The following is a 69,569-nucleotide window of genomic DNA, read 5'->3' on the forward strand; positions in this document are numbered from 1 at the left end:
AAGTCAAAGGCCGGTATACACGATGAGATTTGTAGTATAATACAAGTATTATAATACTTTTGTATTATAATACTTTCTTGTACACACGCTAATACATATCTTATAAGATTGTAAATAAACAATTATTCCCACGTTTTCTCCTGCCATATTTCTCTCTCTGTAAAAATAATAAAAATGATAATAATAAGTTCTGCTTCTAACATCTTTTTTGTGGTAGCTACAGCTTGATATATTCCACAAGACCTCTTCCCCTTCCCATAAAACCACGAGTTTTTCGATATCGTTACTGGAAAAGTCGTCCATTCTTATTTACCATGTGCTTTATTTAGTAATGATATAAATAGGATGACCCCTAATGTGAGTACATTTGATTGGTTGACAGTGAAAGGTGAGTTAAGACTTGTATTAGGAAATAGAACATTGCTCTATTCTTAATACAGTCTTATAAGATTCAAAAAATCTTATGATACACTGTATTAAGAGTGTATACACAGTAAGATTTTGTATTATAATACAAATCTTATAATACAAATCTTACCGTGTATACCGGCCTTAAGATCTGTTTTGAAGTCACCTTTGAAAAAAAATACTTTTATCGGTTATATCTAATCACGAAGAGAATTCAAACCCGAGTGTTTTTTTTTCCCATTAGTAGAATCCTAAGTTATGATATATCTTTTAAGAATTAAGAAATGAATTGAATATTACCCATAGTAATTTTTATATTAATATGCATATTTACAGAATGAAGGAAAATCAGATATTTTTAAAGATTTTTTTAAAAAGGTAGTTTAGTAACGAGGGAGAATATTGCCCGTGTACACTTTGTTGTGGAAAAAATGCTCGGGTTTGTTCTTCATGAGTTATACATGTAAGCGATAAATTTAATTTTTCGAAGGTGATTTCACGCAATGTCAACAAAGGATTATTTTTTGTGTGACCTAACAAAAATTATTTTTTTAACGTTTGAATTTTGATATCTTTAAAAAGAAAAAGACTTTAGGGATATAATTTGACAAAAGTTGAAATAATTTATGGACAATTATTTTTGAAGAAGAAAAACGAATAAATATTTTTAGCGATTAGAATCGGACCAAGCGGCTTTAAGGGGGATGTACAAGCCATATTGGATCTATTCTGGTGTAAAATAAGAAATACCAAGAATGCGCTTAATACTCCACTAAACTAGCCCAAAGTTACTCAAAGTGCTAATGCACTAATTACCTACTATTAGAGACCAAAATTAGTAAACAATTAAGTTTATTTTGTTTTAATTAGGAGGAAATTAATCATGTTAGAACTGCGCAGCTACAGCATTTGCGAGATGATTAATCCTTTAAAAATGGTGTTAGTTTGATTCATTGATGATATGGCTACAACCATTTGTTTCGCTTTTTTCTTGTCATTATCCATAATTCTTGAAAATTTGATTTTTCATATGGGTGTCTTCCTGAGGCCATGTGTTTATTTCGTCCGCCATTCCTCTGTCACACAGAGTTCGAATAACATTGGTTTTTTAATAAATGCGACCATAATAACATCAAGACAAGAAATTACTGAGTAATAATCACTAGGTTATATTACTTCCTACTTTTATTTGTTGCATCGCGTCATCTGATTAATGAAAAAACGCGATTTTAACCCCACTCCAGCAAATCGGGAAAAACTGTTCTGTTTTCAGTTCGAGTTTCCTCGATTAAATTATTCCACTGAGCACGTGGTTGGCATGTGCATATATCTGCTGTGGATAGATCCGTTTATTACCATGATTATATTTAATTTTTCATGGAACAAGTCTTGATAATTTGTTGGTTTCTTTAAAACTCGAGAAAAAAAGATATAAATGTCCTAAACATATGTGTTTACGGCGGGTCTTTTTTCTGTGGCGAAAGAAGTTATTTTCAAATGGGGCACTGCAAGGAGGATGCTTAGCATTTAATTTGAAAATGTTATACAATATGCGGTGCATGAAAAACAAATTGTAATTGCATGTCCTACATTCGAAAATTGGTACCTATGTATATTTTGTTTAGAAGTTAGATAGAAAAAATAGGCAGTTATAGGATTTCCTTCAAGAACCTCACATAAATAGCTGGATTGTTTGCAATGACCAACACATTGTATGGAGTAATGTTTGGACATAAAAACGCATCATGTTTCATCATGTTGACAACGTTGTAAGCTCTCGCTCATTGAACATACGAAGCTTGATAAAATATATTGAATTGTTTCTTCGAAATTTAGAAGCGAGTACAATTTTTGCAAAGAAAGGTCCATTGCATATGCTATGTTTATCATCGCAAAAAAAAAAGAAGTAAAAGCCCCCCCCCCCCCCCCCCCCCGAATTCGAAAATCCTATGTTTGTCAAAATAGTGTAAAAGATTAAAAAATTTTGCATTACTAAGTACTTAATGGAATATATACTAGCCTAATAAGACCACTTGTTATAAAAATATTTGGTTACCCTCTCTCCAGATCTACTGCCTGGAAATAGCCCGACTCATTTTTTTTTTTACATCCAATTACACGACATTTTTTTTCTTTTTCTTCCGTCAACAATTATGTTTAAATTTAAGGAATTTCTTTCAAACCTATAAATACGGACCCAGTAATTCTTCCCTGAGTTGGGAGGACCACCAAACGTCATTTTAAAGCTTGTATAAAATATTTAATTATGTTGATTTTTTTCTTTACTTTGTAAAATTTTAATTTTGACATTATCGGCAAATAGAATTTTCGACACAAGTACCTGCATGACGTCATTTTCAGATTGTGATATCACAAACAAGGAGCAAAACTTCAGCATATGCTATTTATAGAACTTGTGTTTGGCTTTGTTTCTAATCTGAATTGTGGTTTTGTAGATATAGAGAAAGTTTGAACTTTTTATCACCCCTCGTACTAGTAGGTATTAAAACAAGGTCATTCATATCGATTATATGTGTCTTATTTCTTTGTGTTTCATAGGTGATGATTAAAATTTTGATAGATAATATAAGTTATCTATGGCAAACTTAGAAACTCTTAATTTTTAACTTTGATGGTGCTCATTTTTCTTACCTGGAATCAAAGACTTGAAGATTTTTTTTATATATCAATACGTACACTATTTAACAACTGTTCGATAATAATACTAAATAAATTACTTCAAGCAACACTAAAACACCTTTCATCTTTTAAAAGTGTTCATATTATTTGAAATATTTTGCAACTGTAATTCTCTTCTACATTTAAAGATTGTTATGTCCCTCCATATTAACAAGAGGTCTGGAAAACAAAATTCTGTGCTAAAAATAGACCACGTGCTGCTATCCATGAACTACTTTCATTTTTCTTTGCACTCTTTTTGAAGACAACGGTACCTTGTTTTGAACTTGAAATTATCATTTCAAAGTGCAAAATTTAGATATTTTCTCAACAAATGGTTGTAGAGAGAACATTAATGCACAGTTTGCATATTTTTTTGGATTTTTTTAGGCTCTGCTGAATTCTGTAGCTGCGCAGTTCTAAAGAGCATATCAAAAGCATTTTTCTGCAAAAGTATAGATTATATATACACAACATGCATTCAGTTATGCATATTTATTGTATCTTTATCATAAAAACTTCAAATTTGATCAAAATATAATGTATTTTAGCCATTTGAAGAAATGTTTACATTTTGTTCTCACTTCACTAAAGGTGGCCTTACATCCCCCTTAAGTTTTGTAGCGTGTTTGGTGAGCGATTCGCTAGGTCTACACGTATTCCCGAGTATCAGTGAATACAAGTTTCAAATGCATTTTCTTGTCCTAAAATCCGTAAATGCTGAAAATCTATGCGTATTATTAAGTATAAACAGCACTCGCTGACCATTATAAAAGTTTGAAATGTAGAAAAGGACAACAGGTAAATTTACCTAAACCACGTGTCTGCGATAAAATGTACACGTAGTAAACCAGCATGTTTTGTTGTTCTGTCATCGGATTGGACAATGACTAAGTGCGAAATAATAACAATAGCCTTATAAGGTCTTCTCGGACACGCATATCCCTCTATTGTACTAAGACCCGCCCATTTTCTTGCCATAAAAAAAATATTCTCACAAACCTGGCCGAATTAAGCTCTGATAGGGTCTATAAAATCAAAGATAGTGCAGTATTCCTTATAATTTAAATGTGTCTGAACTATTAAAACTATTCAAGAGGCTTCGTATTTATTCACTCATGTTTGAAAACTAACAACATCGTTGTAGATTAAATATAAATCGTCGTGGAAAAAGGGGCCCCAAATAGCACTTATGTCACATCATCCTTTGTTTAAATAAAATATTAAATAAAAGGATTTGGCTTTTTATTTTAACTCAGATATAAACTTTTTGATTTTTGAAAAAAAAAAAAAATGAATTTATCTTTGTAAATGTTAGGATTGTACGTTCATAATAACTTAATCAACAAAATTAATGCGTAGAATCTTATAAATACATTAACCGTTTCTTTTGCATTTTCAAATATATTTTTCTATTATTTTAAAATGAAGTAAAATTCTTTTTCCATATGCTTTCCTCTGTATTTCTAAGTATGGAGGTTACTTGGTACGGTTCATTTTCCTAGATTTTACATATTGTGTCCGTCTTGAGCATTTTGTTTGATTATTAAGCTTATACACGTAGCTGTACATTTATAATAACATTAAAAATTTGAGTCTTGTGAATTTTTTCAAGGAAGTGTTCACCATATACAGAAAAATAGGTATTTAAATAAATTGCCGAAGGTCGACAACGGACGCCATTACAGGTATATATCAAAACATTTACTGATTGAAAAAAAAGGTGGATAACTAAAAAAAACACCCCTGTGGAGATGTAGATGGATAGAATGATATACATAAGGTAAAATAGATGAAAACATTTTTTTTTCAATTATATTTCATTTTTCTGAAAATATAGCTTTTATAACTTGATCAAAAATCTACTTTCGTTTTAATACAATAATTCTTTAACATAAAATTGGTTTCACCCATGTGCATTTTTCAGAGGAAATTGACCTTAATATCTACACTGAATGATAGAAAATGGTTATATAATGAATATAATTTAAAAACAATGCAAGATATCAGGATTTGATTTGAGAAGTTTTCACATTATGGTATATAAAGCCTCGGCAATTTATTTAAATACCTGTTTTTCTGTATATGGTGCACACTTGAACGAAAAAATTCACAAGACTCAAATTTTTAATGTTATTATAAATGTACAGCTACGTGTATAAGCTTAATAATCAAAGAAAATGCTCAAGACGGACACAATATGTAAAATCTAGGAAAATGAACCGTAACCAAGTAACCTCCATACTTAGAAATATAGAGCAAGGCATATGGAAAAAGAATTTTACTTCATTTCAAAATAAAAGAAAAATGTATTTGAAGAAAATGCAACAGATACGGTTAATGTATTAATAAAATTCTAAGCATTTATTTTGTTAATGAAGATACAATGAACGTACAATCCTACAGAACCAATAACTTTTGATTAGTATTAAATAGCCAATTACCTTTAACCATAGTAGTGCAGCTTGCACTTGGTATTATGTTGGTAGATAACAGATGTATAGCGAAATGATAACTGAGGACATATTATGTGGACCTGTACAACTAACGTAAAAGCTTGATATAGTAATTAATACAGCAAGCAATATAAATACTTTCAGAGTGAAGAAATATTTAATAAGTTATTGCTTATATGAATCAAGTCATCCAATAATGCTTCCGGCATTCTGTTGTTTCTCATTTCTTGTCTCTCGCTTCATTTTCTACACCCCCCCCCCAGTTTTATAGTATAAAATTTATTTGGTAGTTTTTCAAATTCAGTTCTTAATAATTTACTGAAAGGAAAAAGAAAAGCAGGATTATCTTTAGAGGTGCAATAATTTTATTTTTCTGTATCTATTATCTAGTAATTCTATCTTACATTTAAAATCAACTTTAACAAAAATGTAACCAAAATTTCATCTAGCTTTGACTCATAATTCGTGAGTTATTGAAACTGATATGACAAAACCCCCAAAAAGTGAAAATTGAAAATTCTCAATGTCTTCTTTCGGCATCTGTCGCAACCTTGTTTCTCCTTTGCATGGAGTTCATCAGTGTGTTTATCCTACAAATAGGATTATTTTTCAACCTTTTCAACAAGATAACCCTTAGTTGAAAGGGGCCATTTTTATATTTCGAACCCTATCTTTCACTCAGTCCTACAAATAATCCAAGAGAACAAGATGGACTTTACGAGGAGTAGTCCAGTGAATAAATGTAATGTTATGCTAGAAACACAAGACGAAAGACCACCTTTAAGCAATTGCTCAATGGTGGCTTAATGGTGCTTAAAGAAGTTAACTCCATTAAGCCACCATTAAGCCACCATTAAGCTGCAACTTACAGGTGCTTAATGTCCAAACTTCATTAAGCTACCATTAAGCCCCCTTTAAGCCAAGCTTAATGGTGACTTAATGGTCAAACCTCATTAAACTTTTACGTTCTACGCATTTTATATCGAATCTTTGATCTAAGTTATTTCAATGTCACGCATTTACGAAAAATCTGTTTTTTGGGGATTTACAATTTTGTCTCGATTGTAATTTTGTAATAACATTTCTGTCATCATGCAAAATCTCGGGCACTGAGAATAAAGTTAGCTAACAGGGGCTTGCTCCCGGTTTCTAATATTTTATTTTAATCATTTACAGTATCAATAAAAAAGAAATTTTATCTTATTACCGCATCTGATTTTTTCTTAAAAAAAATAATTATTACATACGTTGTTTTTATTATTTGTGTATATATTTTTGTTTTAAAAAATAAATAATTATAGGTTTACACACCGGGGCCAACCCCCTGTGAAATATCTTAATTTCTCACTACCGAAACAATCTGTTCTTAAAATTATCTTTATTTAATATAAACACCAAATATAATTATAATCCTTTTTTTTTTAAAGAGATGGTATTTTTATTTCATGTGTTAAAAACAATAAGTTCTGCTTCATAATTCCCAGGAATAAAAAGTCAAGTTCTCATTAGAAAAAAAATCTCTTTTTTTGGGAGGAGGGGGGGAGGGGGGGGGGGGGGCTGGGTCCACAGGTATAAAAGAATGTTTAGTTTTCAAAGTTTAACTAAAAAATATTTAGTTTTCAAAATTTGACTTTTACATCATGAATGATTTGAATTAATTCGTTATTGTTTTTTATAATGCGGCGGTAAGTATCTGTCAAAATCTAGTCGGTCTTCAATCATTGTTATTTCAAAATCGATTTTCAGAAGAACAGCCGATCAGATTAAACATGACATCCGACCGGATTTATACACATTGGGAAACGGGGTAAGATTAACAGTGTACAGTACCGACTGGTTAAACAATAGACCTTAATTAGGTGTCCACCGTCCCCGGTCAACTAACAGGAAACTATACACATGATACATACACAACGTACACTAACAGATTTTGATGATCAATTATTTTGACAAACTTCAAATTTAATGCAAGCATATAACAAATTAAAAATTATGATTCATTGTAAAATGACAATTATTTTGATACCCATTATGATACAAAAAGAATTTTAACTGAATATGATATTCGAAAAAAAGTTTTTGTAAACATAACCAGGTAACTCGTAAAAGAGGATTGTCACTAGGCCTAAATCTTAGACACGTAAACCGATAATATCCGCAGAATATTTTATTATTTAAAAAAAATTCATCTGTCTTTCCCGATGATAGATTTTTTTGTGTTTTATCTATAATTAATTTAATTTCAATCCTGATTTCATGCTTACACGTATTAATCTCTAAATAACAGAGCGAATTCATTACAATTTAAAAGCCGAACTCAACGGTTTAGAAATATTAATGTGATATAAGCTTTTCAAAAAGATCCATATATAAAAATGTTTATAGCTTGATTAATAAATCAATTCAAGACTTTGGAGACGTTCAGCAAAATAAATACTTTTACAAGTCCAAAACAAACTTTGTGCAAAAAAAAATGTTTTATATTTTTCTTCATAGAGTGGAATTAGCCCATTGGTTAAGGTGTCTGCCATCTACTCGAAGGGTCATGAGTTCGCGCCCCGTGTGTGGTGTTTTTTTTTTCTAATTTTGAATTTCGTTCTTTTACTTCTTTTCACCAAGTCAAGATAAGTGTGAACTCAACATTTATGATTTGTGATGACAAATCACTACAATAATATTTTTTCACCCGTACAACAGTAATATCGACTGCGTAATGGTGGCTTAGTGGTGGCTTAATGGTAGCTTAATGGTAGCTTAATGGAGTTTGGACATTAAGCACCTGTAAGTCTAGCTTAATGGCGGCTTAATGGTGACTTAATGGTGGTCTATAAGTTACCATTAAGGACCTGTAAGCCACCATTAAGCCACCATAAAGCTACCATTAAGCTACATTTAATCACCCATTAAGGATTTTTAGATGGCTTAATGGTAACTTAATGGTGGTGTAAATGTTACTTAAAGGCGCTTAATAGTGACTTAATGGTGACTTAAAGACAACCATTAAACCACCATTAAGGACCTATAAGCCACCATTAAGCCAAGCTTAAAGGGTGTATTTCATCTTGTGAAAGTTTTGATAAACCCAGGCTACAATGGACCGGAGGTAAAGAAGCCAAAAAAATAAGCAAACGACGGGCGCATGTGCCAGTGAGATGAAACCCCAACCTAAAGTTGACAGCTTAAAGATCCAAATTGCCCGACCATTTCTTTTTCAGTTTTATGGTGAATGTAATGATTATGATAATACATGTATACTCTTTTTATAAAAGTTTTGATGTAGTGCAGTGGCGATTAAACAGGTGGCATGACGAATAACCCGATCTTGACGAGGCTCTGTTACGCCTTAACGTCATCGTCACGGTTGATCGAAAATCATTCAAAGCGCTCTCTGAAGACGTTTAAGACGTTTTATGGGGGAAATTTACAAGCGACTGCAAAGCAAGCTGCTGTTGCCTTTGTCCTTACTTTGGCAATCTAAAGCCAGACCCCATGGAACTTTCGTCAACTATTACAAGATTGCAAGAAATGCTACTGAAAATCAATTTGTATACGTCAAGTGCATCACATGGTACAAAACGATGGTTGAAAAACTTGTCGAATCAAGTTGCACATGTTTTTCCTTTTAAGCACTTTTCCAAGGTGACGTCACACAGTTCACTGTTGAGTAATTCTGAACACTGATTTTAGTTCATAATGAACAAGATTCTCATCTTATTAATTTTCGTAATTTTTGGTCACCCGGTAAATTTTTTTTTTCGCATATTATGTAACCCTGAATTTCTTTTTCCTTTCAGTATAATAAAGATATAGTCCTCTAACGTCCTTTATGTTTTGAAAGTGTTGTTAAAATGTCAAATTTGAAAATTTCAAAATCTAAAGACATGTTGACTTTAAATTGCTTAATATGTCCAGTAGAAAGTAAATGATAACAATGAAAATGATTTTTATTTTAAATGTTTGATATTTAATTATCACATATAGATCCTAATCAAGGTAAAGTGAAAATCATTCAATATAGCATTAACTTTCTTTAAAGATTTAATTAAACATTAGTCGGAGAAAACTTTTATAAATGGCCTTTATACTTAAAACTGTATACGATTCTAGAAAAGAAAGTGTCCGCCATTTTCGATCGAACTCTCATAATATCTATAGATCTTTATATAAAGGGTCTGAATTTGTGTTTGTTCAGTGTAATCAGCTGTCGTCACCGGTGTAAACGGACATAAGACATACTGTACTCCGTAGCGACAAAACTAACTTCAATACGTTTTCTGAAGCTGGAGCGTAAGTTACAAAAAAAAAATATATACAAACAATCCCACATACACGTAAATCTAATAATATGTGAGCAAATGTAATTCAAGTTTACACGAATACGAGTCGTCATTCCAGGCTGATACTCTTGACAAGAAAGTGTGTATAAATAAAATGCTTATCGAATGCAAAAAGTATACCCTAGTGCTGACATCGTAGATAATATTATCAAAAATGGCGTATGCCTATTTACGAGTCCTGACGTCATATATGATCACATTCTATTACCCGCTATGAACTAAGGGTGGGTGAAACCCCATAAACCCGTGAAAATTTCATGAACCCTATTTAGCTTTCACAAATTGATTTAACTTGAATTAGTTAAATCCAATTAATTGTGCTTCATTGTACTTCATTCTTTTTGAAATGCGATTCTTTATGCTATGTAAGGGAAAAAAGGTAAAATTATACAATGTCGGAAATTAGGCATTTTTATTTTTTATCTGATTTTGAAAAAAATCTAAAAAAAAACTAATTGATTCACAGGAAAACTTATTAAAAAGTATATACAATAAACAACAGTGATGAAATGAACGTTGCCCACTGGTTGCATGATCTGATCTGATCTCAGACGCTTTACGATCAGGTGGGAGTCTTGATCCTTTTTCACCGTGCTACTATATTAGTGGCAATTAATTTCTTATGCTTTTATAAAGTAGAAAAAATATGAACGATTATAACTTTATACTTTATACCTACTTAACTAAATAAGGTATATTATCATATGATTGAATAATTTCTATATATCAGATTGGAATTGTTTAAAAAAATACTACCACAATTGACCTTCAAGTGAACTTCTATATCAATATCAGGGATTATTGCAGGGCAGTATATTATATAAATGGTGCCTGTTTTGGAGGGTAACAATTGAAATTGACACCCCAAGGGAAACCATTGTCAACCGACGCGTCAGCGGAGGTTGACAATGGTTTTCCGAGGGGGGTCAATTTCAACTGTTACCCTCCAAAACAAACACCATTTATTTTATTATACTGAATGTCTTGTTGATTTAGGATGTCAGAAAAAAAATCGTCTATCGTCTTTACGTTCATGTTTAGCAAGCTTTGAAACTTCCCGCTACTTCGAAAAAGATTTACTGACCTCTTTATTGTTTGTTTAATACTCTAAAAGTCCTTTATCATCTAAAGTTTCATTATTTCTGCACTTGCAAGCATGTTTCGTCTGTCGTTTGTTGTTTTCAAGTAAGCTACATCGGACGCAAGCTTTTATTGACTTTAGATTTATTCTGGTTCTTTCAAACGCGCAACTGACGCTTTTAGAATTCTACGGTGAACCGTACGCGCATAATTTCCACGCATGTGGCATAACCGTTGTGTTGCCCGTTGTCACGTGTGTTGCTATGGCTGAGGGTAATGGAACGGATTGTTAACTGCGTCTTAGCCACTCAGATTTTAGTATTTAACATGAAAGTATAATAAAAGAAATTATTGCAGGTCAATATATTGAATTATTCCTGATCCATTATTTCCTGTTACAATGTATTCTTGTTTAAATTTGTAATTAATAAGACTTATCTATTATTTAAATCAAAAACAGATTTTATCATATATAATAATACAGTTATTGCTGTTTTTAATGCTAATAAGATGATTTAGCCACCTTCGAAGGCTCGCTGTCCAGGCTCATTGAGTATTGTGCTCCTGCTGTTTAAATCACCGCATTGACCTAAAAAAAAAACAGCAATTCCTGTGTATTATGATTTTTTTCTGTAGTACTTAAATTCGCACTTGATGGGTATGTTTTTTTTTATCATGTATCTAATTATATCATAGCTATGGAGAGTACTGTCGACTCCTGTCCCCGTAATCTGGCTGATACCGTGAGAGCTTCTTCAAGACTTGGCTGTGGTCGTGACAAATATGGAAATAATCAGTATATATGTCTCCCTAACAGAGAAAAGACCAAACTGGTAGAACTCTGTCACAATGGAGTCATGGTATTAATAGAAAGAGGTGTGTAGTCATTGTAATATATATTGTCGTTATGCTAACGGAAGGAATATGAAGATGGGAATCTATTCCTTTTATCTAACCAAATTAATGGAACTAATCAAATGCAAAAAAAAGGGTAACCGGGCAATTTTATTGAAAATTGTTACAATATTCGCCGAGCAAATTTACAATGTTAATAATATGAATCATGAATGCCTGTAATCATGTCAGATCTTATACCGTACAAACTTAAGAATCTTTTATTTAAATTTTATTTTATCTATTTAGGCAAATGTTTGGAAACCGCAGAGGGTAAACTTTTTACAAGTAACTGTTCTGGTTTTCTTACTGGATGCCCAGATATTGATTTCAATAGTATGGATATATACAAATGTAAGAAAAATATCTTTCATCATTTTCTTTCAATTGACACCTTACACTCGTTGACACATTATTTTGAAATCGGGTTATGTTTATCTTTCTTATATATTTTAATCAGACCCTGCCTGTCATGGGATTAACAAGCAGTTCCATTGCTATCTAGCTGATCCATCATGTGCAAATACGTAAGTGATTTTTATATATCTATCAAGTTAGGAAATGTAGTTTGTGTTAAATAGTAATTGTAAACATAAATCTTCTTTCACAAATAGCACTTGGACAATGTCTACTGAAAACACAACAGAGATATTTCTCCCTGGAATTACTACAGATTTAGGAATTCATAACACATCAGCAACAAATTTTCAAACAACAGCATACCGAAATAGCACTTGGACTATACATGTATCTACTGAAAACACAACAGAGACATTTCCGCCTGGAATTCCTACAGATTTAGGAATTCATAACACTTCAGCAACGAATTTTCAAACAACAGCAAACCCAGAAAATAGCTCCATACATAAATGGGCAATCTTTGGAAGTCTTGGGGCTGTGGCTGTTACGCTATTTCTTATTTTTGTTCTAATAAAAGTTAGGATGGTGCTCAAAACAAGGCAAAGATTAAAAAATCAGGAGGAGGACTTTTTATGTACGTCTGTTCTTATCTAAAATTTTAAGTTTATATCATAAGCTTGAAGCGTAATACAGTTAGTATAACTGCATGGTAATAGATAATGTATTTATTTGATAAGAGAAATTGTAAACGACATATACATAACATCCTCTATACGAAAATAAAATAAACAAGAAAATGATTGTTTTGTAGATGAAGGAATCAATTTATTGCCAACAGAGGAGGAAAACTTCCAAGGTAATTAGAAATTATAAGATTATTATTTCCTTGTTTAATTCTTAATAGAAAGCCATGAATATCAAGAAAAAAAAATGAGAGAAATAGCAATATGAAAGAAACTACAGTATTTTTTATACATTATTATGATTGCATTGCGATATTTATCATTAATCGAAAATTCTCATATATAATCGGTATTGGTTCTTATTTAATGTCAAAAAATAAAATGTAACAAATAAACTACCTTTGGCTAATTAAAATTAAGGTTATCCGATCCTCAGGTTCTGAAAATCACGCAGAGTAATTGAAAATGCTCACAAAGATGTTTCTAAATTCTCAAAGTAAAATTTATTTACCCACGGTGTTTCTTTAAACTTCATCTTTAAATTTAATCATATTATATAAGGAAAATAAGTAAATCTCAACCAATTTTTTTTTTCAGGAAATGCGATTAGAACTACATAGTGAATTTTTTCTATATGATAATTGATCAAGAAATACATTTAAGGAGTAAAAATCATAGGTTTTAAAGAAAAATTGCATGATTTTTATACTAATTCGGTATTTTCATTTCTCCTACATGTACTTACTTCCATCGTTTCATAATGCATAGTGTATGAAGTGTTTCCTTTCAAGGAAAACACCTTACATCACTTCTAATTTCAAATCTTGCTTATAAACATTGGTAACTAGACTAAATTAAAAGAACTTTGATTTTTTTTTTAAAATATGTAATTTTTACTTTCTTCTATGAGGTACAAATTTCAACTTTTAAATACCGTTTGTTAAAGCTTTAAAGAACATTGAATCATAAGTTTAGGCATAAAATGAAAATTGTTGCATGAAAAAATTTCAATTTCAAGCTTTAATTTAAGACTTTTGAATTAAATTATAAATTAAAGAGTTACCCTTCCTGGCTTAGGATCGGATATTCTTAAAAGGAGTCTATAGATGTCATTTTTTGATTAAAATAAAATAATTTGTAGATATTATTTCGGTCAAATGAAACGTATCGTCATACCCACAGAAGCATACGGTTTCTCGGGAAAATAATTCAATAAATCATAATTTTCACCATCAAAGAAATTAGATATTCATATCCAGATTATTTCACATAATACGAAATTTAAAACATAAAAATGATTCATTCTTATAATATTTATCAATTTTATTTGTAATATAAGTTCAGATTCCATTAGAATCTTACACAAATTACTCTCTAAACCTGTTTTATCTTTAATTATCATTGGTGTTCAAATTGTCTGCAAAATTCTGAAACAGGAATTTTCAACTAAGAGAACTAAATAACAGATAAAACTTTATGTTAATTACCTGAAGATGAATCAGATGAAAATAACATACAATGATCGATATCAGAAAAGCTACAATCAATGATTATCTGTGATTAAGGAATAAAATGATATACCTCTGGCGATCCCTGATATGGGATCAGGTGCCTTAAAGAAGTAATTCACATTCCCCACCTGACATCAGACCAGCCGTGGCCTTATTTATAAATCAGGTAGCCGGAAAACTATGTCGTCAAATAACAAATGAAAAGTATGGGCAATAAAATTTATATAGCCTACTGTAGATTCCTAATTATACTCGAGGAATTAATTTCCGCGTGATTTCTCGAAAATATTACTCGCATTTATTTTTATGGTGCTGAAATCTATGTAAATTATAAATTATCAACCGTTAATGCGCAAATTATAATTCTCACGATTTGACGTTAAAGAGCCAGTTCGCGATAAAAAGTACTCGCGAAAAATAAGGAATATATAGTTTGTCAGTCAAAATACAAAATAGTGATATGTTTTAAATTGAATACTGTTCGTAATCTCCATATCCATGATTTAAATGCTAACAAGTCATTTTTATGATTAAAGGGTATTCATATAGATTGCTTATTTTAGGAAAAGAATCGAGTAAGTGTTCATGAAGGAAATGCGTCATTTTCCCGCCCATTTATCTCTTTTTTTAAGTGTTCGTCCATTAACACTTTTTAATTTTTCATGAACCATAGTCAAAAACAATTAAAAGTGCACTAATCATTCCAAAGTAAAAGGAAACACTTTAGCTCTACTCGTCGTAACGTTTCCTTTCATCCTTCTAGCTGTCTCTTCGTCTGTAATCATTTTTTTTTCAAATGCTACCCCTCCAACAATTTTTGTTTAGTTTCAATACAATGTGATACACAGTAGACTACTTTATGATACATAATTCTCGCTATATATCGGTTTCCAGGAATGTTTTGCTGTGGTGTAGTATTCTGGTATAGTATTAACAGACACTGTTGAGTGTATTAAACATAATTTATTCTGGTCAATAGCATGCAGACATGGTAGTAAATTGTGTATACAGAAAGGGCAGATAATCCCAATTTCCGTTGATAGATAAGTCGTATTAAGATTAAAGAACATGTTCATTACATTCCCCTCACTACAATTAAAGACAGTTTTTTTCGTTTTATTTAATATACAGGTACCGGTCATAGAAATGTGTTTAAATCTTTTAATTGTACATAGCAAAAATTTTGATTTTGTTTTGAACACTTAAAATAAACAAAACAAATAAAAACAATTACTAATATAGCAGAACTTATGTTCTGGTAGCTGCACGGGGATTATTATGCCCCTTAGCACAATGCAAACTGCTGACTAGATGCAAATTACATCAAAAGTCACTTACAGAATTATTTACAATCACTTCACAAGTCAAGTTTCTCAAGTCGTTTAACGATTCGTCCCGATCTGGTTTGCAGTGCATTTTTGTCATTGGCGGGTTTATCGCTTACTTGAGGTAGAGCAGTATTTTCTGTGGTAGGCTCACTGGGACAGCTGTCTTTCAATGGATTGGCCTGCTCAACCGGTTCGTCCTGGTGGTGTTAATTTGTGTTTTTTATTAGGTTTAAACATTTTTTTTTATTTCTCATCAGGAATTCTTTAATTTATGATTCAATAAAAAGTTGCTTGCATAATCTACTTTAATTCCTAAGATGGGCATGCATAAGATATGGATCCAAAACGTTTTGAGTCTCCGGATATGAATAATGGTGCCTACAATATATGTAACTAATAAACTGTATTTTTGTTCAGAAAAGGGCTTTAATAAAAAAATGTTTTGAAAACATTAATTACTGTATTTTAATTGCTTTTATTTTAATTAATGATTTCTTCTTATGCACTTCACATATATATTTTGATCGAAAATCGGCATTATCACATGACATGATCAAGGTCCATGATATCAGCATGTTGCATGTCCTTTTATGTCATCATTCAGACATTCCAAATTATGCATTTTTGATACTTGTGGCACTTATATTTGATTCAACAATTCTAGAATGATACGTGTACTGCCCTATAGCTATCAAATATCCACGAATTTATTTAGTTTGTTTGAACACACCATAAATTAAATAAAGAAATGAAACATGCATGGTATGTGTAGCTTGATTTGGGAGGTGAACACGATTTCTACAGCATCTCCCTTTAATTGCTTTTTACTAGATAAGATTTTGGTTTGTCTGTTTTCTCGACGACAATTCCAGGAGATAAGGACTTTGAACCAGGTGTTTCAATTCTGACTATTGTTTCATTGTTAAGGGGTGATAACTCCTTCACATTTCTTCTCCTGTCATAGTAAAATTTCTGCTTGGCTTTCCGGGCATTAAGGTGTTGCAGTACTTTTCTTCAGTAGATCCTGTGATGCTGGAAGTGTGTTCTTAGGTCTGCGTCCCATCAACAGTTGAGCTGGTGATAGATTAATGTTTTCTAGGGGAGTTGTTCTTTAATCTAGCAGAGCAAGTTGCTTGTCGTCACATTTTGTCCATAGGCTCTTAAGAATTTGTACTGTTTTCTCAGCTTCGCCGATCGAGCTTTGGAAATGAGGGCCGCTTCTTTCATATTCAATCTCACGTTCAGTGCAGGAGGTGTTGAAGTAAAGTTAGCTAAATTGACGTTCATTGTCAAACATGAATTTCCGTTGAAGTCCATGGCATGCAAAAACTGTTTTCATGGCTTCTATATGGCTGTAGTTGTCTCTGATCTGAGTTCTACGGCGTCAATGTATTTTGAGTAGTAGTCCACCACGATCAGGTATTTCTTGCCTCTGAAATCAAACAAGAGTGTATGGTAGATCTGGAGTTGGTGTTGGCATTAGAGGTTCTCTATTTTGCTTTTTTTTATACTCTACACAAGAAGGACAGTTACTTCTTAGGCCTGTTCTATGTCAGCATTCAAGGCTGACCAATGCATGACTTCATTGGCACGACTCTTTGACTTGACTATCCAAAGGTGAGACTTGTATAAGGTTAAGCATCTCTTTCCGCAAGCTGGTTGGGATGACTATTCGACCTCCCTTGTACATAATACTGCCAAGAACTGATAGCTGATCCCTTGAGTCAAAGTACTGTCAAACTTCAAAGGAGAATCATTCTTGTGTCTGGCCATCCTGTTTGAATGGTGCTCATGAGAGTTTCGAGTTCACTTCTTGTTGATCTCTGGATTTCGGAGTATTTCTCAGGTGTTATGGATAACATACAGATTATGTCTGCTATCTCTTTCTCCTCTTCACGGCTTACGTCTAGGTAATTATAAGCCCTCCATAGAGTGTCTGAAATGTACATCATAGTTCCTTTCTGACAACTGCACACTATAGCCTGCATTTCCTTCTAAATGTGTGCGTACTGTTTCTCTGTTTCCATTAGAACCAGAAGCTACTGCACAGCCTTCCTGTATCAAGACTGTTCCGAGTCCGTTTTTAATTGAATCATACTCGATCTCGACCGGTTTATTCACTTCAAATAGAACTAACACTGGTGACATGGTACACACGTCTTTAAATCTCTGTTTATGGTTCCATTGGAATTCCACATCAGACTTGAGATGGATTCTTCAAACAAGTTTGGACTGAATTTTGACAAGAACTGTATAAGTCCAAGGAACCTGCTAACACCCGCCTTGTCACGTGTAGCTGGCATGTTACATGTAAGTATAGCCTTGATTTTATCCGGATCTGGTTTGAGTCCCTGGTCCGACACTATATGGCCCTTGTATGGCACACTAGACTAACAAGTTTTGCATATTTCAATTTCAGTTTCAGATTGAAGTCTGTTGTCCGTTCCATATCTTTTCTAAGTCTGAAGTCGTGGTCCTCGTGTGTTTCACCTGGAATGAGGATGTCACCTATGATTTCAGACTCACCTTTGATTCCGGATATCATGTTGTCCATGATCTTCTGTTAGATTCCTGGTGCTGATTTTATGCTGAAGGGTTGTCGGAGCCAATGTTATCTTCCGATTGTGTGTTTAAATGTTGTCAGGTGCGATGACTTTTCATCAAGCTGAATCTGTACAAATCCAGATTTGGCGTCCGATACCGAGAATATCTTGGCTCTCGGTATAGCTGATATGACATCGTCAATAGTTTTCAAATGGTGGTGCTCCCGATTTATGGCGTGATTTGAATCCCTTGAATCTATGCAAATGCGTATTTTTTCTCCCTTTACACTGTCTACCATTGAGCTGACCCACTCTGTTGGCTTGTCTGCTTTTGTGAAGTATCCATTAGCTTCCATCCCTCTCAGCTTGTCAACTACCCTTAGCATAAATGCTTCTGATAGTTTCCTTACGGAATTAATGACTGCTAGTACGGATTCATCTATACTGAGATGGTATTCACCGGGTAGTATTCCTGTAGTTTCTACGAGTTCTGGACTGTCTCTGGGTAGTTCACGTGTACTTTCTGTATTCTCAGTCACAGCTGATATCGGAATCTGTGAATCAGGTTCGGCCTCGTATACCATTCCAAGAGTACCTGCAGTATCACCACTAATGATATTCTCTTTATCTAACTGGACCACTTCAAAGTGATTGATAGTTTTACGAACATGGTAAACAACTGGATGAGTTACTGACCTTATTGGTTTGATCTTATGGCTGCTGAATGACTTAAGAGATTTGATGGAGCTCACTAGTGTGCATCCTGCAAAGTTTCAAATTTTAGCCGATGTAAGTATGTTAGTCCGTGCTCCTGTGTCCATCCTACAGCGAACCTGCTTACCATTGATACCAAGACGAACGTCCCAATTGTCATTTCGACCGGACTTGACGGACGTTAACAAACTAATGGTAAGTAGTTCCTCTTCCTCTGATTGTATCTCGCTGTGCCGTGCTGACTTTGATCAGTTTCAGCCGCCTCCGACACACTTTCTTTCAGTGGTTTCACTGTTTACAATAACTACAAAAGGTTCTTAGTGCTGGACACTTTCCCTGTTCGTGTCCCAAACAGCAACCTGAACAATTTGGGTTGTCACTTGATTTTTAGGTTTTTGGTCTTCCATTTTTAACAGTTTTGTTGAACATTGATTTTGGTTGTATTTGTTTGTGAATGAGAGTCTGTTTTCAACACTTCCTTTCCTCTTAATAATGTGACTTGTGCTTGTGACAGTTCAAACTGTTGTCCAATTTCTATAGCTTTCTTAATGTGATATTATGACCTTAATCTAATAATCTCCCTTGCACTTTCTTATGCCTGACGCCTCTAATTATAGTCATTCAAAATGTCATTATAATCCGCGTAATTACAGTCCATAGCTAAGATTTTGAGATCATTAACAATGTTATCAAAAGTTTTGCCTCTTTTGTGTTCGTTGGTGAAGTGTGAATCCTGCCATTCACTTGTTTTCTTTGGGGCATACAATGTTCTCTAACTTCTTCAGAATTTTCTTTGGGTAGTCTTCATCGTCATTTTCTAAAAAAAAAGTTTTGTACAATTCCCTACCTTCTTGTCCATTCCACATACCGATCCATTCTGCGTTATGTTTGGCATCAGATTTCGATAGTGGCCCTTTGGAAATGAAATCCAGGTGTTGCCTGAACCGACAAAATTCTTGGTACAGATCTCCGGCTTGTCAGTAGAATCTGGGCTGATCGAACGGAAGAGTTGCCATTTCAAGTTCCTTTTGGCACCATGTAGTATTCTGGTATTGTATTAATATAGCTTAGATTGCTGAGTGTATCAAACAGACATGGCGGTAATTTTTGTATACTGCTAGGGTAGATAATCCAAATTTCCGTTACTAGATAAGTCGTACATCAACATAAATTAAAATACATTACACATGGTTACCAAAAGATCAATATCACACTCCTTGTACAATTTAGCCTAATTTCAATATAACGCGAAAAACGGGTAGTTTAAATTAAGATATACGATTCTCCTTTCAGTTTTTGATTTCAATAAATGGTGTTGCCAAGGTAAAATGTTATTGAAATTAATTTTTTTGCAAAATACTTGAAAAACTTTACTGATTTTATACAGTTTTGGTGTGATTTCATCATAACATGTAAAACAAGTAGACTACCCTCAGTTACATACATTCATGACCAGGAGCAGCACACGGCGGGTGTGACTGGTGGGCAATGTATACTCACTCCACCATGGCACCTGATCCCACCTATGATATTTTGGAAATCCCTGTTTGCTCTGCTCCTATTTTATATTCTTTAATGAATTTTTGACATGAATACTATTCGTTATATCCATATATTTCATAATCATAATCATAATTGATTTCATCGAATAATGTTGACATGGTTCCTAAGATGTAAGAATAGATTTAAAATGTGCCAGTCAAACCCTCCAAAATTTAGAAATTTCAATAACTGTTAAATGAAATAAGATTTTGTATTAATTTTTGTGTGAAATGCTATTTACAATATATAAGTTGTTATACTATAGAGAAAATATAAACTTTAAATTTGTGTCCAAATACCTTTAAAGGACAGGAGCAATTCTAGTAGGTCACACACTCGCGCCTAAATCAGTTCATACATAAGTAAGGTCTAGAAGAAAATTGATTGTGCAAATCAAACAACGGGCCCTAATTAGAACAAATTAACAGTTTAGCATTAGAAACTGTAAAAAGTTACATAATTTAGAGGTTCATTTGATTTATAAATCGACGACGAAAATCTTAGGATGGCCCTAATATTTTGACTGTGGCGGAATTGTGACGCTATTTTCTTTAAACTCTTACGCTAGAAAATTTATACATGTATGGTCCATGGAGAACCCTTTATGCATGATGTACCTAAATCAAAATATTGAAATACTCAAAAATTTTTATACAGTTTTAGTCGGATTGCAAGATTCTTTACCACAATAAAGAGACTTCAACAGGTCTTATTTATTGCTATTACAAAATGTCAAGTCCAAGTTCTACTTTTCTCTTCCTTTGTTTTAATAAACCAGAAAAGCTAAAGTTTAGACAGAGACTTACGTACCGAACATGTTTATTTCCCATGTATTTGGGTGTAGGATAAGCATCGGTACTGGGAGAGGGGGGTCTTTGGAACTCAAATGTTTTGCAAATATATATATACATTGAAAATCGGAGCTTGCTTTTGAGGGGGTGTCCACTTTCAATTTGCTACCGAGGACAAGGTACAATGTATATATATATATAAAAAAAGAGCTGGGCTGAGAGACCTTCTACTCGCCTTCTCCTTGTTCCCAATGAGGTTAAATGAAAACATGTAAATTAAAATGTTTTTTTCGAAAAATATAGTTAATAAAAGTTGATTCTCTAAATAACTATAACCTCAGTATAGAGTTTGTTGTTTTATACATTTTTTTTTTCAAAGTGCGTTATATGTCCAATTGTAAATATGCACACTCTTAACGCACTTTGAATTTTTTTTTCAAAGTGCATCGAGTGTGTCCAAAATTTAATGCATTTTAAATTTTATTTCAAAGTGCGTTGATTTTGTCCCAATTTTAACGCACTTTGAAAACAATTTTCAAAGTGTGAATTTATTTCAAAGTGCGTTTCCACACCGTGTGCATCCGAAAAATAAATTAACCTATCGTTTTCTAAAGCTTATGTAAAGTTAAAGGATATATCAGAGAAACGCCTATATCTACAATATGCAGTTTTTAAAGCGACAACAAAGACGTGGAATGCAGAAAACAAGGATCGAAGTGGCAGATCACGTAAGTGTAGTGTCCAAAGGGAAAGACAACGTATCAAACTTGTAAAAAATAAATATAAAATTACCCAAGGCTCTTTTCAGTTCCTAGGTTGAGCAAAAAAATTGAAAACGTCATAAAAAATTTGCTTCTAGGTGAACAAAATGACATACCGTATATACTCGCCTATAAGTCGGTATTTTGGGAGTTAAATATTGGTCTAAAACTCTATGTCCGACTTATAGGCGAGTCATAAAGAGATTGGTATTTTTCTGGAGGCTAAAAGGTAGTTTTTATTTGCATGCCCGACGATTATCAAATAAAATGTCTGGATATATAAGATAATTTATGTATTCTTAGATTTTATTACACACTTAGTAATAAATACAGGTTTTTTGCATATGCGATATGGCTGACGTGACAATAGCCGTATCAGCCCTGCAGGGCTGATATGGATTTGCGGGGCTGATAACCTATATCAGCCCTGCAAATCCATATTAGCCCTGCAGGGCTGATACGGTAATTGTGACGTCAATATCACACCCTTAGTAAATCAAACCACAAAACAGTACTTGTGATCATACACAATATTTGGTGGGTTCATATTCTCTAAATTTTAACTTTTTGAAAATAAGGTTAATCTTAATTTACAAATACATGTAATAGATTATTATCAAATTACGGATGGAGTGCATTGAAATAGAAGTAGAAACAAACCCAAATTGTATGAGACAATACACCATGTACATGTACGTAAGAAGTCCTTGCATTATTATTTACTTATTTTCTTCTCAACTTAATGCATGCTGTATTTTATTACTAAGTATGTAATAAACATATTAATACATACCCTTTTCCACATCACATCCTGTATCAGCCCTCGACCAATATCAGCCCTCGGGCCTTCGGCCCTCTGGCTGATATTGGTGTCTCGGGCTGATACAGTATATGATATGGAAAAGGGTATGTATTATTCTCTATAAATATGATTACGAAGTACAAGTATATACATATTTTATTTTTTTTTTATTTCAAGTGAGCATTGCCTTTATGTTTAATAATTTATGATTGAATATGAGTGTCATTTCGAAAAATATAAATTAAAAAACCGGATGAAAACATCAATGGATTTACTTGAAATTGTCACTAGATTTAAGCAAAAAATTGCTTATAAGCGGGTCAATAGCAAATCCCGCCAAAATAACGTCAAAAAATGAAACCGACTTATAGGCAGACCGACTTATAGGCGAGTATATACGGTAGTTCAGAAAAAAGTGAGCACAGAAATTCATTATCAAATCTATGCATGGGGATTTTTTTCTAATGACTTAAATGAATAAAAAATAATTGAAAAGAATGATATATAAATGCAATAATAAAATAAAGGTAGAAGTAATTAAAAAAAATAAACTATGAATCTATTTCATTCATTTATTTTCTTATGTAAATAAATCGACAAATAGACTGGATTAAGAATAAATGAATAATAAGATAAGTACATTGTACATAATTTATAAAGATTATATAACTCTATTCATTTATTTGTTTTTTAATTAAAAATAAACCAAATTTATCACTCATTTATATCCCCAAAATATGATTTATTAGTTTTATTTTATTTATACAGGGTTTTTCTTTTCACTCGGAAATATGCTACAAGGTATTTTATTTGCATATTAAAACGACTTTCTTTTTATTCTAAGTCCATGATGGATATCAAAATAATCGTCTCATTATGCAAAATATTAATCCGTCAATTAGATTTTTGATATTTTGATTTAATTTTTAAAAAATCGGTTTTCAAAACCCTGACACGGTTCCGAAAGAACATCCGAGACACTGATGTTTACCAGTAATCAAATTAGCACGAACTTACGCGCATGCACGTGCGCTGCGCTTTGATTGGCTGAAACAAAAGCTCAAAATCTTTTTTGTTTTTTTTTATTTGCCGAAATGCTTTGAAATTTTAAACATAGTCATGCATGACGATATACTACAGTACAATATATAACATTTTTCAAGAAAACACTCGCGTGCACGTACGCTGCAATCTCATTGGCTAAAACTTTAAATGACTTTAACTTCCTTGGTTTCCAACCAAACAGGATCGGATTCAGAGCATTAATAGACATTATTGACTCCTACAAAGAAGTATGGACATCATGCACATGCATGCACGTGCATGCACATGTGCTTCACTCTGATTGGTTAAAACAAAAATCTCAATGTCTCTTTTGCTTTTTAACAAAATGCTTGGATATTTAAAACATAGTCATGCATAAGAATATATTATAATTTGATATATAATAATTTTCATGAAATCACGCACATACCTATGCGCTGCAATCTGGTTGGTTAAACTTTAAATTGCCATAAGTTCCTTTGTTATCAACCAAAGAGGATGGAATTTAGAACAAAGATAGACATAAGGGACTCCTAAAAAGGTATGGTCATCATTAACATGCATGCACGTGCGTGCACGTGAAATGAGGAAAATTACAAATACACTAGATTAAACGTATTTTTTAAATACTTTTGGATTAAATGCTGTAATTTCTAGTATGTTAAATAGTGTATACAAGATTATATGGTCATTACGCACATGCATTCAAATGTGCATGCGTGCAATGCATAAATTTGAATATACTTAATATGATTGTGGGAAAACATTGTTATAGTCTAAAAGGCATAGAGTTCGTCTTATTTAATGAAACTTACAGGGAATAAGGCACCAAGAGGGAGTTGGGGAGCGTTTGAGGAACATCTGTAACGGTCCCCGTTACAATTTGCCCTAGTTTATGTTGTGACAGAGTGACCGTATACTGTTTGCAGCTGTTTTTGTATGAGAACCGATTTTTTTTTCAATCAAAACAAAATAAAAGTATCAAAGAAGCTATTGACAATGACAATGAATTTATTCTCATAAACTGACACAAGTACAGTGTTGAGAAAGATAACAAGTATAATTAAATATATGTGCATGCGTGAAAAGGAAAAAAAAGTACAAAGTAACAAAACTTACAATGAGCTAACCAGGAGAGCCAACTCTCTCAAAAGTAATTTTTATAAATTTTCATAGTTTTTTTTTCAATTTAGCTGATTTTTTGTATTCAAAAGTTGATGAAACTTATACACATTTGGATGTGAATAGTAATATTTTGATAATAATGATAACCTTGAATTCAAGATAAGTGAATCATTACAATTAAATAAGTAGTGAAATCCATCACCGATTTCATTTTTGATACATAATTTATAAATTCGGTTTTCTCTTGGTACATAATGCCATATTCCAACTTCAATTAGTAATTCATTATTACAAATTTTAAACCTACAAAGTATTTTCCAGTACTTAAAAGGCAAGGATACTAGTAAATACTTTTCTAAACAAAGTTTTATATATTCTTAACAATCCACTATACCCATTCTGTTGAAACTGATCATATAGAGTGTTAAACGCTATTTTCTTCAGCCATGATACATTTAAAGGTTGACAAGTATGCCAAATATAAGAAAGTCCACATTCATTCAATATAGATTTGACAAAGGTACATCATGGATTATAGTAGTTCGTTAAAACACAAATTCGATGATAATTTATCCCTTTGTAAAAAATGAAACAGAAACTTATCATTTCAACCTTTATAATAATTTAAATAGCGTATCTACTTAATTCAACATAAACCATAAAATTGGGTGTTGCGGATTTTACATGCAAAATATGCTTACCAAATTTTAAATGCAAATTTTCAATGAATGGTGACTGATTAAACCCCAACACTTCACATCCATATAAAACTATAGGTTTGACAATTTGTCAAACATATCCAATGCTCATTCTACATTAAGGTTGCGTGACGGGTAAAAATTGTGCACAATAAGACGATTATTTTGATATCCATCATGGAAGTTAAATAATTAAAAGTAGTTTAATTTTGATATGCTTCAAAAATACTTGACACATTTATTTTTATCGTTAATTGGTTTACACAGAATAAGCCAAGCAAATCCCATTTTCGGGTAGTTGATTATTTAATTTGTTTGTATCAAAATAATCGTCTCATTATGCACAATCTTTTCCCGCCAATAGCTTCTTTGATACTTCTATTTTGTTTGGATTGAAAAATTCAGTTCTCATACAAAGAGAAAATGTTATTTTAAACAGCTGCAAACGGTCGCTCTGCCACAACATAAACAAAGTCTAGCAATCAGTGAAAAAGACAATAGGTGTCAAGACTGTGTATCTCGAGTTAATTACTGGTAAACATCAATGGCTTTGATGTTCTTTCAGAACCGTGTTAGATTTTTGAAAACCGATTTTTTTCAATCAAAACAAAGTAATAAAAATCTAATTGAGAGATTAATATTGTGCATAATGAGACAATTATTGTGATATCCATCATGCACATGAAGTCGTTTTAATATGCTTTAAAGTTATTTTCTTGTAAATTTTAGGATATACAAAAACTGTATTAATAAAAAAAACAATAAATCAATTTTTTGGGATATACATATAAATGTTTGATAAATTCGGTTTATTTTTACAAATAAATAGATAAATTAATATAATTTTTATCATGTATTGATTTATTTATCTATTTATACATTCATTCTTATTTCAGTATATTTGTAGATTTATTTACATAAGAAAATAAATGAATAAAATAGATTTATAGTTATTTAATACTTTTATTTATTACTTACATATTAATTTTATTAATGCATTAATATATCATTCTTCTCAATCAATTTTTAATCATGTAATTCATTAGAAAAGAAGTTTGATGCCTAGATTTGATAATGTATTCCCGAACGTTTAAATCTAGTTCTTTTTACAAAGACATTTATTATGCTCAAAAATGTTTCAAAGTAGATTTAAAAAACACGAAAAAGTTTGCAAATATATATAAAAGGTTCATAAAGTACATGTATATGCCGTCTAGCATGACAAGATGCAATAAATTGGTAATTTATTTCTTCTTAGAATCGATGCAATTCTTTCCTGTCTCCCCCCCCTCCCCACGAAATGCTACCAAACTAAAAAAAAATCAATTAGATATACAGGAAGAAACAAGACCTTTCAGTTAAAACTGAAAGGCGGCTTTCAGTAATTCTTAAGTGGCCATTCAGCCACTGAATGGCACATACATTTCAGTGACCTTTCAGTCACATTTCAGATACCTTTCAGTCACCATTCAGCGGACACATTTCCGTCAACTTTCAGTGGCTTTTCCATCAACTTTTAGTGACCTTTCCATCAACTTTCAGTGACCTTCCCGTCGTCTTTCAGTGACCTTTCCATCAATTTTCAGTGACTTTTCTATCGTCTTTCAGTGACCATTTCGTCGACTTTCAGTGACCTTTCTGTCGTCTTTCAGTGATATTTAAGTCTCAATTTAGCAATTTTTTCACTAGCGTATTATTTTATAATCAGATATTTTTCCTTAACAAGGAAGCAATATTTTGAATAAAGATTTATTATTCAATCTTAATTGTTTGTTTTTTTTTACTTATCGTGATCAAATACAGGTACTTTAAAATATGTCTAAGTATTTATTATAATTTTATAAAATATGTGAGACTTATTAAATGATTTTTAATTTTCTAGTTACATTTAGAAAACAAAAATTCTTCAAGTGATAAAAAATGATGATCCGATAACCGATTCAAAATTCTAATAGTGCTTATACGTGTATTTTTTCATGGAAATATATAGTTTTGATTGATGAGACAGAATTTATATTATTTAAACCATTTCTGGAAGATCGTAAGTATTACTGATCAATTTCGTTTCTTAATTATGTCATTGTCAAAACTGCAGGATATTTAGTTTTTGAAAGCCATTATTTTAAATTCTTTTTAATTACAAGAATAAATAAATCGTAAATACATGCCTCTTGTAGAAAAAAAAATATTTAGGAGATTTTAGCTTTCTAAATGATATTGCTTTAATAAAATCATTCTACTAAGTTTCTAGATAGAGAATTGACAACGATCTTAAATCTTTGACACAGGAACAGGTGCCCGTCTCTGATAATTGTCATCATCCCGATAGGAGATGTGTAATTAATTAGTCTGTCCCCAAAATCCGCGCAACTAACATAGAATATACAAAAGATATACAAGATATATACACATCGCAGCTCCTTGATACAACAGGTGAACTGATTGTTCAATCGATTTCTATGAATTAATTGATTTTAAATCCGCATTACTTAACAAGAAGTCGTAGCGTAATTGATAAGGTCATGGACACCTATGCAGGAGACCAGGGTTCGATGCTGGGCAGGGGAGCAATTTTTAGCTCACCTGAGCCGAAGGCTCAAGTGAGCTTTTCTGATCAAAATTTGTCCGTTGTCTGTCGTAGTCGTAGTCGTAGTCGTTGTCGTTGTCGTTGTCGTCGTCGTCATTGTCGTAAACTTTTCACATTTTCATCTTCTTCTCAAGAACCACAGGGCCAATTTTAACCAAACTTGGCACAAAGTATCCTTGGGTGAAGGGAAATCCAAGGGGAGATAATTATTAATTAGAGAAAAATTAATGGCATTTTTCAAAAATCTTCTCAAGAACCACTGGGCCAGGAAAGGTGAAACTTATTTGGTATCATCCTCAGGTAGTGTAGATTCAAGTTTCTTCAAATCATAACCCCCGGGGCTAGGGTGGGGCCAAAATGGCCCACCCAAGTTTAAGATAGGAATATATATAGGAAAAATCTTTAAAAATTTTCGTCTCCAGAACCACTGGGCCAGGAAAGATGAAACTCATTTGGAATCATCCTCAGGTAGTGTAGATTCTAGTTTGTTTAAATGATTACCCCCGGGGCTAGGGTGGGGCCAAAATGGCCCACCCAAGTTTTACATAGGAATATATAGGAAAAATCTTTAAAAATCTTATTCTCCAGAACCACTGGGCCAGGAAAGACGAAAATCATGTGGAATCATCCTCAGGTAGTGCAGATTCAAGTTTGTTCAAATGATGACCCCCGGGGCTATAGCTAGGATGGGGCCAAAATTGCCGACCCAAGTTTTACATAGGAATATATAGGAAAATATCTTTAAAAATCTTCTTCTCCAGAACCACTGGGCCAGGAAAGATGAAATTCATGTGGAATCATCCTCAGGTGGTGTAGATTCAAGTTTGTTCAAATCATGACCCCTGGGGCAAGGCTGGGGCCAAAATGGCCCACCCAATTTTTACATAGGGATATATCGTGAAACCTTTTAAAATCTTCTTTTGAAGCACTTCAAAGCTATGATTAGTGATATTTATATGGAATTATCCTCAGGTAGTGTAGATTCTAGTTTGTTAAAATGATGAACGCCTGGGGGAGGTTAAATTCAAGCTTAAATTCAAGGTTAAATGCTCAGGTGAGCGCTGTGGCCCCTGGACCTTTTGTTTTTCTTGTATTAATTTTTTTTCCTATTATTTTTTATTCGGAATTAGATACATTTAATGCTATTATACCAGGAAAAAGTGAAATAAAATTTTTAAGTAAAAAAATAAGCCGATTATTCAATAAAAAGATTCAACTTAATGATCATGGAAAGGTCACTGAAATGTATGTGCCATTCAGTCGACTGAATGGTAACTGAATGATCACGGAAAGGTCACGGGAAAGGGTCTTTTCAGTGACCTTTCAGTGACCATTCAGTATCCATTCAGCCACCATTCAGTCGACTGAATGGTGGATTTTCATCCTGTGATATAAGTAATAGAAACTAAATTACAGGGGATTTAGTTAAGGAATTTAAAAATGTGTTAATTGATTATTGAGTCTTCATTTAAAAAAACTGAAGAATTTTCAAGACTGTATCATTTTTCACTCTTTAATGCAAAAAAAAAATATATATACCAGGTATATTGAACTCCTTTTCCTAACCAGTGAACGACAGAGGCAAGTGAATAAAGGCAGGGACAACGACAGGGGACGACAGGGACTTGACAGGGAGATCAGAGAATGTCTTGGGACGACAGGGTGTAGACAGGATGGGAAGGGACAACGACAGCTAGGGGACGACATGGACTGGACAGGGAGAGCAGGGACAACGACAGGGGGTCATAGGAGAAAGTCAGGGAGAGCAAAATGTCAATGACTGACAGGGGGACAACAGGAGATTTTTTTAATATAAGGGGATTTTTAATTCAGTAGTGCTACCGCATTTGCCACAATGTAACACGACATAGAAGTAATCTAAGCGTTCTTTTTTTAAGATCTTTTATGATTTTTAAGATCTTTTATGATCGGGATTGAATATGCCATGAATTAATCTGTCAGATAATTAATAAATGCTAAGAAAAGTCATTCTTTCTACTATAATTTAAAAAAGGGGGCATTCAACAATTACAAACGATAATTTTAATTTAATTAATTTTTTTACAACATGCCTTTTAAGTAACGCGCGCGTACAATTTATTCCACCATAATTAAGAAAATAAACCGACCTGCAAATGAAGTATCATGGAATTAAATTACATTATTTTTTTTTTAAAAAATTGTGACAAGATTGTAACACTTTTAAAATCAGGAGTCAAGTGAAAATTTAATTTTAAAAAATAAAACTATGTAAGACAAACCTGTACGGGTCGCTTTTCTCCGAGACATGCAATACGGTGACAAAGTTACGGTACGGTATTAATAATAATCAGTTTAAGAAGGGAAATTAGTTCGATCATAACATCTTGCTTTCCATTCAATAATTCAAATTATGAATCCCGAAAAAAGTACTATGTAGGTTATTCCATTTCCGTTTCACCTATTCTATAGCTGTTGGAAAATCATCCCCAGTCCGCATCCCTGGCCATCTTTACAGACCATGCGTATCGAAAAATCATGTAGGTAATCATGTGCGGTAAATGCCAGTTATCGAAGAAGAATAGTCTAAGCGCGATAACTCCTCTGTCCTCAACCAAATTTCCAACATAACCCAAGTCATAAATGCGCTTGCGCACACATCCTTTCCGCTTCACCGATTTTGATCAGACAACATCGAAAGAAAAATTAGCTACAAGTTTCAACCCAATAACGTGGATTACTTGACTGTACAGGTATTGTTCCACCGGTCTTAGGACTGTATTAAACACCTAGTGAAGCATTGGAAGGGGATTGGGCCCCAGCACTTCAGATGTCAGCAGATTTTGCCGGATCAATATTAACATCACCATCCGTTAATGGCGGCATTTCAAACGTTAAAAAAAAATAAGGGCTTAAACTCTGTTTACATATAATTTATTCATTCATAATTAGTAAACGATATTAATAATTTACAATCTCAGCTTCCTAAAAAAAAATTAATAGTTAAAATTATAAATATATAAACAAATTAAAAAAAAATAATTATATATATGTTAAACACGAGTTACACAGTTGTTTATTTTATAGAAACATGCTCCGTGTGAAAACGACCACAAAATCTCCATATGCCAGGTCCGGCCGAACTCAAGCTGCTGCCAAATAGGCCAAAGCATCCAGGACTACAAGCACCGTGACTCAACCGAACCAAGTCACCCCTGCTTCAAGCACAATGAATCACCTGAACCAGGTCACTCCCGCCGCCATGCCTCCAGCCTTATCAAACCAGCCTACGGCTTCATCAGTGATAGGCAACCCTGACCCCTCAGAGTTTGAGGCATCGCCAACAGTGCTCTAGGCAGGTATATCATGCAGCACTAATACATTATCTAATTCAAGTGCAACAACTCCAAATTCATTATGTAGCGTTTCAGACGCATTGTGCATGTCCCAGATAACCTGAGACAAAATATATATGATAATGCATTCATTCACTTGCACAAATTACTTCCCCTTAATCCAGATGACGAGCCCCAGCAACAGCTCGCATTTGTCGCTGGCGAATTAGTGTTAAAGGCTAGGCATAAGGAAATCAAAATTACTTCAGTCGAAACATGGACAAATGCGTTCCTCATTTTCAGCAGCATTTACTTGACCAAGTTCCCTGAACACAATCCTTAAATACATTAACATCATACGCACTGCTGCAAAGCGATCATCAAACTTAAACTGGCTCAATTATGACATACAGTTTAGACTAAAGCGCTCCAGGAACCATACTCCTAACTGGGGGGGGGGGGGGGGGGAGGGGGTCGATGCAGAATTATGGCTTTTGTAGGTGTCACATAGCCACAGCACCGTATCACAGCAAACCCCAAATTATACATCTTAATATCCAAAAAGCTTTGACTTCAATTACAAGGGCCCATGTGGAAGACCATACTGCACTTATCAACACGCTTAAATGCTCCATATCACTCACTCATAAACTGCCGCTGGCAGTCAGGCATTTCGCACAGAAAACTTTCGCCCATCCCAAGCCGAACAACCCCGGTAGCCCCCAAGCAGATTTCAGAGTAGAGGGCTCCCCCCAAACAACCCAAGGCCTCTGGGAGTTGGCCCAACCCCAGTCAACGTTAACATCCTAAAATCAATGCTAAAAGACTTCCCCTTGCAACATATTGCTCATGAATTAATCAATGGTTTTCAATATGGTTTCAACATTTGTTATTCGGGTATAAGGGAATTCCAAAAATCTAAAAAACATGAAATCTGCGCAAACAAATCCTCAGCAGCTCCAAGAAAAAGACATTTCTAGCGCATTCAGACTCCTTCCTATTTGCCACGAAGATTTTTCCTTGCTTGGTTTTCTTATTTTCAATTATTATTTTGATAAGTGTCTCCCATTCGGTTGCTCTATAGCATGTGCCACATTTGAAAAATTTGCAAAAGCCCTCCATTGGATTGTTCAAGATCGAGCCAATATTGACACGTTAGTACTTCCTTGATGATTTCCTTTTCGCAGGCCCTGCAAACACCCTTGTGTGCAAAAACCTCATGCAAACATTTGACATAACTGTGAAACACTCGGCGTTCATCTGTCAGAGGAAAAAAAATGAAGGTCCTACAACATGTTTAACATTTCTAGGTAAGGGATTAATACCATCACCCAAACTATATTTGTCCTGAAAGATAAAGTTGACGCCCTTAAAGCCCAACAACAAAATGTTGCCTAGCGGCGCAACGTTACTCCTAAAGAAATGCAATCATTAGTTGGATCTTTGGAATTAATTTCCAAGGCAATACCTGCAGGTAGAGCCTTTTGTAGGCGATTTTATGACAGCCTATCACAGGGATACAAACAACACCATTATATCACTATTTCAAAGGCACTACGCGAAGATGTAGATATATGGCTCGAGTTCCTAACTGACTTTAACGGCACAACTGTATTCCCAGACATTCACTGGTCAGATAGGACACTATTCACATATCCTCCGATAGCTCTGGTTCACTTGGGTGTGGGGTCATATTTGTTCACAATATTGTCCTAACTAAAATGGCCCTCAGAATGGTCACATCACGATTGTAGAGATCTGAACTATCTGGAGTTAGTCTCAGTCGCTCTTGCAATATACAAATGTACATATGGGACCACAAACTACAAGGCAAAAAAAAATAGTCTTGCATATCGATAACATGGCTGTTGTCGAGATAAGCAACCAAAAAACATCAAAGTCACCAAGAGTTATGTCCATCCTCAGGCCTCTTTTTTATAAAATATTAAAATACAATATCAAAGTCTGCCTCAAACATGTACCAGGTCATTCTTATTCTATTGCTGATGCCATATCTCGTTTTCAGTGGCAAGAGTTCACGAAGCTGGCCTCCCACGCAAACTACTATACCTGCCAAGTTCCTCTGGAATTCTGGAACCATTTGAGCAGGAAATAGAACAGCTACTCTCAGTATCCCTCTCATAACACTCAAGAAATATACCAGAAAGGTCTTGACTCATTTGCACAATTTAAAAAAATTAATTTAACGGAAGTATAATCCCCTCCCATAGACCAATTAATTAACTATATTGCTTACCTATCCTCAAAGGGGACAACATATTCTACAGCCAAAACCTACCTAGCTGGCTTCAGCTTCAACATAAAACTTGGTAATTTCCCAGATCCATGCCAATTTTTTATAGTCAAGAAAATGCTAAATGGCTTTAAACAACTAAAACAGATTCAAGAAGCCCGATAACATATCCCCTATTAGTCAAGATAATAGACGTGCTGCAACATGTCAGTGCTACAATTATTATAAAAAAATACTGTTCTCCTCGGCATATGTGCTTGCATTCTATGCTTTACTTTGAGTCAGTAAAATAACTACCACTAGGGCAAACGCCAGCAGTTCTCCATTATCAATAGAAAACGTATCAATATCTCAATCATCCACTCAGGTCACATTAGGGAAAACAGATCAGCATGGCAAGGGCACAACAATGCACATTTACAGCACAAAGCAAACCCAGGCCCTATTCCAAAACATAGTAGAGTATGCGACCCATAGACCATCACAAACTCAAACATCACAGTTTCTGTGCCACATGGATTGCTCACCCTTGACCTACTATAAATTCAATCAAATACTAAAGAAAGCTCTATCATTCCTCAAGCTTGATATATCAACATTAAAATCCCATTCATTTCGCATAGGGGCCGCAACTTCAGTGTATATGCAAGGTACTCCAGAGCAAGAAATTAAAACCATGGGTAGAAAGAAATCCAGCGCTTTTAAGTCTTATCTTCACCCTTATACTGTAGTCTTGTAGATACTCAGTCTTGCTAACTGTAATCTAAGTTTGCAGGAACTTGCTGCAAGGTATGGGTTGTTGGATCTTCCATCATCAGACGAGCTGAAGATTACTGCACACGTTCAACAATTGGCCAAAACTTGCTCTGGACTACTTAAACATAGATATAACTTGGTCTTAATCTGGGGGACTAAAATGGAAGCAACTTGATCAACACATTGCTAGTTTGTTAAATCGACACAATGAAATCATTCTTCAAGTTCTAATAGTTCACTGTTGTGGCAACAGTATTGGCATTCAGTCCCTTAAAAAATTACAAATAGCCATGAAATCATTATTAACCCCCCTTCATAAAAATACCAAACCTCTCCTTTTATGGGCAAATATACTTCTTCGCAAATACTGGCGTTACATGATTTCGAGCGAAGCTGCAGAGAAATCTAGAAAAAAGAATTAATAATTCCATTGGTTGCTTTGTTGTGCAAAAGTTAAATAGGGCCCTCATTAGTCACCGAGATATTAGGATAGTTCAGCCAAATTATTCCTCGATTGTGTTCATTTATCAGATCTTTGAAATTCTATTATTATAACTACAATTCAAACGGCATCGTCTAAGTTTCTGACTTCCAATCAAAAAGTTTTCCCCACCTCCCATAAAATACAGTATCTATACATGGTTTGTAAAAGAACCCCTCTCACCATCCCATATATATATAAGTAGTAACAATTGCACTGAGTTGCATTGCATCCTTATCCTCCCCCAGTTATGCTTGATGATGCTTTGATATGTTGTGTTGTATTGCTTTACCACATTACTCATTGTTGTTACCCTGCATATTGTTTTTGAATTGCTTTGAGAATCATTGCGTTGCATAATACATGATGTCTTGTGTGCCAAAATGTCCGCCTCTTGTTGGCAGATGGATTGCTGTCTCGAAATTCGTGCACAGCAATCCACTTGGCAGAATTTTGCCATCGCTGGCAACTTCTGTTTACCTTCCAGGGTTGTCAGCACCATATGGCTCCGTTTCTGCAAACCGTAGGCGCCAAATGCCAGAATGAGGATCGGCGCTTACTCACTGACACTTGCAATAATACTTGATCATTGTGCATTGTTTGATACCATTGTTTTATTATGTAATAACCTATCTTGAACAAAATAAAGCCAACACAGATACTGCCATTCTGAATTGCTTATTCTTTCGAGACAATTGCATTTACCGCCATGTGCGGTAAATTCCAGTTATCGAAGAAGAATAGTCTAAGCGCGATAACTCCTCTGTCTTCAATCAAATTTCCAAACTCATAAATTCGTTTCCGTTTCACCGACTTTGATCACACACCCACCCCCATCATTTTATCTAGAGAAATATTCTTTATCTTATTCACACAGTTTGTTTTCTATTTCACCGATCATCCATTAAACCTGCTTACATATACCAATCATCTCTAAAAACTGCTTACATATATACATCACTCTATTCAGTTACGTGCACGGATATACATATAGTTTTTTTTTTATCATAGGTATGCTAGGGCATAAATATTTTGCATTCAAGTTTTATTAGTTTTCTTCTGTGTTTCTGCTGTTATCATCTCTGATTCCAGTGCAACATCGTCCTTCGTCATGGCTTTAGAGACCCTTCCATGCTGCAATCCACGCCGACGCACTACAGAATTTTGCAACAAGCCATCACTGGCAACTTCTGTTTACCCTCCAGGGTTGTCAGCACCATATGACTCCGTTTCTGCAAACCGTAGGCGCCAAATCCCAGATTGAGGATCGGCGCTTACTCATTGACACTTGCAATAATACTTGATCATTGTCCATTGTTTTGATACCATTGTTTTATTATGTCATAACCTATCTTAAACAAAATAAAGCCATGACAGATACTGCCATTCTGAATTGCTTATTCTTTCGAGATAATTATTTAGATTATTATATTTCGTAACAGTTTAACCCCAAAACATCGATTCTAATTTGAATTCTTATTTACCGAAAGACTTATTTATTACCAACTTTCTTCTTTAAAAAGTAACATTATCGCTAAAATTGTTGAAAGGTTTTTACGTGTATTCTTGACTAAAACAATTAACATTTCAAGTGTTTTTCTGGTGCATCAAATGATAATGAGGAATGCACTATAAATATCATGATCTTTTCTCTTTTAAATATCATGATCTTATTTATCTTGGCTAAAGGTAAGGCATCATAGCTGAGCAAAATATTGACTTGTGTTTTGAAGACTGTTTCCTTTTCATACTTAAAGTACTAGTAATTACAAATCTCAAACTGTTATATTTTTATGACAAATAACTGTGTGAATAAACATATTCTTAAACAAACAAACAAATCGAATGAAAACAGGGCGAGATATCATCAGATCTTCAGTGTACTATATATATGTACAGGTATTCCGGCCCACTTTAATGTCTATTTTATGTGTTAAGGTGAACAGCATAATATTATTTTAGAATCATTAAACAGACTATTAAATGTTATATTGATTTTGTTTCTTAATTGTTTATGTACACATTCTTCTTGCAGATAAACGATACGTGGGTGAGTACAACTTGTGGAGGACAAAGATATCAGGTGATGAGTAACAAATGCACATTTATTTATGAAACGAATTACATTAAAAAGGGAATACTGAAAACAACTTGAATTCGTTAATGAGAAGTATCCACACGTTTTGCAACCTATTTTACTCGCAAATATAAATTGTGGCGCACAGTTTACTTTGCTTTGTATTGGAACATGATGTTGCCTCAGTATTGGATTAATTGTTAAAGCTGAACACGATTCGTATAAGGAATCTGTCCGCCACTTCTGTTCCCGAGTCTAACTACTCTGCGGACCCCTATAAATAGGACTTAGTCACTATTCAGTGTAATCAGTCGACACCGGTGTAGACGAACGTATGACATACAGAACTCGGTAGCGAGTATTATAACGTAATTCTTAATCTAATACAGGAAAATAAGATACCAATTAAATAGATTAACAATTATAGTTGTGTAAGTCGGTGCAGTATACAAACAACACAGATAAACGTAACTGCATTAAATATATAAACAAAGGTAATGCAAGATAACCAGCACAAACACGCGTCGCCATTCCACGGCGATACCCGTAACAGTAAAGAAGTCAGGTGTAACGAATGCGACGGGTATATATCCTAGTATTGATGTATTGTCGTGTTCAGTTTTAACTATCGAATTGCGATTAAAAAACTTCAATGACGTCACCCATTGTTATTAGATTGGGTATATTTTATTGATTTAACCACCACCAGTGGGATATTTTTAAGATCCAACTTGCAATCGTTGGATATTTCAAATATCCAACTGCTTAACGGTTGGATATTTGAATATCTGTCAAATATCCCACAGTACAGAAAACAATTAATTTAACAATGAATAAAAAGAGAAGGTTGAGTTGAAAATTGTATTTCTACAGCACAAAATAATAATAGTGACAAATCCATTTTTTGTAAATCAAATAATGTAACCAGCAATACACACTATAAATATCCATCAAACTATAAAGGAATTTCCACAGAAATATCTCCTTTCTTAATTTTGATTGATTTAGAATCACACACATCGCTTTGAGGAATATTTTCACACTTCCTCTTTGAACCAAGTTGAACAACATCACTAGCTTCCTGCTGTTGAGCAGTATTTGTGCGCTTGTACTCCCGAACGGCATCGGAACGATGGCCGGTCTTCTCACAAATGAGTTGCTCAGGAAGTTCTGCTGAATACATCCTCGTTGCAGCTGTTGCTCTTAGTGAATGGTTTGTGAAGTGCCCATCTAAACCAGCTTTTGCACACAGATTTTTCACTACCTTTGACAAGGTGTTGATTCCCACTCGAACATCACAATACCACTCATCGTTTGACGGCTTGGCCCTTGCGCGTAAATACAAAGCGTTGACTTTTCCAGTTTTTGGCCTGTAAAAAAAATAACCTTAATAACATATCTCTTCCAATATGTATACATGTATACAATAAGAAAATGTGATAAAAGAAAGAAAAAAATACCTTAAAGAAATGTATTTCTTGTATATAGAAACAACACATCTGTCTGGTCTCGCAACGTTTTCATAGGCTTTTGTCTGCTTTCTTCTCAGTTTCCTATGGTTTATTCCATCGGAATTACATTTCGAAATATCCTCGGTATATTCTAAGAATTCCCGTCCAGAATCTTTCTCTTTTCCTATTTTTAGCTGGGAATTTTCCCCATATCGGAGATTGTAATGTTCTGCACCTCCACGCAAAGCAAAGTTCAGTCCAAGCAAAAAGAGTAAAGTGTCTCTCAGTTTTTCAGGTGTATCTGTTCCAAGAATACACTTTTCCCACATGTAATTCTCATTTGCAACGGATATAACCTCAGATTGTTTTCTCTCTATTCCGACTCCAGACGAGGCTAGATCCTTCATTTTTTTGTCTAACATTTTTCTCATTCCTTCAAATTCAATATCGTCCATCAGAGTAACATACCTTGAATTCTCTCGTAGATGATGTTGAATAGCTATTATAATTTCATACAAGGTGTTACCACGGTATTCTTCCCCATTTTCTTTGCGTACTTCAGTTATGAATGCCCCCAAAGAGTAAATAAGCGTTTCAGGGTTCATGGTCAGCAAATCTCCACTAATTTTCTGAAGGTCCTCCCTGTTCCCATATTTCTCTTGTCTATTTCTCAACCACGAATTAAATAAATTGACTGCCCATCTGGATTTAGACATAGTCTTTTTAGCAAATCTTGACGCAGCAATTCTCTCACGTTCAAAATCAGAAATAGGTTCTGTGAAACGCTGATCTTTTCCCTCCGTTTTAATATTGCCCGTCTGCGACTCCATAAGAATCTTGTCAGATACTTGAACCAAATCATCATCCGAAATATCACTGTATTTGTCTAGCTTAAGATCAAAATTCTGACTTTCCTTTTCCTCCTGTAAGTCTAAAATATCATTTAACACACTATCGGTATCTTCCCCCGAACTTTGGACTTCTTTAAATTTACTTTGTGTAAGAAAAATTTCTTCATCAGAATCCATGACCGATTCGTAGAACACAGGTGGCAGAGGATAGTTTTTTTTTGCAATCAAAACGTTGGACTGACGGTTTACTTAATATTGAGCTGCTTTTAAAATGTGCATTGAAAAAATTTAAATTCCCTCTACATGTAATAATAGTATGATGTAGTCCCTTGAGAAATTTGAAGCTTTCAGGAATAAAATATGTACAACTTACACAATGAGCCCTAAAGATGGCGCAGGGACAATCTCAAAATTTCATGTGAATCAAGCCTATTTTCACTATTTCGCCGCAGCCGCATCTGCTTCCAGGCCCGTGCTCATGACCTAAGCTACCACACAAAGTGTAGAAGAACATTTGTACATACCAATGAACAGCAAGAGATATGGGCTCAACCACCTCGTTTTCAAGCTACAATTCATCCTGTGAACCCACCCCGCTTTTCTGGTGAAATACAGGTAGAGCGAGTTTTGAGCTTAGTTTCGTATTGCTAGTCCATATCCCATATACAGTAGTAGTGACACTAAAGTGTCATATTTCAATAAAATAAACAAGGCCACCAATTCACTCCAAATGCACCCATAAAATATTCTAGCACTAAAATTACCTATAATATGCATTCAAACCTCAGGTTTCACTATTTTTTCTATTTTTTGACCGGTACTTTATTCGAAACTATCCTCTGCCACCTTTAACTTTCAAAGTTTGTCTTGCAAATAATAAACCTTGCTCAATTCAAAAAGAACATGCAATTCTGAGTAAAAATATACCAAATATGTCTTGATTCATTGAAAAATAAAAAAGTTATGGCCAAATAAGAGACCTCACCAGTTCTCGGTCAACCACCTTAACCCCATATTGTTTCTTACACATGAAACAAATGCAATTCTTACAACTCTAAATGATCAATATACCATCAAAAAAGTGTTAAATGGTAATTTTAATCTATTTCAAATACATTTATATGTAAAAAGTCAAATATAAAGAGCACATCTTGGTGAAATGTACTCACATGTATCACATACTCCCCTATTTTTCATGTTCTATGAAATTCCATTTTATCCCTTTTTCACTTGGTTTTATATAACTATAACTTCTTTGCAAAGTTAAAACCCCTTTCAACTTTCAAGATATTTATCATGATATGCAAAAAACTCTCTTGCATCACATGCTAAAGAAAAAGTGTCCAGAAAATGGCAGTTCAACACCCTACCCCTGCAGCCATTTCTTCACTGTAATGAAAATGCACTGTAAAAATCTGTTTGTCCTAGCTGAATTCTTTCTAAGTGTCTGATATTCACTTTTAATAGTTATGAGTAATCAAATACATACATTTCATTCTTCTGAAAACTAAAAGTGATTATTCTGTCCATCCTTGGCAATTGTGGGCAGATTATATGGGCCTAGCAGAATTCAATAATTACATGAAAATACACATTTTATTGATATTTCTTCATTAAATATGCAATATAAACTCTTTGTTTTGTTATTATTCAAAGAAAAATAGTCATTTTATAGCAAACCATTGAAAAATTTAGATTCTGTCACATTCAAATATAGATAAATTTAAAAATTGAAAGGGGGGGGGGCATATTTCATGAAATTATCAATAACAGAATTGGTTAAATTTGGGAAAATAAAGCAAAAATAGTTTTTTTGTACTATATATGGTTAGGTTTAGTGACATTTAGGTATGCTGACTGATTTTTATTTTCAAAATAATTATATTTAGTAAATTAGGCTGAAAAAATGGCAAATTTTTGCAATTTCAGTGATATCGCACTATTTAATGCACTTGAATTTTAATTAGATTTAATTAATTAAAGCAAGACATGATTTTAATTATGCGACAATACCCAAAGTATCAAATTCAAACAATTAATTTATTCTCTGGCAAAAAATGCCTAAATCTTATATGATTTATTATGCTGATGGTTCAAAGTCTTTAAAAATGTATGCTGGAAAAGAGTAACCCCCCTTGCTTTTTAGTGAATATACCCAACTGTACAGATTTTAAATAACAGAAACAAAGTATGTTTTTAAATTGACATACATAAATAAACCCTTTTGTATAAAAATCAGACTAAAATTCACATTTCTAAAAATTGATGCATTCTTGAAGGTGGCAGAGGATAGTTTTCTTTGCAATCAAAACGTTGGACTGACGGTTTACTTAATATTGAGCTGCTTTTAAAATGTGCATTGAAAAAATTTAAATTCCCTCTACATGTAATAATAGTATGATGTAGTCCCTTGAGAAATTTGAAGCTTTCAGGAATAAAATATGTACAACTTACACAATGAGCCCTAAAGATGGCGCAGGGACAATCTCAAAATTTCATGTGAATCAAGCCTATTTTCACTATTTCGCCGCAGCCGCATCTGCTTCCAGGCCCGTGCTCATGACCTAAGCTACCACACAAAGTGTAGAAGAACATTTGTACATACCAATGAACAGCAAGAGATATGGGCTCAACCACCTCGTTTTCAAGCTACAATTCATCCTGTGAACCCACCCCGCTTTTCTGGTGAAATACAGGTAGAGCGAGTTTTGAGCTTAGTTTCGTATTGCTAGTCCATATCCCATATACAGTAGTAGTGACACTAAAGTGTCATATTTCAATAAAATAAACAAGGCCACCAATTCACTCCAAATGCACCCATAAAATATTCTAGCACTAAAATTACCTATAATATGCATTCAAACCTCAGGTTTCACTATTTTTTCTATTTTTTGACCGGTACTTTATTCGAAACTATCCTCTGCCACCACAATGGTTTGATATGAAGTGAGCACTTCTTTCCCAAGCTCGCAGAGGGGTGTTCGGTTAGCCTTTTGTATTACAACCAGTTGGATATATGAAAGAATAGGATTCCATTGTTATGGCACAGTTAGATATATGAATGGGCCACTGTTTCTTTGGGGTTCAATAGAGGGAATTTTTTTAAGTAAGATAAATAACTCGATAGTGTTGAAAAGTTTAGAGATAAAATCCCCTCCTCGGGCTTTCGGCCATCGCAGAGAATGTTTTCTGTAAACTATTCAACACCTTCTCGTTATTTATTCCTTACATAAAAGATGGCGCATATGATAGTGGTTAACAGTTACTGAAATATTAAAAAAAAAAACTTTAAGCGTCAAAAAATAAACACACTTCTACTAAACATTCAGGCAATTATTGTATGAAAAAGCATCATGTTTATTTTATTTTAGACAGCAAAACAGGGGAAAATAAATTTCAGCTACAGCAAAACTCGCTTATTACGAACACGGATATTGCGAATTTACGGATATAGCGAAGTCATCTTGGATCCCAAGCTATATAAATTTAATGAAATTCTTATACGGTTATAACGAATTACGGATATAGCGAAGTAATTTCATAGGTCCCTGTGACTTCGTTATAACCGAGTTTTGCTGTATTCCTATATGTAGCTGTTTAATTTTTTCTTCCACTTGAATTTAGTGCTCTGTTTTTTTGTCTACTTTCTCCTTTTATACTATACCTTTCTGTCTTCCCACTGTTGATTGGATTTGTTTTTCTGTTGTGTATGATGTATCCTAATATCGGTCCTATTAAAAAAAGCAATAGACTCTATTTGCATCGTAAGTGGAGTCCTAGTTTCCCGAGAAAACAGCATTTAGAGGCAAGAGCCTGCCCTACATTGACATTTTGATCCATGTGATTAGACATGACCTAAGAAAAGGGGGATATGGAGATAACGAACTTTATTCAATCTCAAACTCCATAAAACAATACAAAATAAGAGCAGAGCAAACACAGACCTCCGAAACATCAGAAATGGGATCAGGTGCCATGGAGGGTTGAGCATCCCCTGCTGACCGGTCACACCCGCCGTGCACTCCTTGTCATGATCAGGAAATAACGGAAAAAATCCGTCGTCAATTCAGTGCATAAATAATGGACTAACAATTGGTGAGAAAAACATCAGTCGGCAATTGACTGAATGAAAAATTGTATTTGCTGACAAAGTCATTGTATCGACAATACAACTTACGAAATGATGAATTTGAAGGAGACTGCTGTTATTCTTGTTTCGTCAACTTGTTTGTCAATAATTTACCTCGTTTTAGATATTTTACATATACGTAAACTACGCTATTGCGTATCGAATCAACTGAGAGATATATACTCCATATGCAGGTGATGAAGGTACATTGCGGCATAATTAAGGGAAGTTGAGGATAGAGAAGTTAAAGTCATAACGTTTATCATATAGCTTCGCTGTTAGATTACCATTAGTGTATCCAAGTATAGAACAAAAGTGTCGGACTCTGTGTTATCTTTTATCTCAAGCTCACCAGGATATATCGTATCGACGTAGGAATGGAAGTTACCATTATTAATTGACAATACGTCGTCGATATATCTAAATTTCGAATTGAAGGCCACAGCAAGTGTTTCCTTCTTTTCACGCATAAGATTTTGCATAAATTCTGCTTCATATGAATATAAAAATAAGTCTGCTAATAACGGAACGCAATTTGTACTCATGGGAATTTAAATAGATTGTTGGAATACCTGGTCTCCAAAACCACATAGATATTGTCAATCAGAAACTCAAGCATCTTCTTGATGTCATCTTCAGAGTACTTATGAGTGCAATCAGAATCTGTTTTAACGAAATAATTTTGCAATTGTTTTTTTTTTTTTTTAATTTTTAAGTATCCACATCTGATTCACACCACTTCTTGAATATAAAGTTGCATAGTACTCTTGAAGTTTTTCCTTCACTACTGTCAATATCTTAGTGAGGAGTAACAAAAGATGCTTGGGTGAACATTAGGTCCGAGATTTCTTATTTTGATATATTGCAATATTTCTAACGGTATTGTAATATGTATTGCAATATTTTCAACGTAATTTAAATGGTATATTCTAACTATACACAAGACGAAAGACCACCTATAAGCAATTACTTAATGGTGGCTTAATGGTGACTTAATGGTGCTTAAAGAAGTTAACTCCATTAAGCCACCATTTAGCCACCATTTAGCTTCAACTTACAGGTGCTTCGTGTCCAAACTTCATTAAGCTACAATTAAGCCACCTTTAAGCCGAGCTTAATGGTGACTTAATGGTCAAACCTCATTAAACTTTTACGTTTTACGCATTTTATATCGAATCTTTGTTCTAACTTTTAAAGTTATTTCAATGTTATTTACGCAATTTTTTGTAATTTTTAAATTACATTTCTGTCAACACGCAAAATCTCGGGCACTGAGAATAAAGTTAGCTTACAGGGGCTTGCTCCCGGTTTCTTATATTTTATTTAAATCATTTAAAGTATCTATAAAAAGAAATTTTATCTTATTACCGCGTATGATTTTTTCTTAAATAAATAATTATTACATACGTTGTTTTTATTATTTGTGTATATGATTTTTGTTTTAAAAAATAAATAATTATATTATAACACATAACACGCTGGGGCCGACCCCCTGTGAAATATCTTAATTTCTCACTACCGAAAATCAATCTGTTCTTAAAATTATTTTTATTTATAAACACCAAATATAATTATATTACTTAAAAAAAAGAGATGGTATTTTTATTTCATGTGTTAAAAACAACATGTTCTGCTACATAATTCCAAGAATATAAAGTCATGTTCTCATAATTAGAAAAAAAATCTGTTTTTTTTTTGAGGGGGGGGGGGGGGCGGGGTCACAGGTATAAAAAAAAATGTTAAGTTTTAAAAGTTTGACTAAAAATATTTCGTTTTCAAATTTTGAATTATACATCATGAATAATTTGAATTAATTCGTTACTGTTTTTTTATAATGCAGCTGTGAGTATCTGTCAAAATCTAGTCGGTCTTCAATCATTATTATTTCAAAATCGATTTTCAGAGGAACAGCCGATCAGATTAAACATGACATCCGACAAGATTTATACACATTTGGGAAAGGGGTAAGATTAACAGTGTACAGTACCGACTGGTTAAACAATAGACCTTAATTAGGTGTTCACCGTCCCCGGTCAACTTACAGGAAACTATAATACATACACAACGTACACTAACAGATTTTGATGATCAATTCTTTTGACAAAATTTAAATTTAATGCAAGCATTTAACAAATTAAAAATTATGATTCATTGTAAAATGACAATTATTTTGATACCCATTATGATACAAAAAGAATTTTAACTGAAAATGATATTCGAAAAAAAGTTTTTGTAAACAATAACCAGGTAACTCGTAAATGAGGATTGTCACTAGGCCTAAATCTTAGACACAAAATCCGTTAATATCCGTAGGATATTTTATTATTTAAATAAAATTCATCTGTCTTTCCCGATGATAGATTTTTTTTGTGTTTTATCTATAATTAATTTAATTTCAATCTTGATTTAATGCTTACACGTATTAATCTTCAAATAATAGAGCGAATTCATTACAATTTAAAAGCCGAACTCAACGGTTTAGAAATATTAATGTGATATAAGCCTTTTAAAATGATCCATAAATAAAAATGTTTATAGTTTGATTAATAAATCAATTTTCAAGACTTAGGAGACGTTCAACAAAAGAAATACTTTTACAAGTCCAAAACAAACTTTGTGCAAATATATATTTATATAATAGAATTAGCCCAATGGTTATGGTGACTGCCATCTATACGAAGGGTCATGAGTTCGCGCCTCGTGTGTGTGTGTTTTTTTTTTTTTGTTTTTAGGTCTTTCCACCTTTCTGTGGAAAGACCTATTGATTTCCTTCTGTTTCTTCTTTTCCTTATTTTTTATTATTTTTCCGCCGTGTGATTTTGCGTTTCAAGATTTATCGAAAAGATTTTTATTTCATAAGAATGCACTTTGTAAAAGATTTTCGCAGTTCACCCTGCGTATATGAACTATGACCCCTTTCGGAGTTACTACCCCTTTCGCAAAAAAGCTTGTTATCGCTACTCCTCCGAAACTGTAAACCGTAGAGAAATGAAACCTTCACTAATGTCTTTGACTAATTTAGTAGACACTTCATTGATTCATTGCAAAAGTATTCGTCAACCCCTTCAATGAGTTATTGCCCCTGGAAGTTTTTGAATTTTACAAATAATTAAAAATTTTCAAAACGAGAAGTTGTAGAGACATGGGACCAACTGCATAAGATTTATTGACCTTTGGTCTTGAAATTTATGGAAAGGTCAAAGGTCAAGGTCATTACAAAAATGAGAAATTAAGCTCTTTTTATATCTCTCTTGCCTTTCAACATATACTTAATGTGTATACATCATTAATATGTACTCTTAATACTGTTTCAAAGATTTCATTCTTGTCCCCTAACATTAACCCTTTTAAAAGTTATTGCCCCTTGTGCGAAAAACCTTGTTATCGCTACTCCTCTGAAACTGTAGATCTTAGAGACACCAAACCTTCACTAATATCTTGAGGGTCTTTAGGCATAACTTCATTGTATAAGTGCAAAAGGATCTGATGACCCTTTATATGAGTTATTGCCCTTTAACTTCTTTGTACTTACTATTAAACCTAATAACTTCAGAACTAAAAGTCGTAGAGGCATGGGGTCAAGTGCAATGTGACTCTTGACATTTGACCTTGAAAATTTATGCAAGGTCAAAGGTCAAGGTCATTTCAAATTTTAAAAATTTTCATTTTTTTCCACATCTTTTTATCTTTTAAGCCATTTTTCGTTTTTTATTATTGTATTTAAGGAGTTAGATATAAAAAAACTAATTCAGAGAAGGTGGAAAGACCTCTTATTGTTCTGTGAACAATAAGTCTCCTAGTTTTTTTTTTTTTTTCATTTAAATTTTGAATCTCGTTCCTTTACTTATTTTCACCAAATCAAGATATGTGTGAACTCGACATTTATAATTTGTGATGACAAATCACTATAATAATAATTTTTCACCCATAAAAACAGTAATATCGACTGCGTATTGGTGGCTTAAACACCCAATTTTATGTTAATGCCCCCAAAATCTGCCTGATTTCAAGATCAATAATTTACCGCCTGTCAATCAAAAAAAAAAACAATAGCAACTGATTTGATTGACAGGTCAGCTACCTTGTCTTCCTGATAATCCGAGTTTGCATGTTTTGAAAACAATTACCTGTTCTGCATAGTATACACACGGTTTAGAAAACTCTAATATGTTTGAATTTTATTTCAAAAAATAATTGAAAGTAGATTATTAAAATATTGACATCATAAAAGATTTCTTTTCTATCTTCACTGCTGTTTGTTACATGTGAGTGTTATATTGTCCTTGTTATCTGTAGAAAAAATACCGCGTCCAGAGAAACCGGCTTTATTTGCCGTCCGACGATTGAAATTATTTTTTAAGAAATGGGATATAAGAAAAATATTCAGCACTAATAAACGACATAGCATACTATTATGATAGTTTTAAAAGATGTTTTAGTTTGTACACTGGCTAAAATCCGCACGATGTTGTACAGAAATTGATGTAAGAATTAATGCTCGCATTTCCTCTAGCGTCTATATATATATATATATATATATATATATATATATATATATATATATATATATATATATATATATATATATATATACAGTACCCGCATCGTTATTCTTTACAAATCTATCGTGTCCTATCGTGCGTGTATCCTATCGTATCGTGCGTGTATCCTATCATATCGTGCGTGTATCATATCGTATCCTATCGTATCGTGTTTCAGTTTATCAGGTTTTCCGTTTTCTATCGTGTTTTGCGTTTATCGTGTTTTGCGTTTATCGTGTAGATCGTTTATCAGGTTCTATCGTGTATCGTGTTTTGCGTTTATCGTGCATATTCGGAAAACCTTGCGTTTTATCTTTACTATAGGAAGAAACTACCAAGGTATTCCGAGTTTCTTTTTTCGTTTTGTGAACTGAAATAAGATTATTTTAACCAAGAAAGAGAAAAGAATGTTTTATTCCTCAGTATTTCATAAATTAAAAGAAATATTAAAGCGGTGAAGATGCAGAATAAATAATAATTGAAGTAATTGATTAATTGATAATAAATAAATGAAATAATCATGGTCAAGCAATGAGTTTATCAAAATTGAAACCATTTTGTGAATGAAAAGATCGAACCCCTGACTTTTTTTTATTATAGAATTGTATGATTTTTATGGGGTCAAAATTAAATATTATTAAGATTTTCTTATATATGTCAGAGTTCCTTGAGGAAGATTTTCGGTAGGCCAAGATGTATGCGTACAAATAAATAAATAAATAAATAATAAATAAACAAATAAACAAACAAATAAATAAATAAATAAATAAATAAATATATGAATATATGAATGAACGAATAAGAAGGGACTAATATGCATCTTTTTTGAAAATGTAATATTCATTTTTCCCCAGACTTTTCGTCTGATTATCACCCCAATTTATCAAACCATGAACGTTACTATTAAATTGAATTTTTTCATCAATTAAATCTGGCATTAGATAATCTAAAAATAATTTATACAGAAAAAAATAAACCATGATGACTTTCAACTAAAAATACAATACATCTGAGTGTCAATTCGAAGAGTTCCCTTACCCGAAAACTGACACGTATATGTTCCTCTCTAATTAGTACACTGTCTTCCTGTGCGGTCAACATTCCCTCCCCCGTCTCCCCTAAATGACACCCCGGGCCGTGTGTGTTCACAGTCAACATACCTGACAGGTACTGCTTTCTCACCTGGTGTCAAATAGTAACCTTGAATACTACCTGGTTCTAATGAAACGCATCAATTTATTTTCGAGACTCTGTTCATAACTTATCTAAACAATACTAATTCAAGATTTCAATATTAGAAAATTCATATAAATCAATTTAAAGAAATAAAGCCCCTAAATTCAATCCACTGATTTATTTAAATTGTACAATGATTCCATGATGTTTAAGTAAATATCTCTTAAAAGTGCTTTCGGATCATCGGGCTTTCTTTGTAATACTGACAGAATTCTCGGAAACAATGTCATTGATCGTAGAAACGCGGCTGGAATATTTCTTACATTCGAAACTATGAAAATTATTTTGCATTATTTTTTAACGATGTTTTACTATAATTATAAAACAAAAGATGTCGTCTGATTCCGCCGTGATCATGCAATAGAAGTTATTTCACCGAATCAATTTATAGTATAATCGATTTCATACGTATAAAACTTTATTTAAAAAATCAATATTATTTTTGAGTATTTGGTTAGATCTTGTTTATCAACTTTGAATTGGTTACGGACTTTTAACATCCCGCCCTTCGAATATGCTTCATATGAGATTACCGGGTAACTCTAAAATAATTTTCAGGGTTAAATAATTTATTTGCGGACTTAAACCTATTTTTTGTTATTATTAGAAACAGTGCACGCAAAATTTAATAGCAATGATTTAAAACTATTTAGTCGGAAAAGTCGCATTTTACTCTTTTAATATTTTTTTAAAATTATTTTTTGTGATTTTATTGTAAAGAAAAAGTATTTAGTCGTTCAATGTTCGTTAATTGATACGCGATTTGAAGTATCTGATATTTAAATGTCCATATGTACATAAGCTTAGCGTAAATTAACGTACACGTACACGTGCAGTTGTGGCAGATTCATATTGACGCAGTTTACATGTATTAATGCAGAGCGCCATTAAATTAACAATTATTTAGATTTGTTTTCAGGAAATTAATTTTCTTGAACTACATGTATATAGTTCTTGATAAATCGATCATGTCAAATTTATTTATTTTGTTAATGCCGATTTCTTTGAAAAATTTTTCGGCCGGTCTTCAGCATTTATAATCTTTTTTCATAAGATGTTTATATTTAATTGAGATTTTTGGATACACCGCAAATGTAAGCTTTAGACATTAAACATATATTTCATTTATTGCTTAAATTTCTTCTAAGAAACAACTTTGGTACAAATATTTTTTTCATAAATAATAAATTTTTTTTATAAAGTTTCATAAATTTATAATAATACCCGTGAGAAACGGCACATAATTAAGTAAGTTTTTTTTTTTTGCAATAATTACATGTATGTTAAATTATCCAGAATTTAACGATTCATAGTTCAACCTTAAGATGAGAATTTTACCATTTGCACAAATAATCGTAAATTCATACTTTGGAGTAGAAATTAAAAAAATATATATATATATTTCATAATAATCCATTTAATCATTGTCAATTTTTTTTTAGATAAATAAACAACTTTTGTAAAATAACCACAGATATCCGAAGTTTTTTTTTTAATTATAATAATTAAATTAGGGAATAACTATCTCCTAATTTGGTATTTGCGACCGTTAATGCTGATTTAACGGTCGCAAACTGAGTTTTACCGGCGACGCGTAAGCGGAGCTGGTAAAACGGATGTTTGCGACCGTTGAATCAGCATTAACGGTCGCAAATACCAAATAAGAAGATCAGTTATTCCCATTCTTATGCAATCCATGCATTTTGTTTGTTATTTACGTCTTATTTTGATGAATTTTGTTACATGAAATACGTCACGGAGCATTGTGTTTTTGCGTCGCTCTATTATGACGTCACTATGAAAAAGATTTCACGCTCGTTAATGCTCGTTTTACTGCTTCAAACATCGGTGCATTAGCCAATGAAAAAGTGTTTTACAAAACAATTGCATTAGAATGTATTTTTTAATTCATATTTGATTGATTGTTATTGTTTAACCCCGGATCGGCAATATTTCAGCCATATTTCGGCGGAAATTTAGATTTAAAGCTTTGCAAGTATTTGAATTGAAATATTGCAGTAACTATACAAAATAATCTTTTCGTCTTGTCAGAAAACGTTCCGCATTTTGAAACAATCCTATCAGGTTTTGCGTTTATCCTATCGTGAAGATCGTTTATCAGGTCTATCGTGTTTTGCGTTTATCGTGTTTTGCGTGTATCGTGTTTTACGTTTATCGTGTTTTGCGTTTATCCTATCGTGCGTGTATCCTGTCCTATCGTACGTGTATCCTATCGTATCGTGCGTGTATCCTATCGTATCGTATATCCTGTAAAGAATAACGATGCGGGTACTGTATATATAGATGTGACGTCCATAGCCACGAGGAGGGTATGATCTGGGAGGCCTGTAGAGGGCGTCTTGTTAATGTAGTTCGTGGTGTCCTTGAGATAGGATGGCGAATTCTCTACATGAATCTATAATTTTTTTCTTTGATTATTCTTTATCAAGTATAGTTACGCCATTTTGAGAGAATGAAACAATGTACAGTTTACTGATTGTCGTAATTAATTAGCATAATTAATTCGTTCAATGATGTAAATCGCACTTCACCCGAGTATACCCGATAGACCGGACGTATTTCATAGCGGTCCGGATTTCTTTCTTTAATAGTGTTCTTAAAAATTTCCAATTCAACATGTAACTGAGTATATGTAAATATATAGTGTTCAGTAGTTTAGTAGTAGTGCTAGTTGCTTTTTGTTTATCTGTTTCCTTTGTTCTTATGACTTTTTTCTTTGTCCTGAGGAAGGGACAGGGCGTCCCAAAAATTTGACAATTTTTATACAATTTTTATTGTTCGTGTTGTTGGTCATTTTAAGTGCTTTATATATATAGTATGTAATGATACATTAAAGTATTTGGCTGACTTTTAAAAGTCATTTTCTTTCTTGAATGAATTTTAAAGTTTATTATAGTCATGTTAATTCGTATTTACTACTCAAAGCAAATTGTAAATATTTTTAAACATACCGTTTCTTGAAATACAGAAAAGGCAACAAAATGATTTAAATTCTGCATTCCAACAAAGTGCTGGTGACATCTTTCATAGCTTTAAACTGTGCATTGGTTTTAAGGGCACAAAAAAAAATCGAAGGGGAAACATTTTTCCTGAAATAAAAGACCGCGTAATTTTACTCTAATGTATTAATTAATTCTACTTTTGTCATTTTTTTTAATTTGGAATACAATGGAATCAATACATATAACTGGACTACTGTGCAGTAGAGAAAGAGGAGATGATGTGAGAACTAATGAAGCCATCTGAAATATGTAATCAGTGTTTTTTTTAAATTATATTTTAAGGTCGATTCTCCACTCTGACTGATGACGAGGTGTTAGTGTTATTCTGTTTTCTGTGTTCTGACTCCGGTCCTCCTTACTTCACTGACGCAGAGTGGCTGGACATGCTTAATAAGATACGACAGAAAGTGTACCGTAAAGAGAATCCGGTAACACGTGAAGAAGCACAGCAGACTCTGGAAAGACTGAAGTCATGTGATTACTTTTGGGAAGATCAGGACAGGATCACAAAGGACACTAAGGATGAGTCAATGTATAGAATAGCATCAATAAACAACTATATACCATTGTGGTACAGTAGTTATGACACAGCCAGTGTGTACCTGAGAACACAGAGATACAAAAGAAAACTCGGAGAGAAGTGTGTCATTATTGGTTTTGATGACTTACTGATTCTCCGTCTTCAGATGAACATACTGACTCACGTAACCATGGATGATACGACTATATATAAAAACATACACCAGATAAGTAAGTCAGTGTGGAAAAATGTGATTAATTCTGAATTGGGAAAATGATTAAATTCATTGTAATTATTTGTGAAGATTAAAAATTATATATTTCATGATATTCTGATTCTGATCCTTTCATAACTCGGGGCTTTTAAATGCTATAATCTGAAGATGCATAAAAAATGTTAATCTAATGGTTATTTTTATCAAATTCATTCCTTATCAGTTTTACCTGTCTATGAATTCTATATTTATTTCATTTTTTTAAGAGTAAAAACTTAGTTTAAACGATAATAATTTAATTTTGTTTATATGTTCGCATCTTATTAGTTGATTTCCAGAAAGGAAAGCGAAATAATTTGTATAATCTGGTTTGGTAAGGGGACACATCCCCTTGACGACCAGCTTAATCATCTTATCCATGCAATCCCCTCATTTCCAGTCCTCGGAATCCATGGAAAATTCAAGATTTATCTGTATCTTTAACTTCAAACACTAACTCGATCTTACCTAATGTAAAAACACATCATGGCTGCTAGATCTACGTATGTATCAGCTATTACCTCCCCTCACTTCTCGTACATCACTTCTGTTACTACGGTTGTATTATGGCGCGGTAAATTTGAACTCGTAAAAAGCAGCACAATTTAACATCCAAAATTGTTTAATTATTTTAAAATTAAATTATAAAGAAATACGCTTTTTTATAATCCACTTCTTCCTTAAATATTACAGAGTATACGATATTCATTTTTTTTCTTCTACAGTGAATGTTTCAGATAATATACTAAGGGAAAGTGAAGATGAACTGAAAGAATTTCTAATGGATCTAAGAAGAGAAGGGGAGGCTGTACATTACAGAAGAAGATCACATGACAGTGTAGATCACGTGACATGGCTCTGGAGATACGGGAGACCCGACATCGTGAGATCCTGTATAGGCCTAAATCCACACTGGGACATTTACATCATCGACAACAAAGCTTACAGAAAATCAAGTATGAAAAAAAATATGCAGAATTGTATTTAATATTATATAAGATTCCTTGCTTTAGATCTAACAGTTTTGCATGCCTTTAAAAAAAAGGTAAAGGAAGTTTCTTTCTGTATATGGTTAAAGTTCCCATGCGCCTTGAATGTAAAGGGGCCTACTGTGGTTTTTATTGCGCATCATTTTGCGCATCATAGTAAAATGAAGCGTATTTACTTTTAAAAAGCAGAATTTTTTCGCTTAATTAATAAAAATTAAGCAGTACTAAGAAATTACAGGTTTAAAATATAATTTCAATTTTATATAACTGATTTTTTAACCGGTTTTGCAATTGATAGGTAGGTTGACGTCGTTACTGTGTCTTTTTGACGTTATGATAAACTGAAACTCTTAAGAAAGCGGTAATAAAAATGTTTTTAGAGAAAAAGTAATAAACAGACACTCTTGACACATAAAACATATAAATTTGAGAGTATCTCCATTATTTTATCATATTTTTATATAAATCCTTTGTGTCCGTCATATTAAACAGTTCTCGAAAATAAACAGGGAAATTTGATAATTTTGGGCATTTTGAGATGTCTCTCAGGTTAACAAGAGGTAGATTTGTGTATTTCTTACATATAATGTACAATATAGTTTAAATCATCAAATATCATTGTTTAAACAAAAACGCTACCGTAGTATTTGTATTATTTGCTTGAAAGAGACAGGGGGTGGCAGCCATTTTCAGACTATTTCGATCTCCTTTAAAAGAAGAACCCCATATAAAGATAACCAAAAATGATCAAACTAAAATATATGAATTTTTTCTTTGTCAAAGATACTTGACAGCTTAAGATACCATATCTAAAAAATAAGGTAAATCTGGTGGCTAATTTTTTGGTTAATTTGTTGACCCCCCAGCCTCCTTAAAGTGCTTAAAAGACCTGGACGTTAGATTTTTCATTTGAATAAAATTGAATCCCATTCACCTAGGGATGCTTTGTGGCAAGTTTTGTTGAAATTGTTCCGGTGGGTCTTAAATAGCTCACTTGAGCTTACAGCAAAGGTGATCAAAAAATAATGTACATTTTTGTTCTTTGTACCTTCTCTATATAAACCTTTATGGAATCTGTCGCCATTATAACTCCAATATGGCGAATATGTACATGAGCAGAATGAACAACATTTTTCCATATAAGCTATTAACCTTATTCCCCATTTCAAAAAGGTGAGTTATTTCCTCTGAAAGGAACTCTTTTACCGTGTTTAATACGCATGCGCTATAGATAAAGTTACTTCTGTGGACGGTGATGTAAACATGTTCATGGTGTAATGCCTCTGTCATGTGGAAAAATGTTATTGTGTTTGTGAATAAAATAAATCTTAACTGATTCGTATTTTTTTAGGTACCTGAGTAAACTCAGGTGACTTATTGCTATCCATTTTCGACTGTCGTCGTACGTCGTTCGTAAACATTTGAACATTTTTAACTTCTTCTCTGGAACTACCGAACCAATTTCAACCAAATTTTGTATACAGCATCTATAGGTAAAGGGGAAGAAAAATTGTGAATTTCATGATCCCTGCCCCCCTGGGGCCTGAGGGGTAGGGCCAAAACCACTAAAATTAATGCAATCTTTAAAAATCTTCTTCTTTACTCCTGGACATCAAGCAGTCAAACTGTTGACATGATTGTAATCAGCATTGAGTCCTCTACAAAAATTTTGAAAATCATGGCCCCTGGGTCAGGGGTTCTGGTGTTAGGGCGGAGCTTTATAGATCATATAGTAAAAGTGCATTATTTCTTTAAAAATCTTCTTCTCTGCTCCTGAGTATTAAATAAACCAACTAAGAACATAGTTATGATGAGCAAGAGTGCCTTTTCAATAAATGTGAAATTCATGGCCCCTGGGTCAGGGGTTCTGGTGTTAGGGCGGGGCTATAAAGATCACATAGTAAAAGTGCATTATTTCTTTAAAAATCTTCTTCTCTGCTCCTGGGTATTAAATAAACTAACAAAGAACATAGGTATGATGACCAAGAGTGCCTCTTCAATAATTGTGAATTTCATGGCCCCAGGGTCAGGGGTTCTGGTGTTAGGGCGGGGCTCTATTGATTGAATGTTAAAAAAATCATTAATTCTTCAAAATTCTTCTTCTCTGCTCCTTGGCATTAAACAGGTTAACTAAGTACATAGTTATGATTAACAAGAGTGCATCCTCCAAATTTTTGCGTTTTATGGCCCCAGGGTCAGGGGTTCTGGTGTTAGGCCGGGGCTCTATTGATTATAATGTGAAAATGCATTAATTCAAAAATTTTCTTCTCCGCTCCTGCGTATTAAACCAATAAACTATTTACAAACTTATGATGCGGAAAGATGCCTCTTCCGAATTTGTCAATGTCATGGCCCCTGGTCAGAGAGGGGTTTTGGTCACAGGCACTTGTTTCTGTAAGAAACTTTTGATCCATACTATAATAATAACACATGTTATCATTATACTATAGGTCAAAAATTTATTACAGAAACAAGTGCCTGTGGTTTTGGTGTAAGGAGGGAATTCTTTTGATTATATAGTGAAAATGCATGAATTCTTAAAAAAATTTCTTCTTTGCTCCTGGGTTTAAAACAAACTAAGTAAGTATATAGTTATGATGAGCAAGAGTGTATTTTCCAAAATTGTGAATTTTGTGGCCCCTGGTTTGGGGGTTAATATGTAAGGGCGAGGCTTTATTGACTATATAGTGAAAATACATTGTTTCTTCAAAAATCATCTTCTCTGCTCCTTGGCATTAAACCAATGAACTATGTACATAGTTATGATGAGGAAGGATGCCTCTTCCTAAACTGTGAATTTCATGGCCCCTGGATCAGGGGTTCAGGTGTTAGGGTGGGGCTCTAATGATTATATATAGTTAAAATGCATGAATTCTTTTAAAATCTTTTCCATTGCTCCTAGGTATTATCTTAGTTTATATATGTATGATGAAGAAAGGTGCATCTAGCAATATGATTAATTTCATGTTCTCTGGGTCAGGGATATCGGGAAGGGGGTTGGTTGGTTGAAGGGGGTAAAAGTACATAGTCTGAAGATAAATAAATGCTTTGAAATCTGCTCTGTGGTATAAATCAACCATTTATGATGAAATAAAATTTATGATTAAATTTCCAAAATTTTGAAATGTGTGGCCCAGTGTCAGTGGTTCCTGAGGGGTGGGGTGCACAACTAGCTGGTTATAAGGTGAAAATGCATTTTCTCTTTCTTACTCTGATTTCACTCTGGGTATTAAGTAACTAGAGTAAGCATTCTAAGTGTATAATTATGATAAGCAATGGTGCTTCTTTCAAAATTGTGAATTTCATGACATCTGGTTTAAAACACAAACCAAATTCAATATTTGGAAAGTTGTTTCATGATACTCAGGTGACCTATAAGGCCTGTGGGCCTCTTGTTTAAATTGCTTACACACATAGTCTATTTCTGGATTTGTATAATAGTATAATAAGGCGCTGTGTGACCCCCCCCCACTCTCTTAAAAAAAAAAACGAAACAAATTACTGATAAAATGCTGATACATATTCGAATAGGTCTATTTAAAAAAAAGAAGCTAATTTTCGGTAGTGGATGTTCTGCAGACGGATCGTCATTATTTACAAAATGTACAGAACAAATATAGGAACTTCAAGTTTAGTTATACAGTTTTTACGAATTAATCTAGCCTGCTGCAGCCATTGTTTTCTTCTCTGCATTTATAGGAATTTCTTGGGCACTGATGACATGTCCATTTACAGTTTTATCTCCGAAATTGCTGCATATACAGCAGTAGTTCCTCTTCCGCGACTGATATGAAGAAACTGCGTTTTTGCTCGATTGTATGTCAAAGCATAGAACTTTTACTTGCAAGAACACATTTGGTGACCTATTTCATTTGAATTAACTGTGTTTCCAGAATTTTTTTTTATTGGTAAAATAATTGATTAACTGTATAGTATTAAAACTTTGATTGGAATTCTAAATGAATATTTTAATCTCATGTGCTCATGTAACGAAGAAAGACTAATTGGAATACCATCGATCTGAATTCGTGTTACATATGTCGTATAAAATCTGAGCTGCATTTAATCAAAGTTCTAGTGTAGGATCTAAGCATATGTACATGTATATTCCCGAGTACAATACACGTTTTGTTTTAGATCAGAGAACTGATAGCAGAAACAAAAATTTGATACAATGATTTCCTAGCGTATTTCTTGTAAATACGGAAAACATTCTCTTCCTCAAGTGTTATTTTTGTTTTTAAACTCCTTTCAGTGTAAGTATTTATTATACGCCCGGATCGATAGATCCGAGGCGTATATTGTTTTTGTCCTGTCTGTTTGTCTGTTTGTCTGCCTGCTGAAAACTTTAACCTTCGCCATAACTTTTGAACCTTGAGATATAGAGACTTCATATTTCGTATGCATACTCCGCTAATACAGTTCTTTCAAAAGACACCAAGGTCTATGGCCTTGTGACCTTGACTGTAACCTACATGCTAGAAATAGCTTTTTCAAACTTTTGCCATAACTTTTGAAGAATAGGAGATAGAGACTTCATATTCGGTATGCATACGTCACTAATACAGCTCATATAAATGACTCCAAAGTCATTGACTTTGTGACCTTGACTGTGACCTTAATGCTAAAAATATCTATTTTCGAACTTTTGCCATAAATTTTGAACCACAGGAGATATAGACTTCATATTTGTAATGCATACTCCCCTACTAAAGTTCTTTCAAATAATAACAATGAAACTGTGACCTTGACTGTGACCTATATGCTAAAATAGTTTTTTGTAACTTTTTTGCCGCCGGGCGCATAGTGTTTCACAAACACATTTTGTTTTTATTCTTTTTTGCAAAGTGTGTGAAAAACAATAAGAGAGAGAGAGAGAGAGAGAGAGAGAGAGAGAGAGAGAGAGAGAGAGAGAGACAGAGAGAGAGAGAGAGACAGAGAGAGAGAGAGTCATGAAACCCCGTGTAACTGACATACATCTACATTAGTAAAAAAAAAATATATGTATCATAATTATATTGGTTTCACAATTAATTATTCTCATAATTTTTAATTTCCACAACTTTTGTTCATATTCAACTGTTTAACCCATTTACACATTTATTCTCTGTACACGCTGTATGCACGAAACCCTCATGCATCACCTCAATGTCAATCAAATTCGCATGAAAGTTGATTTGAAACATTCTTATGGTCAGTTCTGAGTTCAAGTGTGTAGCACACTTAACTGACATCCAGCGAAATTTCTCTTCCAGGTTTCACCTCAACGCTTATTATAAACTTACATGTAGTTTGTAAATTATCCTATTTAAGACATAAATAAGATGTATCCTGTAGATTATACATGTAAGTTTTAAAGAAAAAAAACAATAAAGTAACATAAAATTGCAAATATCTGTTGAAGTTGTTTACCAGCTACCATGCATGAAGCAAGAGGAGGGGGGGGGGGGTCAGGGGGCCTAGTCCCAGCCCACTTTTTCTTAACATTACTTTTTCTATTGAAAATGTTCATTGAAAGACAGGTTGCTGGCACCCCCCCCCCCCTCCACACACACACACGCAGTTTATACTATGGTAAAGTTATATAAGGGAAATGTAGTATTGTATGCCAAGGAATTGGTACTGAAATAAGTAGCTTTTTCGATTTCTGGCAAGGTTTTTCTTTGCTTGTCAACTTTTCCAGGTAAGAAAAAAAATGTTTCTTTGGCTGCCCCCCCCCCCCTTTTAAAGACAATGCTAATTCGTATAGCTTTCTAGAAAGATATGGGAGGGCTAACAGACATTTTATAGAATTGCTTATCATCTAGCGGCATGTTAGATTACTATTTTATTGGATTAATGTAATGCGTAGTCCGCAAAAGTTATGCTAGTGTAGAAGAGTTCCGGCCCCGGGATCATGAAGCATCTTAAGCTTAAGTCAAAAAATGCCTTAGATGCTGAGATTTTCTAGAGGTCAAGCAGCCCAAAATAAAAAAAAAGTTTCCGATTTTGTATCATCAGTCTGCTGTTGTATGCAAATTATAAGTTTCCTTTAACAAGTTTTAAAGATTTTATAGATAATTGAAATTTTGACTTAAGTCTAAGTCTGTTTCATGATCCCGGGGCCCGATTTCGATGGGAAAAACTCACTTTTTCAAATGGGGAATTCAGCATTGTTTGACCTTGACCTATTACTTTTGAAATTCTTGTTTAGCTTAGTTTTAAATAAACAATCAATGGCATGAAATTTTTTTTTTCAAAAAATATGCATACTGATATAATCTTTTCTACTGAAACAATATCAAATTATTTATCCTTTGACCTTAAGCTCATTTTCTTAAATAAGTATTTTGCCCAGATTTAACACAAGATGAAACACAACATTTAAGCTTGGTTGAATGGTGACTTAGGCTATTTTTTTCACAAAATTTGTTTGGATTTGTAAAAGCATTTATTTTGTTGAACGTTTCAAAGGTCTTGAATTGATTTATTAATTAAAATATAAACAATTTTATTTATGGATCTTTTTAAATGGCTTATATTACATTAATATTTCTAAACCGTTGAGTTCGGCTTTAAGATTGATGTAATGAATTCTTCGCTCTGATATTCGAGGATTTATATATGTAAGCATTAAATCATGATTAAGATTAGATTAATTATTTAATAGATAAAACGTAAAAATCTATCCTCAAAAAAGAAAGATGAAAAGACAGATTCTACTATTTTTAAATATGCAGCGGATATTAACGGTTTTTGTGTCTACAATTTAGTTACAAGTTGTTACCTGGTCAGGTTTACAAAAACTTTTTTAGAATATCAAATTCAGTTTAAATTCTTTTTGTGTCATTAAGGGTATCAAAATAAATGTCCTTTTACAATGAATTATAATTTTTAATTTGTTATATGTTTGCATTAAATTTAAATTTTGTAAAAATAATTGATCATAAAAATCTGTCAGTGAACGTCGTGTATGTATAGTTTCCTGTTAGTTAACCGAGGACAGTGGACACACCTTATTAAGGTCTATTGTCTATCCAGTCGATATACTGTACACTGTTAATCTCTTACATAGAGGGTGACATTCATTAATCGATGTTTAAAGTATGAAGTGCATGAGGCACAACTCGCCAAATTTTGCATAGTAACTACACATACAATATAAATTATTGCCTTAAAATTTGTTGAGTGTCGCGTGTGCACTTCATATCAAAAATATCAAAATTGAAAAGAAATGCGTATCTAAATTTAGAGATAATCTGTCACTTGATCTGATCAAATATCAAAATCATCAGCAAAAAGAGGGAGATAGTGTTTTCATTGATACGGATTTCCATAGATATAAACGACATAAAACTTTAACATATCTCATCACTATTTTGATACGAAATTCATCACCTATATATGATATTTGCGTCTTTTTTCTAATCAAATTTATACAATGGTGAAAAATTACTTTAGTTCTTATGTAAATTATTTTGAAAATAATTATGCATTCTAAAATTTTTTTGGTTCTGAATATGTTTAATATTTATATTATTATTATTCGCTCAAAATCTTAACAAGTATTGTTTAAAAGACAGTCCTTATCATTTCTCAGTTCTTAATCCATACAATGAGACCTTGTCAGGTAATACAATTTTTCAATGAGTCACATACTGACTGAAATTTTTCATACTAATTGTTAGTCCATTATTTATACACTAATTTGACGACAGATTTTCCCGTTTTTTCACGATCATGACAAGAACCACACGGCGGGTGTGACCGGTTAGCAGGGGATGCTTACTCCTCCATGGCACCTGATCCCACATCTGCTGAATTTAAACAAGAGGCCCATGGGCCACATCACTCACCTGAGAAGCTTTGATCAAGATGTTCTTTACCAGATTGTCCCCTTGTAATATAATATTGTGACCCCATTCTACTCCCGGGGGTCATGATTTGAATAATTTGTAATCTACACTATCCCACTTCCACATAAGTTCAGCTTTTCTGGTCCAGTGGGATTTGAGAAAATTTTTAAAGATTTTCCTTATATATTTCTATGTAGAACTTTGATTCACCATATTGGCTACGCCCTATTCCCAGGGGGTAATGATTTGAACAATTTAAAATCTACACTACCCCAAGAAGCGTCCACATAAGTTTCACTTCTGGTCATGTGGTTCTTGAGAAGATTTTTTAATGTCTCCACCCTATTTTTGTCTTTTCTTGATTATCTCCCCTTGGGAGAAGACTTGGCCCTTCATTTTTACAATTTTAATTACCCTTCACCCAAGGATGCTTTGTACTAAATTTGGTAAAAATTGGCCCAGTGGTTCTTGAAGTCGAAACTGTAAAAAGTTTACAGACGGACAGACAGACAGCTGGACGGACAGATGGATGGACGACGGACAAAATGTGATCAGGAAAGCTCATTTGAGCCTTCGACTCGGGTAAGCTAAAATATGATTTTCAACCTTCCCACTTTCTTAACAAAAATTATTGTTCAATAAATGAAAAAAAAATTAGTTCCATATGTGAAGCATTCACGCATTCATAACAAAACAATTTTCAGTAAGAACATCATTAAATTTGGTATATTTTGTCTTTAGTAAAATGTATCGAATGTTGCCTGTGATATATTTAGAGTTAATTCTCAGTGCTCCGCTATTAAAAACACCCATTCTAAAAAATAAAGGAAGAGGGTATACTTGAATTTTCCAGTATCACGTGACTGGAAAATGCGTAATATAAATTATTTTCATATTTTCTGAAAGATAAGAGGTTTATTGACAAAATATCAAATCTTCGTAAAATTTCTTGAGAGGCCGCAGAGCGGCCTAATCGAAACTCTCCCTTTCACCTGAAACTATTTCCTATTTATTGGAATACATGTACATGTATATCAAATTATCCTAATGAGAAAACTGGAGAAAACAAATGTTGTTCAAACTCAGATAAATGTACAAGTAAAACAATACAAAGGAGAATGTTTCATTGAACAAGCACCCCTTAAATTTCTTTGGGTAGGATCATGTGCTTAAGAGAAAGTATCCCCTACTGACCGTTCTAATTTAGCCCAAGCCCTATATAGATTGATTAGTTGCAATGGGACATTGTGTTCAAATTTAGTATGAAAAATACGAGGACCTAACAATTGGTATGAAACCAACCAGCTAAAATATGACCTACTTATGGGTTTAAATTTGCTAACAAGGTCAGTAAAACAGCAAAAGAATTTACAAAATTTAAACTTTTACGAAAGTTTACCCATGTTTAATAAACTAAGTTGTACGAGAAGTATATCCAATTAATGACCTGATTGAGCCATTTAAATTAATACTCATGAAGTCTTGTGATTTCAAAGTTTTGCCAAAATTTAATTCCAATGAACAATTGTAGATTTAGTAAACAACGATCTTTGGTCTTTGCAGATTAAGTATTAGATCCTTGTAGTATATGAAATTAAAAGTTGTAAATATTTGTCAAAGTGTAATAATTTGTTTAATCATTTAGTTTCGAATAAATTAAATAATAATCAGCTACACATCATAATTTGATGTATGATGTATGTGAAGAACTTTTATTTTGTAAAAAATTGAAAAACAATTACCGGTAGAATGAGTGAAAGACTAAAGTAAAATGAATTCAGATCAAGTAATTTTGTAGTGTGTGTAGATTTCAAATTTAGTGTATGTATTGGATGGAATTAATTATCATACATTTGTTATACACATATAAACATGTAGCTACATGCAGGTCATAATCAAAAGTTTTGTTTTACATTTCATCATGCAGGTTGTACGAGGGCCGTTCAAAAATTACGCGGACTGTGCTATTATTTACTCTTACAGACGTCCTATAGTTTTGAAATTTCACAGAAATATGCATCTTAAAGATTCCAAAAAATTTTGGGCAAAATTTCTGTATTTTTTAGAAAATCTACGAAAATTGTCGGTATGTTGATATCGCTGATGGAGAGGTTCGGAGCACGACAAAAAATTTGAAGCAAAAGCATGCGGAATCCAAAATTTATCTTAATTATTTTCTATAATTCGCGATATTTTTCGACGATTTTCTCAAATGTATCTTAAGATTGTTCTATTATTATGCATTTAGATTTCTGACGTGATATTTGAAGTACTTACAGAAATATAGTGATTTTTCTCTGATGCGATTCCCGTGAAAATGACTGTGAAAATGACGTTTCCTGAATTGACTGTGCACCACACTTTTGTTAAGTTATGTGTAATGCTCGAGATATCGCCAACATAGATCCAAAATATGTATAATGAAACATGTAGTTAACTAGGGCATTCGTGATATCCGTCCACAAAAAGCAAATTGAAATTTTAGACCATTAGACCTCTGTAAAAAGGGTATACGGGAGGACGGGAAGACGATTATCTACAAAAACTTTATCAGGACAGTAAATAACGTTATTGAGATTCACCAATATCACACTACATCATATAAATACCTGCAGTTTTTGGTTTTAAAAGACAAAAAAGAATATTCTTTACTTGTGTAATAGATTTTAAGCTTGACAAGAAATGGTGTTTGGATGTTGAGAGGATAAGGTAAATCAAACTTTACAGATACTCTTTGGAAAATGTTGAGAAAATGAAAGCTCAATCACATATTTTTCATAATGCGTGTGACGTCGAAGATTTTGCTGCTCCGTGACTTAATGATATGTCCTGAAAAATAACTCAAAATTGATACCAAATTACAACATTTTGATATGAAATTTTGAAGACCATATCAGTAAAGATTCTTTTGTATTATGTTTGACATTTTGCCCGATTATGTCGTCAAATATTTTTTCTGTGCAACAAGTCCGCGTAATTTTTGAACGGCCCTCGTATAATGTAAATTAAGGGCTGTAATTCAAATACATTAAGGACAATGGGCAGCCAACAACGAGCATGCCCCAAATCAAACAACATCGATCAACACATTTTCACAACATTCAACATATTTTTTATAAGCTACACACAGAATAATGTAGCTGGGAGTTCATGATCAGTTTGAATGTGATGCGAGGTGTAAATGTAAAATGATATGTGTGAGTAGTTGTGTTATGAATTCATAAAAAAAATGTTTATAATTGTAGGTAAGTAATGGTCAACAGTTGTGGGTTTTTTTGTTTTTATTTTTTGTTTTTGTTTTTGTTTTTTTGTTTTTTTTTTTGTTAACATTAAATGTGTATGTTAAGTGTAACTGTGTAAATAAAGGGGTGTAATTCAAATACAAGGGCAATGGGCAGCCAACAACGAGCATGCCCCAAATCAAACATCAACCAATACATATATTCATAACATTCAACATTATAAGCTACACATACAACAATGTAGCTGGGAGTTCATGATCAGTTTGAATGTGACGAAAGTGTAAAATGTGAAAAGTTGTTTTATAAAAAAGGCAATGGGCTTTATTTTCCGGGATTCAAATGTATTTAAAATTGATTTTAGTGTAACGGCTATTATGAATGAATTGAAACTTATATAAAATTTGTGCACGTGCAACCCATAGATGCATGCATGCAGGTATAGAACATTCATCAATGATATTTCAAATTAGCATTATTGCTAAATAAAAAAAAGGTATCAGCTAGCTACATGTTTATTGTCATGAGTTGTAATTGTTGATTTTTTTAAACCCTTTAGACTCTAACTGTCTTTATAGCACAACAGAGTTGCAATAAAAGTATACATGTACAACTTGTCAGACACTATCAGTAAAATTATAGAAATACTAATAGAAAGGTTAAAAGGATATTAAACAGATATAAAACTGTTTACACTAAGTTTGACAAAACCTTACACCTGGTATTATCATCAGACATCTACCTGTTAGGCTGTATGTTGTTAGAAATATTTTCATGAGCACGACATTTCTGCTGCAAGCAGTACAAGTTTATCAGGCTAGAATATGATAAACCATCCAAAATATTTAAAAAAGACAAAAATTGTATTAATGTACCTTATTTTTATTTGAAATATTTTTGAGAGCAGTGTTTAAAACTGATTGTTAGTTGAAGTTGTCCGCCCTGCCAAAAAGTAGAAGCCCGCAAAAATATATGTCTTTGAAGTTTGACTTAGCAAAAATGTGAATAGGGCTGACTCCACTTGCTTGTTACACACTGCAACCAGTAACAAATTATTTGAGTTTTTTTTTTCTTTTTTTTTTTTTTTAAGAATATCTTAATTTTAATTTTTGGGAAACTCGTCCAGTCGAGCATCGATCAATGCGTGTATATTTCTTGTCTGTGACAATTTTGTGCATTTGTGCATCTAGGACTGTCGGGTGCACGGTTATTTGATATTCAAACATTGCTAAGAGCCATGTCAGGTGTCAAATATGGTAATTAAACTGATAATAATGTTACCCACTTGTATTTTATAAACATTAACAAAAAGTGAATTTAAATTTCCACAGTCAGACTGCTTTGCTAGGAGTTTAACTATATTTAACAATTTTCCCAATAATGAATAAATAACTTGCATCGGTGCATTAATTATATTTTATTTTTGAATTTTACCATCAATAATCTGATAAGAAAACCCTGAATAGTAGTTCATTGACGAGCAGAATAGAGAGGATTTTAGCAATGAAGTTTCAATTCTGACATTGACTTAACGGACAGAAAAATCCTTTTTGTTGTTCTTGATCCCACGTACCTTTCATAAAATCGATTCACTGGTAATAAAACATTTAGTCAATTAGTGGACTAAAAGTCAAGTTGTCGACATAAAAAAATTGGTAGGCTTTCTAAACTGGAAGTTGATTGTGCAAACTAATTTACAAAACCCAATTCGAAAAAAACAATCTCTTGTCGGATCGCTCAGAAAATGCTCCATTGCGGAGTAGAATAATCGTTTAAAAATATTAGTTATTACATTAATCTAATAAGTGCTATTGATTATAGCTATCGACATGTAATTGTTTAGAGTTATCCCCCCTGCCCTGATCTTAATAATTAAATCCATTGTGCTGGAAAGCTTAATTAAGCCTTTGCAACGATGCCCATCTTTTATCATGAATCTATAAATACATGTATGTCAATAAACCATTTTCTGCTTAAATCTATTTATTAAGACCACATATTCCTTTTCTACAAGCTTTAACTGATGACCACCGTCCATGCTACCCCCCCCCCCTTCCCCTGCAGCTGTCCCAAAAGAAATCCATTAACAACAGGGACTATAAACAAACTATCTCTAATCATAGCACCAAAGCTGAAAATATCACTTTCAAAAATGCTTTCTCTAAATCAGAAAATAATTTCAATGACTGTTTCAAATTCGCAATACACAATAACAAGCTGGAAAATTAAACCGACCCAAGATTATGCTGGAATATTGAAAAAGGAAGCTGCAACCGAAGCGAACTCAGGTGTTTTTATTAAAAGAGGCAATAATCAACTAAAATGTTAGACAAGAACGATAATCACTAAGAATAAGTACTGAGATTAAGGTAAGGCAGTTATGCACTTCGATTAATTCCTTCGATAAAAACAGCTAATTCATGTTCCCCAAACGCTCCCCAACTCCCTTTTGGTGCCAAATTCCCTATAAGCTTCATAAGATAAGACAAACTCTATGCATTTGAGACTTTAACAACGTTTACCCAGAAGTGTACAAGTTCATTCAAATTTTAGCATTGCACGCGTGCGCATGTGAATGAATGTATGTAATGTCCAAATCATCTTGTCCACACAATCTATATATTTTAATATACTAGATATTATAGTATTTAATCCAAATGTTTTTAAACAATACGCTCATTCAAGTGTATTTTTGATTTTACACATTTCACGTGCACGCACGTGCATACATGAGCATGGTGACCATACCTTCTTGTAGAAGTCCATTACATCTATCATTGTTCTAAATCCCATCCTGTTTGGTTGAAAACCAAGGGAGTTATTATAAAGTTTCAGCCAATCAGATTGCACGGCACGTACATACTTGAGTATGCGTGTGCACGGTGACCATACCTTCTTGTAGAAGTCCTATATATCTATCTATGTTCGAAATCCCATCCTGTTTGGTTGAAAACCAAGGGAGTTATAGCTATTTGAAGTTTAAGCCAATCAGATTGCAGAGCACGTGCATGCGCGTGATTTCATGAAAAATTTTATATATCATATTGTAGTACATCCTAATGCATGTCTATATTATAAATTTCAAAGCATTTCATCATAAAACAAAAAAGATATTAAGATTTCTGTTTCAGCCAATCAGAGCAAAGCGCACGTTTATGCGCGTGAGTTCATGCAAATTTGCCCATGTCATCTTATCTACACAACTTATATATCTTTATATAATGAGTTTCAAAACATTTTATCAAAAAATATAAAAGTTACAACCATATTAAATATATCAGTCATTTTACTCGATGCACGCGCCCGCACGTGCATGCCAATGCCCACAAAATGACCTTCGTTCGGCACATCTACACAACATGCCTACTAACCCTAAACAGGTTTTAACTTAGTTTGGTGAACAGTTTCTGAGAACACTTCCGGACAAAAAAGTACCGGAGAAGAAATAAGAAGAAAAAAGAATAATAATAATAACTAGTGCTAATTGTAACGGAGACCGTTACAGATGTTCCCCAAACGCTCCCCAACTCCCTTTTGGTGCCATATTCCCCGTAAGCTCCATTAAAAAAGACAAACTGTGTGCATGTGCAAGATGATCATACCTTCTTGTAGGAGTCCCTTATATCTATCTATGTTCTAAATCCCATCCTGTTTGGATGAAAACCAAGGGAGTTATAGCCATTTAAAGTTTCAGCCAATCAGATTGCAGCACACGTGCAATCGCGTGATTTCATGAAAATTTTTCAATGCCATATTGTAGGATATCCTAATGCATGACTATGTTTTAAATTTCAAACCATTTCGTCAAAAAACAAAGGAGATATAGCCATTTAAAGTTTCAGCCAATCAGATTGCAGCACATGTGCAATCGCGTGATTTCATGATTTTTTTTTTCTGCCATATTGTAGGATATCCTAATACATGACTATGCTTTAAATTTCAAACCATTTCTTCAAAATACAAAGGAGATATAGCCATTTCAAGTTTCAGCCAATCAGATTGCAGCGCACGTGCATGCACGTGTTTTCATGATAATTTCTATATATCATGTTGTAGGATATCCTAATGCATGGCTATGTTCAAAATTTCAAAGGATTTCGTCAAAAAACAAGAAAGATATTGAGACTTTAGTGTTAGCCAATCAGATTGCAGCGCACGTGCATGCGCGTGAGATCTTGCTATTTTTACCATGTTATCTTGTCTATATTACTAATATATCCTTACATTATGAGTTTCAAAGCATTTCATCAAAAATTAAAAAAGTTACGCCTATATCA

The 69,569-nt window shown here is 33.3% G+C and overlaps 1 protein-coding gene across 1 annotated transcript; it reads left to right on the forward strand.

The window, feature by feature from the left end:
* Window positions 1–11,658: 11,658 nt before the first annotated feature.
* On the forward strand, window positions 11,659–54,185 carry LOC134270682 (uncharacterized; the record flags this gene model as incomplete). The annotated part of the gene is made up of 8 exons (XM_062752926.1): window positions 11,659–11,836; window positions 12,104–12,208; window positions 12,315–12,381; window positions 12,469–12,848; window positions 13,026–13,070; window positions 37,184–37,231; window positions 52,739–53,206; window positions 53,955–54,185. Coding segments are annotated over exons 1-8 (1,522 nt in total), but the record flags the coding sequence as incomplete, so codon positions are not given.
* Window positions 54,186–69,569: the final 15,384 nt, after the last annotated feature.

This window comes from Saccostrea cucullata, unplaced genomic scaffold, assembly GCF_032062105.1.
Source record: "Saccostrea cucullata isolate Sc308-1 unplaced genomic scaffold, CSIRO_AGI_Scuc_v1 ctg2274, whole genome shotgun sequence".
In the NCBI taxonomy this organism is placed as follows: Eukaryota; Metazoa; Mollusca; class Bivalvia; order Ostreida; family Ostreidae; genus Saccostrea; species Saccostrea cuccullata.